The 72,089-nt window shown below is 41.0% G+C and overlaps 3 protein-coding genes across 4 annotated transcripts; 2 read left to right on the plus strand and 1 right to left on the minus strand.

Annotated features, from left to right (window-relative positions):
* Positions 1–10,724: 10,724 nt before the first annotated feature.
* Positions 10,725–12,993, minus strand: LOC104246964 ((R)-mandelonitrile lyase-like). The gene is made up of 3 exons (XM_009802880.2): positions 12,636–12,993; positions 11,021–12,536; positions 10,725–10,936 (listed from the first exon to the last, which is right to left on the minus strand). The coding sequence occupies exons 1-3, from the start codon at positions 12,733–12,735 to the stop codon at positions 10,897–10,899; spliced, it is 1,656 nt and encodes a 551-aa protein (XP_009801182.2). The 5' UTR covers positions 12,736–12,993; the 3' UTR covers positions 10,725–10,896.
* Positions 12,994–14,734: 1,741 nt separating this feature from the next.
* On the plus strand, positions 14,735–19,845 carry LOC104246966 (DNA-dependent metalloprotease WSS1-like). 2 transcript variants are annotated; one of them, XR_716100.2, is made up of 6 exons: positions 14,735–14,827; positions 17,115–17,295; positions 17,423–17,618; positions 17,944–18,354; positions 18,635–18,881; positions 19,678–19,845. XR_716100.2 is itself a non-coding variant. In XM_009802881.2 (5 exons), the coding sequence occupies exons 2-5, from the start codon at positions 17,141–17,143 to the stop codon at positions 18,827–18,829; spliced, it is 957 nt and encodes a 318-aa protein (XP_009801183.1). In that variant the 5' UTR covers positions 14,735–14,827; positions 17,115–17,140; the 3' UTR covers positions 18,830–19,107. The 2 variants fall into 2 exon arrangements, 1 of the variants encoding a protein (XP_009801183.1); XM_009802881.2 differs by lacking the exon at positions 19,678–19,845 and having other exon boundaries at positions 18,635–19,107.
* Positions 19,846–20,680: 835 nt separating this feature from the next.
* Positions 20,681–22,401, plus strand: LOC104211438 (mitogen-activated protein kinase kinase 5). The gene has a single exon (XM_009760486.2). The coding sequence runs from the start codon at positions 20,952–20,954 to the stop codon at positions 22,071–22,073; it is 1,122 nt and encodes a 373-aa protein (XP_009758788.2). The 5' UTR covers positions 20,681–20,951; the 3' UTR covers positions 22,074–22,401.
* Positions 22,402–72,089: the final 49,688 nt, after the last annotated feature.

Below are 72,089 nucleotides of genomic sequence, written 5' to 3' on the forward strand. Positions count from 1 at the left end.
TACCATGAAGTGGCACTTCTCCCAATTAAGAACCAAATTAGTCTCGATGCACCATTTCAGCACAAGAGTCAGATTTATCAAGCACTCATCAAATGAGTTCCCTACCACTGAGAAGTCATCCATGAACACCTCCATTATGTCCTCTACCATGTCAGTGAATATGGCCATCATGCACCGTTGAAATGTGGCGGGTGCATTGCATAGGCCAAAGGGCATCATCCGAAAGGCATAAATGCCATACGAGCAAGTGAAAGAGGTTTTCTCTCTATCCTCTGGTGCAATGGAGATCTGATTGTACCCTTAGTACCCATCCAGAAAACAGAAGTGTGACCTCCCTGCCAATCTGTCTAACATCTGATCAATGAAGGGAAGTGGGGAGTGGTCTTTTCGGGTGGCTAGATTTAGCTTTCTATAATCCATGCAAATTCTACAGCCCGTGACGGTTCTGGTAGAGATCAATTCATTGTTATCATTCTTAACTACCGTCATGCCACCCTTTTTAGGTACACTTTGAACTGGGCTAACCCAGCTGTTGTCAGAGATTGGGAAAATGATTCTCGTATCTAACCACTTGATTACTTCTTTCTTCACCACTTCCTTCATATTGGGGTTCAGCCTTCTTTGGTGTTCCCTGGAAGGTTTGTGTCCCTATTCCAGTAGAATTTTGTGCATACAGTAGGCGGGACTGATCCCCTTTATGTCTGCCATGGTCCACCCAATAGCAGTCTTGCACTCCTTAAGTACCTGCAAGAGTTGTTGAACCTGCACATCTAACAAACTAGATGAGATAATAACAGCTAATGTGGAGTCAGGTCCAAGGAACTCATACCTGAGATGGGCGGGCAATGGCTTTAACTCCAGCTTTAGTGGTTATTCGATGGATGGCTTGGCTGGAGGAGTTTCTCTATTTTCCAAGTGCAAGGGCTCAAATTCTAGAGTTCTATCCCAGAACCCTTTACCCTCTAACACCAACACCCATTCCACCAGATCCTCTCCATTTACCTCATCCAAATTCATCAAACATGCCGCAAGGGGGTCCTTAATAGTCAGCATCTCATCATCAATATCTACAATTACATCCATGGAATCAATAAAAGAGCAATTGGCGAATTCACTTGGTTGTCTCATAGATTTCTGCACATTGAATGTTATTTCTTCGTCGTTAAATATCATCTTGAGCTCTCTAGTATCACAATCAATTAGAGTTCTCCCCGTGGCCAGGAATGGTCTTCCCAAAATTATGGGAATCTCTTCATCCACTTTGCAGTCTAAGATCACAAAATCTGCAGGGAACACAAATTTCCCTACCTGAATCAACACATCATCCAGGATGCCAGATGGTCGCTTTATAGTCCTGTCAGCCAGCTGCAACCACATAGAGGTGGGTCTAGAACTTCCAATACCTAGCCTCTTATAAATAGCCAGGGGCATGAGATTGATGCTGGCCCCTAGATCACACAGTGCCTTAGCAAACGCAAAATTACCAATAGTGCATGGAATTGTAAAGCTCCTTAGGTAAGACAACTTTTCCCAATTGGTCTAGTCACCACTGCACTACAGGTCTGAGTAAGAGTAACAGTGGCCAAGTCTTGGAAATCAAACTTTCGGGACATCAATCCTTCATCATTTTTGCATACCCAAGCATCTCCTTCAAAGCTTCAATCAATGGTATATTTACTTGGATTTGTTTCAGCATTTCAAAGAACTTCTTGTATTGCTTATCCTTTTGGTACTTAGCCAGCCTCTGAGGGTAGGGGGCAAGATTTCTCTTTTTCCCAACCAATTGGGATTGATCTTTATCAGATGCTACATCAACTACTGGTTCTTAGACTGTTCCAGCTTCTTTTTCGATCTCATCCTGAATGTTATTTTCTTCCTGGCCAGGCTGACTGTCACTTCTGTCAGTTTCGTTGACTCATCCAGCTCAATGGGCACTGGTATGAGTGTCTCAGCCTGTCTAGTTTCTCGAGCCCTCTCTTGCTCTACATCCAAATCTCTGCCATTACGTAGACTCACCGCCATCAGCTGCTTCGGGCCTTGATCTTTTGGATTTATCTGTGAGTCTGCAGGTAGTGTCCCATGAGGATGATTGTTTAGAGACATCGAAATTTGGCCCACCTACACTTCAATATTCTTGATTGCTGCATCATGTGCATCTACTCTCTCATTAATTTTTACATTAGACCCAATAACCTGCTGCATCATTGCTTCAAGTCTAGCAAACCCATTTTCCTGCCTTCCACCATGCTGCTCCTGAAGAGGGTGATACCCCTGCTGCTGATTCAGATTATTATATACTTGTAGCCTTGGGTAAGGAGCCATATTGTTATGGGGTCTCATACCTCCCATGTTCCCAGTATTGAACTGTGGCTGCGCTGGCCTGTACTGCTGATTCTGATGGCCCCAATTTTGACCACCCTGTCTCTGGCCTCCATAATTAGACACATAGTTCATGTCTTTAGGATAGTGATGATGATCAGGTTCTGCATTTCACTGGTTACCAATTGGCTGATTGATGCAAGATGTGCACAAACCCCCATTGGTAGTATCCACGATGTGTACCTGTTGCTTCTGCCCTGACTCTTCCACCTTTTTGGTGAGTATACTCATCTGTGTCAATAAGGTGGCCATATTTTCAGCCATAGAGTTGGATGGATCGAAAGGCACTGAGTGCACCACTGGAGTGATAGGTGCATTCTTGGATGTCCATCCCGAATTCTATGTCATCTTGTCAAGTAGACTCTGGCCGTCTCTCCATGTTTTGCTCAGAAATGCTCCACCAACTGAAGCATCAACAATGTTCTTCACACTATCTGACAACCCCATGTAAAACCGCTGCCCCAACATCAGATCTGGAATACCATAGTGTGGATATATAACCAACATTCCTTTAAAATGCTCCCATGTCTCATGCAGTGTCTCCATTGGTTTCTGTTTAAAGCTCAAAATTTCATCAATTTGTTGAAAAATTTTGTTGGGTGGATGGAACTTGTTATGTAATTGCTTGACTAACTCATCCCAAGTTGTTATAGAATTTATGGGAAGTGAGTTTAGCCAGGTCTGGGCAGCTCCTGTCACTGAGAATGGAAACAATAATAGCTTGATCGCTTCCGAAGTTATGTTGGGCTGCCTTTGGGTTTTGCAGATAGACAGGAAATTCTTCAAGTGTTGCTGAGGATCTTCGACTTGTGACCTCAAAAATAGTCCCCTGTTCTACAACAAGTGCAACATGTTATTCGTGATTTGGAATGACTCAGCCTGTATCTGCGGGACTACAATCACTATGGATAGATTTTCAGCTGTGGGATGTGCCCAGTCATAGAGAGCAGCCTCTGGCACTATTGGTATAACTGGGTTTTCCTCGTGATCTCCCATGACTGTTTCGAATTGTGGAGTTGTTGGTTGTTGTTTGTTTTTCTGGTTGGCCCGATTCAAGGCCTTGAACACTTTCTCGGGATCTGATAATGCTTCAAATACTTCACCAGATCTCGATGAGTTTCTAGGCATATACCTGTGCAACCAAGTCAACAAACGTTAAAGTTTTAATGTAAAAATTGGGTATAGAGAAAACCGACTACAGTAAGAATTTTTGTACTTCTTTCAATTGTAATTGATAACACCGTTAATTCCTCGACAATGACGCCAAAATTTGATCACGCCCAACTATGCCTTATAAAAAGGACATGCGAACGTTGCAAATATAATCTAAGTATTTATGCCCAGAGTCGAACCCACAGGGAATTAACCTATCAATTACTTTCGTTGGACTTACTAAATTCTATAGAATCAACTTCCCCCAAAAGTTGTAAATAACAATTGATGGTATTTCTAATAACTAAGACTGAAAGTAAATAAACAGTTGGAAACTAACTATGCTTGAGTTGTAAACAATTATGAGATGGTTCTAAGGTAGTGATTTCCCCTATTGATGGAATCCCTTCCGGTTATGTTTCATATAGATTCACCAAAACATCTCTATCAATCATGAGCACTCCTTTTACCGTAAATCTCTCCCGAGTAATCACGATAATTTACTAGACGCACTCTCCCGAGATACACTAGCTGGCTTTGTTTATTACAGCTCACTTTAGATTGCACCAAAGGTTTCGTTATCCCTAATCCCGCTTTTAAACCCGCAGTTATAGATCCCTCTTATACTTTGGGAGTGGTGTTATTCAACAATTACCTAAATATGCACTCTCTCCCGAGTTATGCACACTAAATAGGCACAGCTAATTGAAGATCCTATCAATTAACTACAACAAATATGTAGTTGAACAAATAGAGATTAAACTGGCACACTATATTAACATAATCAAAAAGTTCATCCTTCAATAGGTTCCATCAAAACCCTAGACAAAGGATTTAGCTACTCATACTAGTGTTCATCACAATAATATTCAAATTCATCACAAATCGTAAAAACAAATGGAATAAAGGAAGAACTCGTTGGTGAAAAATCCTCCTTGCCTCTTGCCTCCCTTTTTCTTGCACTAAACTATAAAAAACTTGATAATACCTCATTGGGCGAGCTTGACCTTTTATAGGTTAAGTGAATTTTTCCCCAGACTTCCAAGTTTACCCCTGAAAATTAGTCTTCCGGAACTGGACTAGCGCGGCCGCGCTAGTGGACTAACATTCTGCCTCGACCATCTGGGCTAGCGCGGTCGCGCTAGTGGACGCGCTAGTCCAGGCCTGCATTTCATCTGTTCTTTTCCTCGTCTTCTCGCGTGCTCAGCTCCAAAAGGGTTTGTTCTTACTTCAATGTAACTCCAATCACAGCTATAAGGTCTCATCCAAGCTCCTCACTCCTGAAACATGTGAAATTCACAATTAGAGCCCGTTTTTCGTCATTTAACTATATTATAACATTGAAACATGATAAAGCTGGGGGTAAAAACAACCGCCAAATTATATAAATCTAGCCTATTATAAAGCATTAGGATTGTAGGTTAGGAGGTAGTTGAACATTTTTCTACTTTGTACATGTGTAAGGCTCTAGTCTGGTAAGGTTTTGTCTTAGACTGCTAGTGGTTAATGATATTGTGTTCACATTATTCTTCCGTTTTTCATTGTGTCAGGCCTTATTTACTGGTTATTGTTATTGCTTTTCATCTACTCTCTGGTTCTTATGATGCTATCATTATTTCTATGGTTTTCTGTTGAGAGTACTGATATATTGACTCTCTTTTCGTCTTCTTGAGCCGAGGATCTACATGAAATAACATTTCTACTCCTTCAGGGTAGGAATAAAGTTTGCGTACACATTACCCTACCCAGACTTCACTTATGAGATGTTACTAGATTGTTGTTGCTGTTGTATAAAAATGATAATAATAAATGAAAATGCACGAGGGATTGGCCTAATAATAGTCCAAAGTTAACTAATAGGATTGATAAAGACAATATCATCACATAGAAAAGATTTAGAATGTATTAGCAAACTCAAACAGAATCATTGGACCATTTTAACAAGGGAAAGAATATCAGACAATATTTTCATGTTCATATTTTCCCAAGATATAGCAGTTAAGAATTAGTTTTTTTAACTTTGATTTGAGACTTAAATCCAAATTATAAGGACTTAATAGGGTCATGAGGAGATATATTAGAGTTTCGGGGATAGTATTGCAATATCCTTGTGATCCTTGTTTATGCCAAAGTACCATGTGCGTCAACGGCGCCAAGATATTTCCGAGAATGCTCCTATACGTGGGTCCCCCAAAAGATGCTTATGAATAATACACCTACTCCCTTTTATGTGAACTTATTTTCTTTTTGGTCCGTTCCAAAAAGAATGCACCCTTTCTAAATTTGGTAACAATTTAGCTTAAAGTTACAACTCTACCCTTAATGAGAAGCTTTTATAACCACACAAATACTCTGGCCCCATTTGAACTTGTTTAGGACTACAAATTCTAAAAGTCTTCATTTTTTTCTTAAACTCTGTGCCCAGTCAAACATGTTCACGTAACTTGGAACGGAGGAAGTAATTAATAATTATAGATTCATTTACAAAACCTAAGATTAATTTTTTTAACAATATAAAACAAAGTATGAACATTATAGTCAAAAGAATATTTTTTAAGTAAACAACATCACATCTAAATCTATACCTCGAACTTTATAATGTGTGAAAATTTTATAAGATAGTATTTGTTAATGCAAAAACATCAAACTGTCTTTAAGAAGTAACCAAGAGTATTGCATAAATTGAAAGGAGAAAATATATTCAATTATTTTCAAAGATTATTAGGGAAGAGGATAAAAAAGAAGCAATAGTGACTGAGAAGTTTAAATTTAAGATCCCAAGATTATGCTAATCAAATGATAATCTCTTATAACTAACAAACTAATCACATGGTGACTATACTTAGTACAGTGTACACAAGATTAGTGTGTATTTGTGGGGCATCACATATGGATCTGAACGTGGGCCCATTTTTTTGTTGTTCTTTTTATTTTTTTCGGGTGAACGTGGACTTAAATACAGCTAAATAAATAATGAATAGACTGTAGTGACAGGTCCACTTACCAACCCTCCGCTCCGTTTCCTGGTAAATTCCACAACTTGAGGTGTGGTTTTTCAACATTTTCTGGAATAGACACCACCTTAATAAGAGCCCATTTGGCCATGATTTTTTTTTTTTTACTTTTTTCGAAATTAGTGTTTCGCCATAAAATTTTCAATTTTTACTTGAAAATGAACTTTGAAATTTTTCGAAAATTTGAAAAACTCTAAAAAGTTATTTTCAAAGTTTTATTCAGATCACTTACCAAAATTCAAAAATAACCCAAAATTATATTGATGTCCAAACACAACTCTAAATTTCAAATATCATTTTTTACTTGAAAAGAAATTTTTTTTTTTTTTTGGAATTTAGAAAATTTATTTTTTCCGGAATTTTACAATTCTTTCGTCCAAACGCCCATTAGTTTGATCAAAACATAGAATATGCTATCATTCAGAATAGGTTCATATGAAGCGCCAAAGGGTGTAAAGTAGATGAAAACTTTGAAACGGGATTCAAATTCCAGCAAATACAAAAAAATATTAAGTGATTTTTTTTTCCATTCATTGAAAGAGTGTCTATAGAAAATCATGGATTGTATGACTTTCACTTTGTGCTAATGATTCGTTGAAAATATAGATTTATAGTAATTAGTAAAAGGAACATATGGGATCGCACGTTTATTTCCTAATTTAAAATCTATATTCCAAGTCTCATTTTAATAGGATTAAATGTTACTCCTATTAAATTCATTTTGAGTGGCCTACCAATAATATTCAAGGCCCACAAACTGCTACTACCTTTTTCTTGCCTTATTTTATTTTATTTTGTATGGACGAGAGAATATGCCGCTGTCACTTTTCTCTTTGCATTTCCACCGGTCCACTAATTCGATTCCTAATGTATTTGATATTCGCGCCCCGAATAATTTAGATTTATAACAACAACAATAACAACAAACCCATCCTAACTTATGGGGTATGAGAAGAGTAGTCTGTACGCAGACCTTACCCCTACCTAATACAGGTAGAGAGCCTATTTCCAATAAACCCTCAGCTCAGGAAGGACAACAAGAAGAAAAGGAAAGCAAGAAAGGGAGAAAGAAGAAAGAGACAAGAAAAATGGAGAGATAAAGGATAAGTAGTACCAAATAATAACAACGAGAAATACAATATCTTAGGCGAACAAAACCATATAATGTAATAAAAATCTAAGAATATGAGGAGACATCCATGCTACTAAGACTATCGGTGAATACTAAAAACTATCCACTAAACTTCTACCTTCATCCTCGACCCCCACACCCTCCTATCACGAGTCATGTCCTCAATGAGCTGAAGTAGCGTCATGTCCTGTCTAATCACCTTTTTCCAGTACTTCTTAGGCCTATCTCGACCTCTTTACCTTGCGTAAAATCCATTAAAGAGAAAAGCTTTTTCTATCAAATTCTTTTCTATTTTTAGAACTTGAATCCGAAACTTTTGATTAAGGACCCGTTTGGCCATAAATTTTGTCAAAATATATTTGTTTTTTTTGGCAAATACATGTTTGACCATAGATTTTTTCTACATTTTGGCAAATTCCCAAAACTCAAATCCCAAAATCAACCCAAAATATCACTATTACATTTTTTTAAAAATTGCCCCAAAGTTCTTGGTCATCTATATAGTATATTATGCAGTTCATTATAAAAATGATAATTTTGTACGAATTTTATTTATGTTCAGGACTATAGTTTGCGATAATATAATGAATGTTATTGATAAAAGTACTGTTGAGTATTTGTGATAGTTTTTAGAACTTGTGGGTATAAGTCATGTTTCATGTTTTTTCAAAAAAGTAAAATATATTTTGAAAACGTATGTCCAAATATATTTTCATCTTCAAACTAAACTTTACCCAAATCAAATTTTTTGAATACAAATTTGGAAATTTATGGTTAAACGCTAGCTAAGAGGGAAAGGGATCTTGTTTATCTCGTTACAATTCTTGGTGGTGAAGACTATGGTATGTGGAGCTTGGCCCCTCACTCACTTTATCAGTTGAATATTAAGTGCTTTTTCTAAAGATTTGGAAGTTGGAACATGGTTTCCTTGTTACTTAATTTCTAGCTTAGATTATTCGTACGATAGAGTTATCTCAACCTTAGTGAGAAACGAATAACTAAACTTTGGAACATTTATATGGTAGAAAATAAACAATATCCTTCCCAAGATTCTCATTATTTTATAGCCAATTATTATATGATGGTAATGTTCATCATTGCATAGCGTAAAATGATGAATTTATGAACTTGTTCATTACCTAATACCTAAAAATAAATCACCTAACATGCACCCAACAAATTCATTCTGCCCTTTGCTACAGAGTGCAGACCAAATATCACCACATATTCCTCAAAATATCTCCTGCCATTTATTTATGTTTCAACCCTACTTCTCCTGTTTGTAACTTGCTTTCATCTGCTAACTGAGGAAGACATTGTCAGAAGCTACATCTGCCTTTATTTATTTCTTGGAGCATGTCACTCGTGAAACTCGAATCCATTACGGTAAACTATGCCTCAATCCCAAGCAAGTTGTGGTCTGCTATATAATTTAGGAAAACACAGAAAAAAAATGCTGATTGAGGAAATGTAAAATACTAAGTATTGAGATTACCAAAGATAATACCTAAGTAAATCCTGTCTTAATAACATATTATCTTTCCAGCCTTGTCACTAGTACATTTTCTTTCTGTACAATGGGCAAAAAGCAGGGCTGAGGAATGAGATGCTGAGAGTGCGGAACTACTTGGCAGAACAACCACCTGTTTATCAGCTTATTTCTTCAGAAAAAGAATGACTATCAAGTGCCAGATACTACCTAAGCGAAACTTGTCTTAACATCGTTTGTCTTTCCAGCCTTGTCAGAAGTACATTTGTTTCTGTACACTGGACACAAAAGAAAGCAAATACAACATCTACCACTGTGGTGTCCTTAATTTAATTTATGACTGTAGATTGGTTCCAGCTAAACAAAGGAAGACTACTATACCTAATAGAGACTTTCTATCACTTAACAACCTGAAAGAGATTCAACTACCGGTAAAATGATGAAAAGACCGAACCTTGGGCCACCGAAATGAGTATCATCAATGATCTTGGGACTAAATTTGTACTAGTTCCAAGTGAACATTTACCATACGAGCTACCCAAACACACACATGATGTTTCCGTCACTTAATGTAACACCCCAGGCTTTAGACAAAGTCCCACATCGTCAAAACACAAGAGGGATGCTGGGTATATAAATTAACAAGCCTTAGATCCTAGTGACGCGTTTTAAACCCGTAATGGCCTAGGCCCGGAACGGACAATATTACTAGCGGACTGGGCTGTTACACTTAAGAAGTAAACAAACGCTCGAAGCCAGTTTATATCATTTGCTTACCAAGGAACAGCTTAATACAGCTATCTACATGGAAGATAGACTAAATGTGCTCTTAACACATCAGACAATTATGATTTAATACTGACCAGTTGACAACCCATTAAAGCTAAAGGAAGCTGCAAACTGTAATTACCCATTTAGTCATCAGACAATTATGATTTAATACTGACCTGTTGACAACCCATTAAAGCTAAAGGAAGCTGCAAACTGTAATTACCCATTTAGTCCACACACATTTTATCTGCTCCTGCCTTAGCACCACCAACTCATTCCCCAAAACCGGGAAAAAAAAGGGAACGAATGATAATGCTCGATATAATACAGATAACATAGTCATCTGACTAAGAAGGCATTGATTGAACGAATCTAATTTGTACCAAGGGGTATTCTTGCTCTTACATTTATTCAGCTGTTTAAGGGTTCAGCTCAGCTGGAAACACTGTGCCATCACACAAATAAGCTTTAAAGAGTTTTCAGGATTAACAGGCAGTAGTAATGTCATAAAACCCCAACAAAGTACACACTACTTACCAGCATCAGGCAATATTTCTAACCACGATCATAAATTTTCATTCACATCTCCAGTCCAAATAAGAAAAATGAAAGAAGAGACAGGTCAATCTTTATATTCAGATGCAGACAATGTACAGAAACTTCAGGTAGTCATCTACCTCAATTGGTTAAACCAACCTAAACGTCATAGTGATAGTATCATTTCTGATGTACGAGCAGCACTTTTAGCATGCATTTTACAGAATGACAGGATTAACAACTTGCACCAAACATTATAACAAGACTAGTTATTCTTGAAAAAAAAACAATTACAGAAGCACTGACCCTAAAGCAGCAAAAGGAGAAAAAAAGACTAACAGTTGGCTCAGAATCACATCACGGAAACTGATGAATATTATCTGAACCTTCTCCCTAAGCAGCTCGTACAGACATAACTGCGGCTATCTGAACCTCTCCCTAAGCATCACCATGCCAACATACCTGCAACACAACACCAAATTATTGAACTCTCCAGCAGACTATACATTAGGACAAGTTATCAAGTCAGACTAACAGAACACCTACCGTCCAAGCATGAGAAGAGTAGCCTGGGGGTTGGTCCCTGGGGACACACTGAAAACAGAACCATCAACAACTCTGAGGCCATCAATGCCAAGCACTCTCAAATTCTGATCAACCACCTTCCCCACAACACAGCCACCATGATAGTGCCAAATGGTACTGACTGTTCGATGGCAAAACTCCCTCATAAGCTCATCATTCGACTCATCAACAGGCAAAGCAGGACCAACATATCTAAAATCCCTACCACCAAACCACTGATCAAACTTGAAAATATCCATTGTTCTGGTTCTCAAAACATTCGCAATTTTCCTGCTTCCATTGACACACCTCTCTACATCTCCGGGGCTACTGAAGTAATTGAATCGAACAATGGGGTTAGCCCTAACATCTGTCGATGCCAACCTAAGTGAACCCGAAGAAACTGGTCCAACAATCTTCTCCATGAGTGTGGCAACAGTGAGATACACCGGAGAAGAAGAACTCCTGCTGAAAACAGAGTTGGCAGGGGAAGCAAATGGAATGACATTAGAGGCAGCCTCCAAATAAGCCCCTGCATCAGTAATCCCCACAACCTGAATCAAAGAATGCTCCAGCGGCATCGGTGGCACAATTGAAATACCATTTCTTGGATTATCAAACAAAAACTGCCCCACATAAGGTAAATGGTGAGCAACAGGAATACCCCATGTGGAGAGATAAGGCCTAGGACCAACACCACTCAAGAGAAGCAACTGTGGGCTACCAAGAGCACCTGCTGACAGTAAAACCTCACCCTTTCCCCTCACCATGCTATGGTGATATCGCCCAGCTTGATCACGAAAAATCACGCCAATCGCAGTCATCTTAGAGGGAGAATAAGGTGCTGACTGAGCTAGAAGAACCCTCTCTACACTAGCATACACAGCCACCTGAATATTGGAAGGATTTGCATAGTTAAGAAGATCAGCAGCACTATGCCTACGTCCAGAACTATCAAAAGTGGAGCCACCAATCTTAGTACCAAGAACATGATCTAAGCTAAACCCATTAAAGGGATCAATACCAGCTTCCACTAACCCATCCCTCACAGCTGATTGCCAATTCTTGAGTTCAGGCCTAAACACAATAGACCTCTCAACCCATTCATAAGATTGATTAACAACATGTAAATCCCATTTAATCCCTGACCTAACATAAAAATCTTGATCAGCTCTACTGTAAAAACCAGCATTAATTGCACTACTACCTCCAAGAATACGACCTCTGGCATTTGGAACTCCGTCTTCAGAGGTGAAGGTTTGAGCAGGGGACTCAAATTCATCAACGTCAGTGAGTACTGTGAGAAATCCTTCTTGGCTCATCAAATTAGGCTTTCCATATGGAACACCGCCTCTTTCAAGAAGTAAAACTTTGTACTTCTCTGACAGTGTAGCCGCCAGTGGACAGCCGGCGGTGCCACCTCCCACCACGATGTAGTCATAGTAGTTTTCCGATGGGAATCCCGTTGCATTAAACACAAACCGCATGTAATTTGGACCTATAAACGAAAAAAATAACAAATTTTCCCAAGAAATCGTCAAAATTTTAAGTGAGAATCTGTAAACAAATAGAAATATTGAAAAGGATCAAGACATACTCTCGTTAGAAGAATCAGAATGTGTTGTGGGCAGCGAAATTAACGTCATGACGGTGAAAAAGATGAAGTATGACCTGTAAAGAGTACAAGATTTTGCCATTCTTACTAATCAGAAAATGACAGTTGTTTTGGGTCGCCGGAAGGATAGAAGATAGGTTGTTGAAGAGACGAACGAGGGCGGTGGGGGTGGTTTCTGAAATTGGCTGAGAGAGAGGGGTGGAGGAATGGTGGTTAGTAGAGAGAAGAGCAGTGTCTTTTTGGTGGGAAATATAGTTGAATTACATGTGTCAACAGGGGAAGAGCGTTGGCAGTTATACTATTCTTTTGCGCCAATACCCACCTTCTGTGCGCAGTTAGAGTGTAGAGTATGCAATAAAAATGGGGTTGGGATCCGCATTTTTATATACTCCTACTTATTATTACTCCACTATTATTCTGACTACATTCATGTTTAGCATCTCTTTTTATTATTTTTTGCTTTTAATATAATCTTATAATAGTGACACGTGAACTACTTTGTATTTTGATTTTTCTATCGGACATTTCTTACCTCCCATCAATATATATTGAGTAATTTGACGTAGAATACCCAAGTTTTTGTTGACTCTGACCTTCCATACGTCCTAAAATGTCATTCATTTTTTACATTCCACACTATCCTTTTATCTCCACCAGTCTTCCTGATCTTTGCATTAAAATTTTGTGTGAATTAAAGTTCACTATTAAGACTCGTCTGCCTTGGGGTGTCAAATGGGCTAAATCAATAATTGGACGGGTCAAATGCGTACACAAAAATTATTTGGGTTGAGGATTAGTTGAGTCAAGATGACTTAAAATTTAGGTCATAACTCAATTCACCCAATTCTTACCAAGCTTTAATTAATATGTGTTATTTTTCTTATGAATTGTATAATTACTAAATAAGACTTTTTTTCTTTTGTTATAGCCATATATAACATATCACACAGAAAAAATATATCTAAAGATATTTTGGTAAAGTTACTCATGGATCAATTTAGGCTAAAAATTAGCCAAACTTTAAATAGGTTGGGACAAAATGAGTTGAGTTAAATAAATAGGCGGGTCAATAACCAGCCCAGCCTTGACCGGGTCAATAACCAGCCCAACCTTGAGCGGGTTGGACGGATCATTTGGGCTTGGGCCAAATTTGACAGCCCTACATCTGGCCATGAATCAGTGTTTTTATGTTTGTAAATATTAGATACAAACAGTGGTGAAACCACATGGTCATTAGGGTGGTCAGTTGACCACCCTTCATCGAAAATTGCACTGTGTACGTAGGTAAAATATTATGTTTTAGAGGTATATAACACATATTGAACACCCTTTATCGAATTTTTTTTACTTCTTTTAAATTTGAACACCCTTGGAGAAATTCCTAGCTTCGCCAGTGGATACAAATATTTTGATGAGAAGTCTTGAGTTTCAAGTGAAATATTAATTGGTTTTCAAGTGAATAATGAAATATTGGGTTTGTACATAATATTTCAATTTTCATATAATTTTCTTGTAGTTTATTCATATCCAAATACAAATTTAATTTCGTAAAAAATTTCAACTTCAAATATTTTCCAGAACCTACTTAGTAAGTAATACTATATTTATCATGAGATAGAATAAACAGTTGTTTGTTGCAATATACTAGCAAAACATATTAGTACTTCCCAAGAACTTGATCCAAGCCCAAAACAATAATTCAACTGGTAAATCTTACTAAGTGCAAATACTTATAATCTAAATCTTGGTTCATTACATTACTTAAGCTTCTCAATCATAAAAGAGGGAAAAGCCGAGAATAAGCTCAAATAGCCGCTCACCCAATCGCTTAAACTAAAAAAAACTGGTGGAGGTATAATATATGCATAATTTGTGTATTATATATGTATAATTGTGTATAATCATTATATAATTTATATATATAACTATAAAAAATAAATAATGAATATGACAGGCTATTTGTCTAAAGGTATAGATGGGCTGGACTTTGTTTGCGGGCCTAAAAGAAAGGTAGAGTACCTAGCCCGGCCCAAATTGGATGAGAGATATTACGGGTGTCTTCTTCCCGAAGAAACACGGAGAACTGGAGCTAATTTCAATAGAAAGTCCAGAAATAGTGTCCAAAAGTCCAAAAGTTTCCCCACATTCCCAGTTCCGACTAAGCGGCGACTCAGGTAAGTCGTAAACCTTGTAATCTCCAGCACTTGCGCCTTTCAACTTCACTTCTATTTTGTCGCTTCATATCCGTTTTACCTAAATTTGGCGTGTTATTCTGCACGATCATATATAAAAACAATAGAAGAAAGTTTATTTTTTTCATTTGGTTTCTATATGATGTTGTTTTATCAATGGTTCCAAATTAACTTCTATTATAAGCTCTCAATATTCTTCTCGGTGTCATCTATGCTGTTGAGTATAGGCGATATTCTATAAGGTAGTGGCTTCTATTATGTAGTAACTTTAGGAGATGATCTAGTCTATGGATCGACACTTTTGAAATTATGATTAGGTTAAGTCAATTCTTCCATATAGTAAAAGAGAACACACAATGCTCATGCAATGTTGGGAACTGTGTTTTAAAAGGTGTGGGTGTAAGGTGATGTGTTTTGCATATGTCTAGCGAGGCGTAAGCCCCATAGATATTTAATTTTTAATATTTTATAAAATAATATAATTACAATAAATATTTATAAACTGATAAAATTGCATAAAAAATAAAGAAAACTAAATATGTGAAATATATATATATATATTCAAAATAATTTATTATACGCTACTTAGAAGCTCAAGTAACTTGAGTCGAAAAGAATAAAGTTTTCTACCTGAAGGAACAAAAAGAATGACTAACCTGCAATTTGAACTTTGAACTTGCTGCTACGAAGGAGAATGTAGTTCTCTTTGTATTTGTAATAAAAAAGAAAATGAATATTTGTTGTCCAAGAACTTTAGCCCCTTATACTTGATGCATCAGGATGGAAGATTATGTATGGAGTAATGGAGGGATTAGAGTTGTCTATTATTGTGTGTTGTGACTTGTTTATATTGCTATATTCTCCATCTGCAACCAGAGGCGGATCCAGGATTTAAACTCTATGAGTTCAACTTTTAAGATTTTTAACATTGCATTATATTTTTAAAGTTATGGGTTCAAATATATTATTTTTGCAATTTTAATGAATTTTTACACATAAATTTCTACTCTGCGTCGAAAGTTATGGGTTCAGAACCCATAACTAACACACTACATCCGCCTCTGTCTGCAACATGCATGCATGTGTTGTGTTTCTCCCCTTTGTGCATCGGTATTTTAAGGAGATGGAGATTGTTCCCTGTGAATAGATGTTAAGCCATACTTGTGTCCAGGAAAATTAGATTAAACTTTTCCTCGAGGTCTATCTAATGTTACATATCACACAAGATGTCAATAAAATGATTTTTGACATATCGTGGCTAAACTTGACTTGAAAATTATTTTGGGGATTATGAAAGTGAGTCTTGTTGTCCCTAATCTCGACGCGCTTGTGAGCTGGCCAGCTTTCTCTCTAATGATTAGTTTATTTGCTATGTGTCGAAGGACACATATTTGATATGCTTTCGGCTTCCTTTCCCTAATCAAAGGTTAGAAGTACAACGGAAGAAACATGAGTTGCCAGAACACCTAGGACATCAGATACCTAGCAAGTTTATTAGTTAAATGCTGGAAGAAGGACATGATATTCTATCTTCTAGCACATCAGAGTTATTCAGTTTCTAACCTATTTATCTTTCCTTTTTGCTCTTTCCTATCTGGTAAATGGATATGTTTTGGTTTATTCGTTTTCAGACGTCTACATATTTTATTTCCATGCTCCCTCTGTACAATGCATGTCCATCAGTCATGTTGGATTAATGTAATTGTTAATATGTTCAAATTGATGTCCCTCCTCAAGTTGCAAAACACGACTCAGAAGTAAGGAAGCTTCACATCATGGTCTCGTATGCCCTGGGTGAAAGAGAAGCCTCGAGGTACTTCTACACTCAGGATTGAATACCCTCAGTCTAGGAGAGCCTCTGCTTAGCAAATTCATCTCCTTTTTTATTTTCTGGAGAGAATCATGATGGGTTGAAGATCAAGTAACAAGTTGGCAAAAGGAAGGAGTTCCCTGGGTGGCATGCCAAGCAGTTCAATCCCATATTTTAGACTATGTACTTTAGAAGATCTAATATCATGATCTAAACATTCGATAAAAAGTACAGATTTGCTAAACTATCCAGTGTAATGCATCTATAGTTTATCTGTGGATTAAGGTACTGATAGTTTACCCAAAAAATGCACCTGTGGACAGAACTTCTATTGTGTGAACAGACTTTTACTGCTAACCTGTTGCTACTCTACTGAATTCTGTATAATTGCATGACCTTTTATTGACATCTGATCATTTTGACTTCATTTGGAAGTAACCAGTTCCTCCTCATTGTCAGCTTGGTTGTGGTTTTCCACCAGCCACATGGATCTTAATGATCTGAACAAGGTCTGGGAAGTCAAACCTTTGAAGAAGGTGCGTGATGATGAGGCAAGAGAAATTCTTGAAAAGGTAGCGAAGCAAGTGCAACCTATAATGCGCAAACGGAAATGGAAAGTCAAGTTGCTCTCTGAATTTTGGTACTCTCCGTTCTTTCCTTTCAGCCTTTTTATCTCCCTATGAGTCTTAACTTTAGCGAACTTTCCTTCTTTATATTTTTATCTCTTATTGTTGTTCATGAGCTAATCAGCTAATCTAATTTCACAGTCCTGCCAATCCATCACTTTTAGGACTCAACATAGGAGGAGGTGCAGAGGTTAAGCTTAGATTGCGGCGACCAAACAATGAGTTGGACTTCTTCCCTTATACTCAAATTCTTCACACCATGCTTCATGAACTCTGCCACAATGAATATGGCCCACATAATGCTGATTTTTATAACCTATTGGACGAAATCAGGAAGGTTGTGTACGTGCATGAGATACTTTTTCACTTAGTTTGGGCCACTTCTTTCATTCTTTTTGTTTCTCCGTGTTCTTACAACTTGCATCTCTAACTATTAGCCTGAATAAGGCCTGTTTGCGTTGCTCCTCCTGATAGTATTGTTTTCCTCTGGCAATACTAGTTCCTCCTTAGAGACACTATAACTGAGTCGTGCTGGGGATGCACCCGCCTCACACTGTACTTGACAATTGTTTTTAACATTTGTATTTTTAAGCACTTGCACATTATGGCTAAACTTTCCTTCTTTCTTTGCCAATTTCAACTCTTCTTGTTTCCTTTTTCAGGAATGTGAAGAGCTTATGGCTAAAGGAATTACAGGTACTGGACAAGGATTTGATCTCCCCGGAAAGCGATTGGGTGGGTTTTCTCGACAACCTCCATTGTCATCATTGCGGCAGAAAGCACTGGCTGCTGCAGAAAATAGATCACGAGTTGGAGCACTTTTGCCATCGGGGCCTAAGCGTCTGGGGGGTGATAGTAGCATTAAGGCTGCACTCACCCCAATTCAGGCTGCCGCTATGGCTGCAGAAAGGAGGTTACACGATGATCTGTGGTGCGGCTCCAAAATGGTAGAGGGCGAGGGACCTTCTGAAAGCTCTAAAACTTCAGTAGGACCAAAGCCTGATCATATTTCAGTTCTAGGAACCGATCCTCAGATAATGTGGGAATGTTGTACGTGTACTTTATTGAATCAGGTAATGTCTTTTGCTTTGTCCTTGCTCTTTTTATTTCCTATGATATTCCTGTACCACATAGGAGTTGTGTAAGTCCTCTTCGAAACGCAGCTCACTTCAACCTTTTGATCTGACTACATGGCACTGTCCCTTGAAAAACAAAATTATTTGCCCAATCAGATGTCACCTATCAAGATTCTAGATCAGTTTCAGACATCTCAAGATGATGGGGATTGTCATCCGCATATACGTATGTGAGTTTAGAGTCTCCCGTCTGATAATATTCATTTCACTATTGCAGCCGCTAGCGCTTCTATGTGGAGCTTGTGGAACCCCAAAGGATAGAGGAAATGAAGCAAAGGCAGCAAAAGTCTGGTCTTGTAAGTTTTGCACGTTACATAATAACCACGAGGTTGACCGGTGCTTAGCTTGTGGAGAGTGGAGATACTCTTATGGTCCACCTGTTTCAACCACTGGTCCTCATATTGGCACCTAAAACACGAGAAGCGAAGAATTTTAATAAAAATTACAGGCGGACTTTAGTACAGGTCAGACATTATTTATTAAATTATTATTGCAAATGTGTATATGGTGTAATTAAGTGGCCATATTCCCTCCTTATTGCCTATTCTGCTCAAGAAACCATCTGTGACTTTGTTAATGTGATGTTGAGTTGGTAGTCATTTAAGGCGTATAATGAGCTGTGTGCCTGTGTTAGAGAAAAATAATAATTGAAGTAGTTGGTATCAGAACTTGATATGTTTTCAGTTTCAAGTTTTCACTCAATTGCATGAGTAGAATAATAATTTGCTATGCAAATTAGAAAGTCATTTGTCACGAATTATCAAATTTGCGAAAGTTACCACTTTAATTGTATTAGGTGTTGGAGTACTTTTAAAATGATTACATAAAGGAAAGGTGCTTAAAGAATAGCTTTTTGTCTGATCGCAACATGTTACCGTGTTGACGCTAGCACTTTTCCATATATGCATTAGAAAATGCAATGTACCATATCTTGATTATTTTGAGATACCAACGTTATACTCTTTCCCCAAAACCTAGTTATCGTATCTCAATTTGTTAAACCCACCGACATCTTTTGCTTGTATCTATGGACTTTGAAGATCCCTTTGTTAAAAATTGTTGACGTTAATTGCCAAATGAAATTGGTAAAGAATTGTTGTTGAAACTTGTGATAACTATACATCACCTGCTCACTACTTATATTTAAATGAAGGACGAAACAGTCGATATCTTTGTGATGATAAGCTGATGCCATTATAGATTTATAGTCTGTATAGGAACTTTTCACCGTGATATTTTCAGTTTTGTTTCTTTATGCAGCAACGAGATTCAGGCATGATTCGCGTGATTGAACTAACAAATATGATATAGTACCAGTTAGTATTCATTCTACATTGTTTATTGAGTAATCTTTTTACGTGACTTAGTACTTCAAAAGTAATTAACCTTTGTACTATAGTATATGCAACAATATAATTTCTTCAAGTGTACATTTAGTTGAATGATTCATCAAATTTAAGAAGTAGACTTAGTGGAGTGTTGGCTTTGTGTTCAAACGAAGTTAAACCAAGGCTGTCATTTTGTTTCAAGGAAGAGATGACTAATTCAAGCGGCCATTTAGATGACTAATTCTAGACTATTCGATATGAAAATGAACGGAAAGAAAGAGAGTTAGGTCAATAGAGACGGACGTTTACTTAGGGGAGTTACTACTATTTCATTTTGGGATATCGATTTCCATTTTCCAGGTCAAGAAATTTTCTAAGTTTCCAATTTTCCTGTATCCGTGTTCACATTAAACAACAAACCACCACCACCCCCAGCCGATTTTTTTTTTCCCTAGGTGATGGTAGTTCTTTTGAATTTAAAAGTATCTAATTAACGTATCATATGAATCCCAAGTCAAAAGTTAGAAAATGAATTCCAACGATTCAGAAGCTAATTTAAATTAAATTAATCAAAATCAAACGCCTCAATCTTAACATTATTGATAATTTTGATTTTGGGTTTAGAGAAGTGGTTTTGCATTTTTAGTTTTCTCAAAAAACAAAATATGTTATTGAAACATATTTGGGGTTTATAAGTTCAACTAAGTGAAATCATTATTTTTATTTATTATGATCTGATTTTTGATTTTTAGTCATGTAATAAGATGATTAAAAAGAAAAAGGAAACAAATGAAGATTTGTATCATCATGGTGAAATCAGAAATAAATCACATTTAAGACTGATTTCTTTAGCATTTACCCTGACCCTAATTACCTGCCCCACCCCCTACTCTCACACACCCAATACATAAACACCTTCTTCTCTTTTTCTTTTCCTCCTTTTTCTCCTCCTCTCTTACCAAGAAATTTCTCTCTCTCTCTATTTTTCTATGGATGGCTGCATTTTCCTCTCTCGATTTCCTTCATCTATTTCCACCTTAGAACCTTAAAAATTCCTTCATTTCCCATTTCCTCTTATTTCCTTTCCCTCTCTCTCTCTCTTTATCTAATTTTCTCCTTTTTATTTAGAAGCAAAAAAGAAAAAGACAATCGAATAGCTTTGTCCCATTTCTCTCTTTTTCTCCAAAATCAATCAATCAATCAATCATGCGACCTCTTCAACCACCCCCACCAGCCGCCGCCGCCACCACCTCCTCCTCCACCACCGCATCACCTATGCCCCCTCCTCCTTCACGCAACCGTCCCCGTCGTCGCACCGATTTAACTCTCCCCCTTCCCCAACGTGACCCAGCTCTCGCCGTACCCCTCCCCCTCCCCCCTACTTCCGCCCCTTCTTCCTCGTCGTCTTCCTCTTCCTCCCCACTCCCCACCCCCTTAAACTTCTCCGAACTTGAGCGTATCAATCGCATCGGCAGCGGCGCTGGCGGTACGGTTTACAAAGTCCTACATCGCCCCACCGGAAGACTCTACGCTCTCAAAGTCATCTACGGTAACCACGAGGACTCCGTTCGCCTTCAGATGTGCCGTGAGATCGAGATTCTCCGTGACGTCGACAACCCTAACGTCGTTAGATGTCACGATATGTTCGATCACAACGGTGAAATCCAAGTCCTCCTTGAATTCATGGATAAAGGCTCTCTCGAAGGGATCCACATCCCTAAAGAGTCAGCTCTTTCGGATCTAACCCGACAAGTCCTCTCGGGTCTCTATTATCTCCACAGGCGTAAGATTGTGCACAGAGATATCAAGCCCTCGAATTTACTAATCAACTCGAGGCGCGAGGTGAAAATTGCTGACTTTGGGGTGTCGAGAGTGCTGGCACAAACTATGGATCCTTGTAATTCGTCAGTTGGGACAATTGCCTATATGAGTCCAGAGAGAATCAACACAGATCTGAATCATGGACAGTACGATGGGTATGCTGGAGATATATGGAGTCTTGGTGTTAGCATATTGGAGTTTTATTTGGGAAGGTTTCCGTTTTCTGTTGGGAGGTCAGGTGATTGGGCTAGTCTTATGTGCGCCATTTGTATGTCGCAGCCGCCGGAGGCGCCGGCGAATGCTTCTAGAGAGTTCAGGGACTTTATTGCTTGCTGTTTGCAGAGGGATCCTGCACGACGGTGGACGGCGGTGCAGCTGTTGCGTCATCCATTTATTACCCAGAATAGCCCAGCCGCCACCACCACCGGTAATATGATGCCACTTCCTAATCAGGTTCATCAGCCAGCACATCAATTGTTACCTCCACCTCCTCATTTTTCTTCTTAACGTTTTAGGTTTGGAGAAATTTCCCCTTTTTTCTGTTTTACTTAATTTCTGGTTTTATTCTGTGTAATCTTAAATGATGTTACTTTTCTATTAATGGGGATGATGGGTGGTGGTGGTGAAGGGGTGGTTGGATTTTTATTTTTGGAGAAGGAAAAATTGGAGAAATGGGGTCTTGGTTATGATAAACTCGGGTCTTTCCATTTTCAGCTGATCAACAATTGTTGTTTTTACACTCTTTTATTAGGAGAAAGGAAAGTAGAAATTATGGATTGCCCCAAATTAATATTTTGGATATGTTTCTTATTGCAAAAATGAAATCTTTTATCAAGTCATGGACTTATTTAGCTGTAAAGCATTTCACATGTCGAAGACAAGTGACCACCATGAAAAGTGAAAAAAAAAAGTTTTCCAATTCTCTCTTTCCTTTTAAGTGACGCAGTATCCATTTATTTATTTTTGCTTGCACTTGTAGGATGATGTTATACTGGATTTGTGCATCTATTGGTATTGGTTTTGCTAATTTTGGTGAAGAATAAGGCAATCAATTGTCTTTTTTAGGTAGGGGCTAAAGTATGTCTAGACCTTATGATGATTAGTTCAGATCAATGTGGTGACAGATAGATTTAGTTGAATTCTTCGAAAGATCTTGTATGCTAAGTAGGGAAATTTTTTCTTGTCCAAAGAGAAAAACTTGCGTATTCAAAGAGATGGAGAGAGAGAAAACGGTAGCAAGAACTTGGTAAGTGGGGAAAAAATAAAGAGAAGAACATGCCAACACTGAAAAGTGATCTACTAGCACGAAAAAAATATAAAGAATATAAAAAATTTGCTACCAGCAAGAAAGGTGCATCTCTCTAGTACCTACAGACCCCCCCTCCCCCCTATTCTTGTTTTTGCCTTGTTATTATGCTGAAGTTAGTACGTACTGAGTAGAGTGATAGAGTGAACTGCTGTAGCAAATTCGAAAAGGATTTGGTGTAATACTACTACTATTAGAAAAAGATAAGTAGGGCATTATCTATCTCTTTGTGGGCTGTTACAGACTAGACTAGCCTGCTTGATTCTGCCCCCTTTTCTATTTTGTTTGTGTGAAGACTTGCTATTTCCGAATAATTTTGTCTGTCACATTATATGCTTGCCTGCTCTGGAGAATCCCTTGTTGATTTGCAGGCTTGGTTAATTTTAGATGCTGATACTTCTGAACTTAACCTTTTTTTAAGGGGGGGGGTTATACTGTATGGCTGGAAAAGAGATAGGAGTCATTTTAAATATATCCTTAATAAGTAATTATCCTCATCTTTAGTATCATACATTATTGGTAACATTCATATGCTTAATTGTGATCTTTCAACTTTGTTGTACAAGTCTACTGTTCAATGAATTGATACCGATTGTCCAGTTGGAAGATTCTTGTGTTGTGTCTATTATAGAAATTGATGGATGAGGCCCTCCGGGCTTTGGTCTAATTGTAAGAGACGTCATATGGGTTCGAGTTCTGCCACAGACAAATATCTGGTATTTAAAGTGTCTCGTATTAATATTAATATTATTAAGTGAAAATGGGTAATCAGGCGGGTGCCTATTCATCAAGTTTTGAATTTCGCATAAATGGATTTCTCGGTTTTAAAAAACATGATGGATGAGGTCATCACTGAACAATGAAAGACCCATTAAGCAATACGTTAAATAGGTTGACAGTGAAAAAACTTAACACGCGGAGTTTGGTAATCAATTTGTTGATCAATTTCATTTTACGTCGACTTTACATTAGTTGGGCCTCGTTTAAAACAGGAGAAGCTAACGTCAATCCCTGCGCGTTCAGTTGGCTATTATGACCACAATGATACAATCACTCGTTTTCATTTCTGAAAATAAAATAAAAGAATTACTCGTTTTGGAAGAAAATAAGCCATGACTTATCTCTTCTAAAATCTTGTGGAATATTTATTGAAAAAATAAGCCTTCGGCTGCCAGTACAAAAATCATGAATGTGACATTAATTGATATGTAAAGAAGGGAATCGGGTGTCCTTTTTTTTTTTTTTTTTTGCATATAATAAATATATATTGGTGGAAGGAGGGTAGGGTAGGGTATCTGAATACGAGTGAATCTAAGTTTAGTGAAGGGAGTGAATGAATCTCCCCATAATCGCTAAATTGACATGAAAGAATGAATAAAGGCATAAAGCCGTAACCTCTGTCGCCCTGTCATATATTCTTTTCTTTTTCAGTTTTCAACATTTAGACCTTCGCTTTTCTTTTGTATAGTATAACCTACTTTGGATGGTGGAGTTGGTTTCGGCTAGTGACGCTGGTATAGACGACTCAATCTCGATTTATACAGTTCCAAGCTTATTACGTATGTATTCTTCTCCATTTAAATACTTCATTTTTGTGACAATGTACGAATTTGTAACGTGTGTACAGTACTCTTATCACTACACCAAAGTCGTGAAAATATTTGTTCCGATGTTGTGGTGATTGAGCCATACAATGACAATCACAAGGGTGTCTGTCTCAAAGGTTCTTTCTAACCCATCAATAACCACGTAAAACAATAATGGCAAAGAGTAGGCCAACTTAATTAGTTTTCATGAAAAGTCCTTATAATTACATCACCAAAATCTCAAAGGTGATGTATTTCAATTACAGGAATACTGTATGGGTCCAAATTTGAACAACCCAACCGTCAATGAATATGACGAACGATGAGATCATCGTAGCTCGACATCTTGCAGAGGACGACCTTAAGACGAACAAGAGATTGTACGACCCTTGCAGTAGTGCAGACCCATTAGGGGACATTAGGAATATTCTTTCGAATATTCCCTGTAACTTATCTTTTAGAGCTTAGAAGGGTTTTGCTCCTTATATATATAGCGTAAAACAACCTTGTAAAGGGCTGGACACTTTTCCTAATACATAACACTTGTTGTAACTTGCTTACAAAAGCGACGGAAAGGATTATCGTTAAAAAGGTTTTTTGGTCTTGATAAAGAATTCTCATCACCCATATTCTCCCTATATATCTTTTGTTTTAGAGATTATTATACTTATCTAAGATTTACCCCTTCATTTTCTTTGATTGATTTATTCAAAAAGGTTCCGATATCTTTTGAGTCAAACAATTTGACGTCGTCTGTGGGGATTTCTATAGCTGAGATCTTAGTTTCATCTAGATTCTTGAAAGAAATAATCGCCTCTTCTTAGCCTCACAAAGGCCAACAATGGTAGGAAAAGGGAGAAGCAAGGCTAAAGACAATAGTAGGTGTCACGAACAACCTCCTGAATTCCCTCAACGAAGCCGGTAGGGAAGACAATGAAAACGCAACACCAAGTACTACACCTGAGGGAGAGATCTCACCCCCCACCCTGCACGAGGGCTTAACTGTCTCGCGCGAGAGGGAAAACTCAACATCCGCAACAGAAGAAGCACCACCGGTCGTGAAAAGGCTATTAGAAGAATGGTTGACAAACACCTTGAGCAATATACTCGAGAAACACGTTCAGAGGGATATCGAAGGCACAATATCCGCAAGAACCGCAACTGTCGCCGATGAGCCAGAAACTCCACGAACAGGTAACACCCATATTGTCATTGATGCAAGCAACGATGCACTTGCGGCCATCTTAAAAAAAATGGAAGAGATGGAAAATGAGAACAAAACACTCCGCGACCAAATGAAAGAGCATCAGGAAAGGGTTGATAAAATACCGGGCGATCTGAAGTTGCTACCAAAACGTTATGTGGGCCGAATCGTCGAACAACCTTACAACGAAGGTGCAGCTCCCCACTCTATTTCGAAAACCTTCAAAATGCCGCCATATTTGAAAATATATGATGGCACCACGGACCCGGAGGATCACTTAATCCATTATGTTACTGCAGTAAAAGGTAATGATCTATCGAATGAACATGTGACGTCAATGCTGTTGAAAAAGTTTGGCAAAACTCTGACAGGGGGAGCGCTGACATGGTATTCCCAACTACCAGCACGATCGATATCAACGTTCGAAGAAATGGCAAATAAGTTCGTCAATGCTCACGCGGGAGCGAAAAAGGCAGAGGCCAGGGTAAATGATATCTTCGCCGTCAGGCAGACAATAGGCGAGGGACTTCGGGATTTCCTAGCCCGATTCAACAGGGTAAGGATGAGCCTATCAAACGTGTCAGAAGGGATGGCGGTAACAACCTTCCAAAATGGGTTAAACAGAAACGGGTCAAAAGTAACCAAAAAGCAGCTAAGTAGACTCATAAAGTACCCCCACCACCACCACGTGGGAAGAGATCCATAATGCCTATTGCGCCGAAGTGAGGACAGGCGAGGATGATCTGAATGGCCCGATCCAGGACCAACATCGGTCCAAACTGAAATGAGGAGAGATCGCTGCAATGATGGCCGAAGGGATCAACTACCCTGCTTCAATCGAGAAAGGTACCAGCCCTATATCCGAACATCCAACCCACCTCTTCCACGACACACAGATGTCGCGCCTCGACACACCGCACCACCCCGAAATGAAAAAGGTATGCCTTCACTGTTATCTGCTCATAACTTTTGTGTTTCTCTTTTAGAAATAGTGTACGCACTAGAAAAGCTCGGCACAAAGGTGCAGTGGCCGCAAAAGATGAAATCGGATCCGAGCACTAGGAGATCAAATGTTCTGTGTGAATTCTACTAGGAAAGGGGACACAAGACCGAGGATTGCATAGGTCTATGACAGAAAGTGGTAAGAATGTTAAACTAAGGACACCTGAAAGAACTGCTGAGCGACCGAGGACGAGTCAACTTCGCTCGTGGACTCGATCAACCTCAGGGACCTCCAAAACCACCATCACCAGCTCGTACCATACAAATGATCATTGGAAGCGGCGATGATACGATAATTAACCATGTGAAATTCACCACCACACACAAACTCAAATGGACGGTCGCCCACAAACGGTATGACGACCTCGAAGATAGTATCATCTTCGATGAGTCAGATACCAACGGTTTGTCTGTCCCTCACTATGATGCTTTGGTTATAACTTTATGCATCGCAGATACCAACATAAAGAGAATAATGGTGGATGACAGAAGCAGCGCGTGTATTATTCACCCATGAGTTCTCATGCAGATGAGGCTCGAGGATAAAATAGTACCGCATTGCATAACACTAACATGTTTTAATAATGCAGTGGAACGAACCTATGGAGAGGTAGTGCTTCCCGTTCTGGCAGGAGGCGTCACCCTGGAGACGACGTTCCACGTCATGAACCAAGAAACAACCTACAACGCCATCATAGGGCGTCCATGGATACATGACATGCGAGCCATCCCGTCAAGTTTCTATCAAGTAATCAAATTTCCTACCCCATGGGTGATATTCAACATCCAAGACGAGCAACGCACCGCCCAAGAATACTACCGGATCGCCCAATATTGCAAGCACACCAAACAACTAAACGGGGCAACTGCAGAAGCATAACAATCATCCATATCGGGAACCAAACCCGACGTACAAACAGAGGCCATCAAAGACCCAGATGTTGTAGAAGCTTGCAAGGCAACCATAGAAGATCTCGACCCCGTCCAACTGGACAACACTGCTAGCACAAAAAAGGCTTATATCAGACATAACCTCTCAGAACCAGGTAAATATCATAAGTTTTTGACTAACAATGCCGATTTGTTTGCCTTTTCCCATTCAGATATGGCAGGAATCCCAAAGGACATCGCCACACACATGCTGAATGTCAATCCTTTTAACCCGCCAGTACGGTAAATGAGGAGAATGTTCAATGCCACCATCAATGAGGCAGTCAGCGAAGAAGTTGATAAATTACTCACTAATGGTTCCATCCGAGAATCGAAATATCCTCAATGGGTCGCCAATGTGTTCATGATAAAAAAGAAGAATGGGAAATGGCGGATGTGTGTCGACTTCACCGACCTGAACAAAGCATGCCCGAAAGATTCCTTTCTATTACCACATATCGACCAGCTCATCGACGTAATGGCGGGACACGAACTACTGAGCTTCTTAGATGCCTATTCTGGCTACAACCAATTTCTAATGGCTGAAGTAAACCAAGAAAAGACCACTTTCATCACTCACCGGGGTACATACTGATACAAGGTAATGCCCTTCGGACTCAAGAACACAGGGGCGACGTATCAAAGGTTAGTCACCAAGATGTTCAAAGAACAACTCGGTAAGACCATGGAGGTTTACATTGACGACATGCTAGTGAAGTCGAAAAAGAAAGTGGATCACATTGACCATCTGAAGGAAGCCTTCGAGATATTGAGGCAATACAGAATGAAACTGAATCCCAAAAAATGCGTCTTCGGCGTAACTTCAGGAAAGTTCCTTGGTTTTCTGGTGTCACAAAGGGGTATCAAAGTCAACCCGGATCAGATCAGGGCCATCGAAAGGAATATCGGAAACATTAACAAGCTAGAAGCAGGTGCAGAAATTAACAGGATGCATAGCCGCCCTGTGAAGGTTTATTTCACGATCGTCGGACAGGTGCCATAAATTCTTCAATGTGCTAAGGAAAGACCACAGACTACAGTGGAATTCGGAAAGCGTCGACGCCTTGAGACAGCTAAAAGCGTATCTATCTTCGCCACCCCTACTCGTCAAGGCAGACCCGGGCGAATGCCTACTAGTGTACCTAGCAGTATCTGAAGTCGCGGTAAGTGTAGTCCTGATCCGCGAAAACAAAGGTACACAATCTCCGATTTACTATATCAGCAAAACCTTAATTGATGCTGAAACAAGATACCCTCACCTTGAGAAACTAGCTTTGGCGTTAATCGTAGATTCACGAAAGCTTAGACCATATTTTCAATGTCACCCCATAAAAGTGGTGACAACCTTCCCTCTCAGGGCCATCCTACACAAACCCGAACTATCGGGCAGATTAACCAAATGGGCCATAGAATTAAGCGAGCACGACATAACATACCAACCGCGAACTGCTATTAAGTCGCAGGTGCTCGCCGATTTCGTCGCTGATTTTAGCATTGAAATATTGCCTGAAGTAGAGCAGGAGGTGCTCCGTGCTTTCACACATTCCGACCTCTAGGTCCTCTAGACCGACGGCGCATCTAATGTATCGGTATCGGGACTGGGACCCGTCCTCGAAGTTCCTATGGGCGAAGTAATTCGCCAGTCCATATGATGCCCCGAGATGACTAACAACGAGGCCGAGTATGAAGTTGTGATTGTAGGATTGAAATTATCCCTCAAATATGGAGCTCAACGACTCGTCCTCCATTGCGATTCTCAAGTCGTGGTGAACCAAGTCACCGGGACTTTCTAATTCAAAGAACAAAGACTACAAAAGTACTAGTCAGAAATTCACAAACTGCTGCCAGAATTCGATAAATGCCGACTTGACCAAATACCCAAGGCACAAAATATCAAAGCAGACAACCTCGCCTAGCTAGCGGCAACCACAAAAAATATCAACAAGGAAAATGTGGTCACTCTTCTCCATTCCACACAAGACTAAGTTGAGGTACATTGCGTAAACCTAACTTGGGATTGGCGCAATAGTATCGTGACGTATTTGCAGGATGGAACGCTCCCACAAGATAAGAAAGAAGCCAAAAAACTTCGAATACAGGCAGCCAGATACAGCCTCATAAATTGTGATCTTTACAAGAGAACGTTCGATGGCCTCCTGGACAAGTGTGTCGGGCCAAATCAAATAAGGCGAGTACTAGAAGAAGTACATGAGGGGCATTGCGGCACCCACACGGGAAACCGTTCCCTCATCCGATGCCTCATCCGCACCGGATACTACTAGCCCACCATAAATAAAGAAGCCGCGGACTACGTCAGAAAGTGTGAGCAGTGTCAAAAATACGCACCTATGATACACCAAGCAGGAAAACTCTTGCATTCCGTCATTTCGCCATGGCCATTCATAAAGTGGGGGATGGATATTGTCGGACCCCTCCCGGCAGGACGAGGTAAGGTACGCTTCCTTTTGGTTTTAACTGACTATTTTTCTAAATGGGTGGAATCAGGTGCGTACACTCAAATACATGAGCAAGAGGTCATCGCGTTCATATGGAAAAATATAATATGCCGCTTCGGCATCCCCAAAGAAATCAGATGTGACAACGGACCTCAGTTCGTCGGAAAGAAAACAATCGAGTTTTTTGAAAAATGGCACATCAAGAGAATACTCTCCACTCCATACCACCCTGCCGACAATGGCCAAGCCGAATCCTCCAATAAAGTAATACTGAATATATTGAAAAAGAAGCTCGAGGATGCCAAAGGGATATGACCTGAACTACTACCAGAAGTGCTATGGGCATACCGCACTACGCCAAAAACTAACACAGGCAAGACGCCATATTCGCTAGTCTATGGGACTGACACCGTTATACCCGTCGAGGTCGGAGAGCCTAGCTTGAGATACTCCAATGAAAGCGGACCAAACAACGACGAAAGTAGGCCACAAGATCTAGATGAAGTCGAAGAACGAAGAGATATGGCCCAATTAAGAATGGTAGCCAAAAGCAACAAGTAGATAGGTACTATAACAAGAAGGCCAAACTACGACCGCTCAAGGTCAGAGATTACGTCCTTAATGCTAAAACACAAGCGACAAAAGACTCTAATGAGGGAAAACTGGGACGGACCATATAAAATCACGACGGCAGCAAATAAGGGAGCATTCCAGTTAGAGACGATGGAGGGAATACTACTCCAAAACAATTGGAATGTCACCCATCTCAAATACTTCCACTTCTAAAAAGAGGTGCCACCTAAGTCGTACTTTTTTTCCCTCATCCGGGTTTTGTCCCAATCGGATTTTCTTGGTGAGGGTTTTAATGAGGCAGCAAAGGGAGACGTCTCGAGGTGTGTAGTATTGTTCATTATCCCGCCCGTCGACGTGTTCTCTAGGCCGAGTAATAAAGGGACTGGATATAGATAATCAAATCTCCATTGTATGAACAAAGTCGACATGTGTTTCGCACAAGAATATAATCAAATCTCCATTGTATGTACAAAGTCGACATGTGTTTCCTACAAGAATATAATCAAATCTCCATTGTATTTATAAAGTCGACATGTCTTTCCTACGAGATCATAATCAAACCTCCAATGTAATATCCCAATGGCCAAGGCCATCGACAAAGATATGAGTTCGACCTCGTTCGAACTAGGACGAGATATTACTTTGATGATAGTTCGAAGCAACATCCCAATGGCCAAGGCCGTCGACAAAAATATGAGTTTGACCTCGTTCAAACTACGATGGGATCCTACTTCGACGACAGTTCAAAGCAACATCCCAATGGCCAAGGCCATCGACGAAAATATAAGTTCGACCTCGTTCGAACTACGACGAGATCCTATGTGACGACCCAGCCGTTCGTCTTAAAAATTAATGCCCTGATCCCCTATTAACTGCTTTTCCCATATTTTTTCTGCTATTTTGATTTGTAAGGACGTTCGGTTTTGAGTTACGAAGAGTTCTGGGACAATTAGTACCTAAATGAGAGCTTAAGTGTTGGAAATTTGACCGTAGTCGAAATAGTGTAAAGATGGACTTGGAATGGAATTCTGATGATTCTGTTAGCTCCGTGGGGTAATTTTGGTCTTAGAGGCGTGATCGGATTGTATTTTGGAGGTCCGTAGTTAATTTAGGCTTGAAATGCCGAAAGGTGGAATTTTAAAGTTTCCGGTTCGATGGTGAGATTTTGATCTGAGGGTCGGAATGTAATTCTGGAAGTTGGAGTTGCTCCGTGGTGTTAAATGTGACGTGTGTGCAAAATTTCAGGTCATTCAGACGAGGTTTGATAGACTTTTTGATCGAAAGCGTATTTTTAGAGTTTTAGAATTTTTAGGCTTGAATCCGTGGTTGATTCGTTGTTTCGATGTTGTTTTAGGTATTTTAAGGATTGGTATAAGTTTGAACAGTGGTATTAGACTTGTTGGTGCCTTTGGTTGAGGTCCTATGGGCCTCGGGATGATTTCAGATGGTTGACGGAAGGATTTTGGAGTTTGGAGTTACAGCTTCAGATGGTTTTCTGTCATAACCACACCTGCGAGTATGGGACCGCAGGTGTGGAGCCGCAGAAGCGGAAATGGGGAGGTTCAGCAGAAGCCGCAAAAGCGGTAGAATTTTCGCAGGAGCGGTACTGCACCTGCGGATGGGGAGTCGTAGATGCGGAATCAGGATAAGTTAGTGATTGTCGCAGATGCGACCATTGGACCGCAAAAGCGGGGCCACAGATGCGGTCCAAGGGCCGCAGATGTGGAAATCGCTGGGCAGAACATATAAATACTTGCCTTCGCGAATTTTGGCTATTTTTCACCTCTTTTCAAATGGGAAGAAGCTTGGGGAGCACTTTTCAAGAGGGATTTTCAGAGGAGTTCATTGGGGTAAGATCTTTGGTCCCTAAACTCGTTATTGGAATGATATTTATCAATTTAAGCATGAAAAATTAAGGAAAATCAGTGGTAAATTGGGGGTTAAGGCTTGACTAATTAGAGACCTTTGAGTGATGATTTGAGGGACCCTTTGAGGTCCGATTTTGGTACTTTTGGTATGACTGAACTCGTAAGATTGTGAGGATTCTGGAAATAAAATTTTTACCCAATTACGAGACGTTGGCCCGAGGGGCATTTTGGTCATTTTACCTAATTTTGCGTATTAGCTTAAGAATTTCTTTGTAGAATTAGTTACTTGAAGTGTTACTTATATTATGCAATTGAATTGAATATATTTGGGCCATTTGGGGTCGAGTACTCGTGGTAAGAGCGTGGTTTCGGATTGACTTGAGCTGGTTCGAGGTTAGTGGCTTGCCTAACCTTGTGTGGGGGACCTTACCCTTAGGATTTGGTATTACTATTAAATGAAAATCCTTGTACGTGAGGTGATGAGTGCGTACTTGTGCTAATTGTTGAAAATTCGGGTTTCATTAAGTAATTACTAGTATGTTTCTTTTCCTTTTTATATTACGTGCATTTAAAGCGTGTTGTTAGCTTAGGAAAGCATATCTAAGTGTTTTAATTGCCTTATTTGCTCAAACTACTTTACCTGAATTCCGTACAGCATGCTAGGCTAGAATTACTTGTTTGCCTTGATATGAAATTGACATTTCTGAATATTTTCCTGATGTTGTTGTGTAATTACATTTGGGACTACGGATGTGGGATTCCGGTAGCTCCCCTTGTCTATTTATTTGGGACTACATATGTGGGATTCTTGTAGCTCCCCCTTGTCTGTTTATTTGGGACTACGGATGTAGGATTCTGGTAGTCCCCCTGCATAGTTATATGGAACTACGAGACTGCACTCGGTAGATTCCCCTAGTACTGGGTATTTATATTTGGGACTACGGAACGGGATTCCGGTAGATCCCCGCGGACTATGAGTTGGACTACGGGATGGGATCTCGGGAGATCCATTGGATATGTATAATTGGTACTACAGGATGGTGTCCTAGGAGATCCCCGATTGCTATTTTGGTGCTTAGCCTTATTTCATTATGTGTTTACCTTGCCTTTGTAATAGTTATTATTGCTCTTTTATATCTTGTGTTACTTTTACTGTTGTACTTATTTATACTGATCTGTTCTACACTGTTGAACTTTATATTTTATTTAACCTCAGTAGGGCCCTGACCTTCCTCGTCACTACCCAACCGAGGTTAGGCTTGGCACTTACTGAGTACCGCTGTGGTGTACTCATGCCCTTTATACGTATTTTTCATGTGCAGATCCAGGTACTTTAACTCAGTCCGATCACCCTTGAGGCGAGACGACTGTTTTAGAGACTTCGAGGTATATCTGCCGCGTCCACAGACCGAGGAGTCCCTTTGTACTCTCCCTATTGTATTAGCCCTTCTGTGTTTTCTTTTCCTAATTAGATATTCACGAGTTAGACATTGGTAGACATTCCAAGGCTTGTGGTTTCATGAGATTCCGGGTTTTGGGAAATGTTGTTAGTTTTTGAGAAGTTGTATTGTATATGCCGAGCGGCATTTTAAAAACTGTTTCATTTGATTATTTTGGCTTTTAATTATTTCTTCCGCAAGTTTTGTTATTTTTCGCATTTGTTAGGCTTACCTAGTCGTAGAGACTAGGTGCCGTCACGATGGTTCACGGAGAGCGAACTGGGGTCGTGACAAGTTGGTATTAGAGCTCTAGGTTCATAGGAGTCATGGATCATAATCTGGTTTATTAGAGTCTCACTGATCAGTACGGAGACATCTGTACTTATCTATGAGAGGCTATGTAACTGTTAGGAAAATTTCCACTTCATTTTATTTCCTCGTCGTGCGATATGTTGACATCACAATTCTAAACTTCTGTCTTCTATTCTCTCACAGATGATGAGGACACGTGCTACCCGAGATGATCAGGCACCCACGCCCCTTACTGTAGCCATCAAAGGTCGGGGCCGGGGTAGAGGCCGAGGACGCGCGCGTGGTGCAGCCAAAGCACCTGAGCGAGTTGCCGTCGAGGTACCACTAGCAGTTCCAGCCGGAGTCCAAGCACCTGATATGCCTACTACTACTAGTACTACTACTCTAGATCTTCAGGAGACTCTTGCGCAGTTCATGAACATGTACACTACTTTGGCTCAGGCAGGGTTGCTTCCCCTTGCTGCAACTACATCTCAGGTCAGAGGAGGAGCACAGACTCCCGCCGGCCGCACTCCTGAGTAGCGAGTGCATGTTGAGTAGGTCCTTAAGATTATTCCTGTACAACCTGCAGTCCGAGATCAGCCCGAGGACATGGTAGTGGCTTCCGAGGATGAGCAGCTGAGGCTTGAGAGGTTCAAGAAGTACAAGCTTCCTGTATTCAGTGGTCTAGCATCGTATGATGCTCTGAGATTTCTAGATGAGTGTTACCGTATTCTCCGTACCATGGGTATATCAGGATCGAGCGGGGTTTCCTTCACTACTTTCCAGCTTCGAGGAGCCGCCTATTGTGAGCACGTGATTTTTGCCCTATGAGAACTACTCCCAAAAAATCAAAAATAAAATGGTTTTTGTGTTGTTTGTAATTTATGTGTATTTTGTCTATTTTCTATTTTAAATGAGAAAAAAAAAATATGCTTTGCATTTTTTTTAGCATTTAATGTCCGAATTGTGTAATTTTATCTTTATTTGATGTTTAATTTCGTGTGGTAGCTATTGTTAGGAGATAATGTTTTAGTTAATTGTCAATTCTATAATTTAATTAGGATTTTTAGTTGAAAAGGAATTAAAAGAAAAATGAAAGAACAAAAGAAAAGAGATAAATTTGGGCTAGTTTCAGGGCAAAAATCAGGCCCAAATCACCCATGGACCAGGTCCAGTCTGGCCTGGCCAAAGGCGTCTTAAAACGACGTCGTTTGGTCACTTTTAGTCAATGCCGTTGGATTAAATCGATCCAATGGCTGCGATTCAATCTCCATAACCCGTCTCCGGCCCGACCTGCTTACCCCAAACCACACCCGCCCCAGCACTACCCCAAAACGACACCGTCTCCCTTAAATGAACTAATCCAGGCCATTGATTGTGCCTGATCCAACGGCCAAGATTAGACCATCCCTTCCGTATATAAACCTAACCCCTCTCCTCACACCCCCCTAAGCCATACCCTGTTCATCGTCTCTTTCAGAGACGAACCCAAGTAACCCTCCCAAACCCTAGCCGCCCTGAAACCCCTTCGCTTGAAAGCCGGCGGCAACAACGTTGGTGACCACCAAAATAACACCCTAGAACCCCCTAACCACCCTCAACCTGAATCCCCACTCTGTTGTCCTCGAATCATCCCCGCCTCGTTCGAATCTTCGATCGAAGCTCAGGACCCAAAACCCTTCTTCATCTATTGAACCCTAAACCCACACCAAGGCACCCCCTGATCACCCTCGTCATGGATCTGTTAACCACTTGCCTCGAATCAACTCCCAGCTTCTCGAATCTTCATTGAAGATTCGAGCAGGAACTAGATCTACCCCAACCAGTCCCAAACTTATACCAGACATGTCCCTGACCTCCCTCGTCACCAAACCACCGTGGGTTTGGTTCGAATCAGACCAGAACCACTCAAACCCCAAATCAAACCCCCAAGAACCCTAGCAAGTCAGAGTTTGAAATCTGTCCCAACTGAAGGAGGGTTTGGGGTCTAACCGACTTTAGTCGAAGTGTTCTCAGTTGAGAACACTCGATTAAGGCCCGTTCGACTTCAAACAGTTTGAGTGTGAGTTCGAACCAAGGTCGTCCATATTTTCTAGAAAGCTTGAGGTATTTTCCATTTTCCTATTTGTCCTAGTTGTTGTTTGTTTATTCTGTTTATTTGTTTAGATTAGTTTTATTGGTTTTTCAATTTCTTTTGTCGATTGTTCTGTTCTTCTCCCTCAGACCCTTTTATTTGGTCAAATTTGTTTCTGTTCATTATTAATTATAGGCTGTGTAGTCGGTTCTAATAAGTTCGTCGATTAGTTAAGTTTTATTATAAATCCATGTTCTTGTTGATGCCGTTTGAATGGCCTGATTGTCCATTTCTGATTGTTTGCTATCAATTTTTGTAGGCAATTGGTTAATTAGTTATCATCGATTAATTCAAGTTTTTATTAGTAGTTTCGTCAAATGATTTAAGATCGAATGTTGTAGGTGCTGATCTTTAGGCAATTAGCTTCAGGGCATTGTCAATATGCTGACAATGCTCCTGCATTCATGTTGATTTTGGTTCAATTTTCAGTTTCAGTTTTAATGGTTCTGCTGAGTTCTGTGTGGTTTTAATATGGTTTTGATTCAAGTTCAGTCTCTTGGTTCCAGTTAGAATTCAGCCTTAGTCATTTAGTTATTAGAAATTTGGTAGGCTGGATTGATTATAGCTATTGTAGTTTGCTGTTTGATATAATCTGTGAGGTTTGAGTTGTTGTTTGATTTTGATTAATGAAATTGGTTATAGCTGATAAAGTACAAGGGATTGGACTAGGGCAGTAATTTCAGGACTTTAGGGGGTGATTTGGGAATGAAACAGTTAGGATAATATTTTAATGTTAGTGTTTTGTTAGTGGGATATTATTGTCTTTAAATTAATATGGTAATGGGGAACAAAAGGGAATGGAGGGCTGAAAATAAGGAAAAGTTTTCCTTAGTGGGTTTAAAGTGGAAAAATTCAGATTTTAGTGGAAAGAGGGGGTTAAGGTAGTAAGTTGGAAAGGGAGGGCAGGCCTGTATAAGAGGGCAGAATGAGGTCTGTAGAAGGGGGACTGGGATTGAATTTTGAGAGCTTGTGAAGTTGAAAAAGAATAGCTACTGTTTTATTTTTGCCTGGTTTAGGATCTGAAATAGCTAGATCTTTCTTCCTTTTACTTCTGCTCTATACTTGGGGAAATTTATAGCTGCTGGTCATTTGTTGTTGCACTTCTATTTGCTACTACTGCTATTGCTGACTCTCTTCTTCTTCTTCTTCTTCTTCTTCTTCTTCTTCTTCTTGTATTGTCAATACCAGGTGCATGCTTCGAACTCCCTTGATGTAGTTCCTTGAAGTTCACAAAAATGAAAATATTCACAGATTTGTGTACATTAGTAGACTGTCTGTTGTTTATAATTGGATGAATTGTTAGTCAGTTATACCTAGTCGATATTGGTTATGTGTTTTGTATTATGTGAACAGTGGAGACATACGGATGTTAATTAAGAGCTAACTGAAGTGCTATGCTCATGTTGACATGCTGTTAGTTTACAAATTTGAACTGCTATGCTCATGTTGACATGCTGTTAGTTTACAAATTTGAGCTTCTAGGTTGTCAGTTCGCTTTACCTAAACATGATTTGAGCTAGAGTTTGTGGTTATAACTGCTGCGCTGATATTTTAGGAGTGAGCTTATTTAAAGGATGATTTTGTGATTGTTGGCACTAAAACGTATTCAACCATTGGTTAGCATATCTGTTTGTTGGTGATCTTAAGTTAGAAATTAATTGTTATAAGGTTCAGTTGGCCTTCCTAATTAGTTGGAAGTTTGATTCCTATTATGGCTCCACCTTGGTGACTGATTGAAATATGTTTGTGACTTATTGTTTACTGCTAATTGACAAAGGTTACATTCTATTGTTTCCATTTTTATACCATGTTTCCAGGAGTCCAGGCAACAAAATCCACTAAAAATGAAATACAATAACCCATCTATTTATGCTTGAATACTAGTTTATTATTGTTACAAAAGCTTATGTCTAATAAGCGACGAAAACAGAGGCGAACGAACTTGAGATTTTGAATGATGTCATATAGTATTTGTTTGGTTGTACTGATTTTGGTTTTGAATTATTCTGTTAATGAGCCGTTTCAATAAATGTTTAAGCCATAAGGCCATTCTGAAATAAGGAATGTATAGCCTTGCAAATCATTTGGGCCAGTCAGCCTAATGGCATTTCAGTTGAACGCTCAGCTTCAATTTAACACAAGCCCAATAGTTATTAAGTTAGTTTGAACACTAGCCTAAAATAATCAGAATTCCTTTAAGCTCTCCTTAATTAATTAGACTCTTACGATTGGTTTGAGATGTGCCATATTAGCCAAGCCAACAATAATGGCCCTCACTTAATTAACTTTAATCCTTTAGAAATCGAGGTGTGGCATTTGGTGAATTTTCCATGGCCTCGCAAAGTTAAAAACGCGTAGTGGATTTTAAGGGCGATATTTTAATAAAGTTATTTTCGCAAATTCGGGTGCGCAGTTATGTGACCCAAATCCAAATCTCAACGAAGTCGAAATGTGTCGCTAATCACGGGTACATTGATTGTGACGTGGTTCGAGATGCATTTCCATGACGTTGCAAATTCCTTTTAAAAACAATGAATGAGATGAGCCTCGACAAAGAAAATACACAAGTTGCGGGGCCCTCTATACGTGTTGGTAAAGTTACTTAGACTTCAGGATGGGTCGTTTATCAAATTTCCACGGCCTTACCTAAAATAATGACACGCTAGTCGCTTTAGGCGCGTATTTAATAATGTTATCTTCTTAAACTCGGGTGCACATTTATGTGACCCAAATCCAAATCTCAACAGAGTTGAAATGTGTCAATAACCACGGGTGCATTGATGTGACGTAGTTCGAGATGTATTTTCACGATGTTGCAATTCTCGGTAAAAATAATAATAATAAAAGCGGTACACATTTAAAATTTGCACATAGGTTCACACTTGTATAAAATCAGATAATCAAGCCGAATATGACAGTTGAGCGACCGTGCTAGAACCACGGAACTCGGGAATGCCTAACACCTTCTCCCGGGTTAACAGAATTCCTTATCCGGATTTCTGGTGCGCAGACTGTTAAACAGAGTCATTCTTTTCCTCGATTCGGGATTCAACCGGTGACTTGGGACACCACAAATCTCCCAAGTGGCGACTCTGAATCTTTAAATAAAATCCCATTTCGATTGTCCTTTAATTGGAAAAACTCCCTTTTACGTCCCTTAGCGGGGGTGTAGTCATATTAGAGGTGTGGCACCTATGAGGACTCCGCTAGGGAATGAACCCAGAATCTCTCGTTCAGGGTTCAGAATTCGAACTTAGATAAATTGTTATATTTGGCTTTATTTATTATCTGATTTTTTACATGCTTGGACCTAATGTGCTAAATGCCGCTTTCACCACTTTGATATTTTCTAAACTGTATATAAGCTGTGCCGAAATCCTTCTTTTCTTACCTCCGGGGATGAACTTGCTGGTCGAGACTCCCATTCTGTTAGTGTCAATTCCTGAAATAAGAAAGAGGCCGGACAAGTTACAAAGCCGGACGATCCCGCGGGTCCCCGGTACGTAGCCCCCTCCTCGACTCGAGTTGTCCGCTCGGGTACACAGTCTAGAACAAATACCCAGGTTATGAAACTAGAATAACTCAGCTTCATGTCGGATCCCTAGTAGGAACATTTGTTTGCATCACGTGCATTTGACTTTGGAGGCGCAACACAGGGGTTGGGTCTGTCTAGGACAGGTGTACCAAAAATGAAAACGACCATCCTGATGCATCTTACTTGCTTCTAATTATGCATCTATTTGTTTCGGACTTGCATGCTAACCGGCTTTTGAGGAAAGAGGGTTAAAGAGAGTTAAACGCCTGTTTTGGAAAAAATCATCAATGTCCAAATAGCGTCGAAACTCTGTCGAATTTTTGAGAAAGCGAAAAAAAAAGAAAAAAAGGGGTTGTGTTTATGAAAAAGGATTTTATTTGCCATTGAAAAGTCGTGTTTTCAAAATAAGTTCGTTTTGTCTGCCCGAACTACGCCGGTTTGATTCTCACAGGGTGCGGGATACGTAGGCAACCCTCATCGGGTCCAACCTCCCCTTTACAAAAAGTAGCCAAAAATTGTCAAAATTTTAATTGTCAACATAAATAAATCAGGTGATGCCGTTTTGGCAGGAATAGCCGAATGTTCCCGAAAGGGACGCCGAAAGGCTGACTTTGCATAAATGGCCACTTTTAGTCATTTTTGGATTTTTGACCGGCTGACTCACCTAGCTTTAAAATATTTGTTCCCGAAGTGCTGAAAAACCGTGTGCGGGACCGGATCTTCCTTTCAGTCAGTTTGTTGAGTCAAATAAATTTTATTTCTTAATCACCTAAATAAATATGCAGGATGAGCACGTTGCAAAATGAACCTTTTTCAATAATGACCAAAATCCCTTTCAAGTTGCGGTTGTGGTGGAATGATTTAGGTAGTGAAGGGCAAGATGAGGTCAGGAAATATCTGAAAGGTCTTACGGGTTTATTGGAAATCCAGCCTCGGGGGGATATCATAAGAGCTTTGGTCACCTACTGGGACCCGGCGCACAATGTCTTCCACTTCTCCGATTTTGAACTCACCCCGACTTTGGAGGAAATAGCCGGGTATATCGGAAATGCTTAAGTTCCGTTGAGGCAAAAATACCTGGTTGCTCCAAGAGCTGTCACTGTGCATCGGTTCTTAGATTCGTTGAAAATACCTAGGACGGTCCACAACCCAGATTTGGCCGCAGGTTTTTGTAATCCGCGCTTCATATACGACAGATACGGTCATGTCGGAGGATTCAACAACCCAGATAACAAGTTATGCAGCAAGAGTAACCGTCAGAAGTGGGACGAGCATAGACGAGTGACTTTTATGATAACCTTTTTGGGACTTTTGGTATTCCCAAGGAAAGACGGAAACATTGATCTGAAAATAGCCGGAGTCGCCAGTACTTTGCTCATTCAAGACAAAAGCACTCTTGCGCCTATGATAGTATCTGATATCTTCAGAGCTCTCATAGCCTGCAAAGCTAGAGGGAGTTTCTTCGAGGGGTGTAACTTGTTGCTACAAATATGGATGACTGAGCATCTCTGCCACCGTTCCCAGCTCTTGAGTTATGGTTCCTCGAAGAAAACTTGCATAGAAGAGTTCTACACAAGAATCAAGGGGGCCAGTCTACCCGAGGGAGTTATAGCATGGACATTATTCTTTCGGACCCTCACCGCCAGCCAGATACAGTGGACACTAGGATGGTTGCCCGTGGACGAGGTCATCCATATGCCGGCAGCTAGGGCCCACTTTCTATTGATGGGGCTCAAGAGCATTCAGCCTTACACGCCATATCGGGTTTTGAGACAACTCGGGAGATGCCAAACAGTGCCTCAGGAGGAAGATCTTAGTGCTCAAGTAATTGAGATTAGCCTTGACGGACAATTCCCTGAAGCAAGAGTCCGTCAGATCTGGAGTGAATGCCAATATCTAAAGGCAGATACTTGCGTGCAAGATCAGGCCAAAGGCGAAGTGGTGCCAGGATACCTTGCTTGGTACATGAGAGAACTTGAGCACGAAAGGCCGACTAAAAGGCCCCATCTCCAAGAGTTTGTCCAGGGGTCGCAAGAACAGTGAGGTTGGTTGGCTAAAGAAGAGAGCTACAAGGCAGAAATAGGCAAGCTGAGGCAACAGGTCCGAGACCTGAAATTTGAAAATAGCCTACAAGTTGATGCTGACCGAGGAGAAAAGAGCAAATTGACCCATGAAAATGAAGCGCTGAAAACCCAAATCCGACAGATGAGGAGAAATGCTGACAAACAACAAAGGAGTCGGTCAGATGAGCGGCTAATAAAAGGGTTAAAAAAGGAAATCGGTGAGTGTCGGGATAATTTGAAGCAGTCTGAGGATACCATAGCACAACTCCGGGCACAATGGGCAAAGAAAGCAAGTAAAGATCATGAAAAGACTATGGTCGGTCTAAAAAGGAAGGTGACCACCCTAGAGAGCAAGGCGGCCAAACAAGCCAAGGCTTTTGAAACTGGGAGTAAACACTGTTGTAATCTGATGGCCTCAATGGAAGGTGAAATACAGCAGTTACGAAAACAACATCTGCATGATTCTCGGGTTTTGAAGGCTAGAGGGAATCAGATAGAACGCCTACTCCTAGAGAAAAATCAAACCAGGAACAAGATTCTGACTATTGATCGTGCTATCACCAGGAAATGTCGGGAGTGTGAAAACATGACCCGTACTACCTTCTTCTCGGTGGTGATGATATTTGTGAAGCAAATCATGAATGAATTGGAACAGCTGGAAGGGAACCTTACACCTAGACCCGCGGCGAGGACGAATGATGCCCCGCGGGCACCCAAGCTTAAAACTTTAATGTGTTCATAGTTTGAATCCGCATTTTTAGAGTCTGTTGTCCGTTAGAGCCTGTCATTATTCCGCATCAGAGTGTATCAGTAGTTATTGAGTTCGTACTTGGTTTGGTTTCGAGTCTGTTATTTTCCTTTCCAAAAAGCATCTGGTTTGTAATAGAATGTTTATTAATGAAGAATCGAAATTTCCAAAAAAAAGTTTTCTTTTTTCTTTTTCGCACTTATGTGGCAGAACTACGCCCGGTCTGATTCATGCGGGGACATGATACATAGGCAATCCATATAAGATTCGACCACCACTAAAAGGAAAAGAAAAGGCAAGGTGAATAAAAGAAAGGAAAAGATGGACATAAAAAGAGAGATAAAAAAAGTAAGCCGGAATGACGCATGCAGTCGAAGCAAAGACATGTTAGAAATGGTTAAACTATCTAGGAACATTGCATTCCCCAACGTGAAATTGCAATATGTGTTAAACTCTGATGCTAACAAGTTTGTTGTTTATCCAGAAAGAGATTTCAAAACAGTTAGCTCGTTAGATTGTTCTGGCAGATTACCATTACCACACAAGAACTAAAGGGCCCATTCCGAAAAGTATGTCTGGTTCGGACAAAAGTGTTGAGGAGGAAAAGACGGAGATGCAAATGTTGAAGGAGGAAGTAGATAGGTTGAGACAAGAGATAGCTGGGATACACCTAGCCTGGGCTCGGGGACAAACATCACCAATACCTCCCCCTACTCCTACCCTCTTACCGGCTCGGACTCCGGAACACCCTCCCACTGGTCCATCAACGAGCTTCCCCATTGTCCAATACTATCAGGGAGAAACTTCCTATAATCCCCAAACACCACCACCCAAACAAAACCCTCCTCCACCAACTGTTCCTATTTTCATGGTACCTCCACCCGCCACATTGCAAAAATCATCTGATGAACCAGTGTTTCCGGTTCACGACAACCAATACTATCCTCCCGAACTCACCTTCAAAGAACCTGAGCCATACATTTACACCCCCACCTTCAGCTCCCGGCGGAAACTGAGAGGCCGACTAAGAATCCGGAGCAGGACGAAGTGCTTCATAAAGTGAAAAGCCTGGAGCAATCCTTCAGGAATATGCATGGATTGGGCAGCCAAGTTAGTGTGGCCTATAAAGATCTGTGTCCCTTCCCCGATGTTCAGTTGCCGGCAGATTTTAAGATGCCAAAGTTTGATCTATACGAGGGACATGGTGATCCCATGGCACATCTACAAGGTTTCTGTAGTAAGATGAGAGGGGCAGGTGGAAAGGATGAGCTGCTGATAGCTTATTTTGGTCAAAGTTTAAGCGGGTCCGCATTGGAATGGGACACGAGGCAGGATCCTAGCAGGTGGTATACCTGGGATGATCTAGCACAAGCATTTACAGGTCACTTCTAGTATAACCTTGAGATCGTCCCTGACCGTCTCACACTGTTGAAACTTGAGAAAAAACATGGATAGAGCTTCAGGGAATTCAGATTCCGTTGGAGAGAACAAGCAGCAAGAGTCGATCCACCAATGAGGGAAGGTGAAATGGTGGACTACTTCTTACAAACTTTGGAGCCGACTTACTTTGGTCACCTGGTGACATTAGTTGGTAAATCTTTCAACGAAGTAATAAAAATGGGCGGTATGGTTGAAGAGGGACTCAGGTCCAACAAGATAATGAGCTATTCGGCAATCAAGGCCACAACTCAGGCTATCCAAAGCGGCACGGGAGGCGCGCTTGGGAAAAAGAAGAGAGAGGAGGTCGCAACAGTCGAAGCAGGTACTTGGTCCAGATCCAAGGGTCCTTCCCCTCGCTACCAACCCAGACCCCATTACCCAAATTATCAATACACTCCATACGACCCTCCACAACCCTATTATCCACCACAAGAGCCACATTTCTCCGTCTATCACGTTCAAACTTACACCTAGCCTCCAACTCACCCACAATGGCGTGCGCTGGCTTCCCAACATACATATCCACCTCCATAAAACACATATCCACGACCAAGGGCCTACAGGAATCCTTCGGGGCCAGGCTTCCGTGGGAATTAGACTTTCAGGAATGAAAGGGTGCAGAGGTCGAGAACATTCACTCCGTTGGGAGAAACCTATACTACTCTATTCCACAAATTGAGGCAGTTAGGCCTATTGAGTCCTATTGAGCCCAAATTGCCAAATCCCCTTCCCAAAAATTTTGACCACTTGGTAAGCTGTGAATATTGTTCGGGGGCTCCCAGGCATGATACTGAGAAGTGTTGGAAGTTGAAGACTGCGTACAAGATCTTATTGACATAAATAGGATCGAGGTTCAGGCACCAGAGGCACCCAACATCAATGAGAACCCGTTGTTGGTGCACCATGAGGCCCACATGATCGAACTAGTGCACGAAGGAGGGAAGCCCAAGAAACCATCACAAACGGTAATGATGATTCGTGCAAGTCCAAACGAAAAGCAAACCAGTGGAAAGGCAGTGGTATACTTGGGAAGGGTAGATGACAAGCCAGTTGTGGTAATTGGGAAAGGTTCATCTGTTGTTGCGAAGAAGCCAGAGCCAGTCAAGGTAGTGCTACAGGGAGTACCAAGCGCACCAGTGTTAGTTGTGAAGGGGGCCCGCGTAGAACCAGTTGTTATCATGCCAGTATTGCAGTTGCCGATAACAAGTGAGAAAGTTGTGCCCTGGAGATATAGTCAAGTGACGGTGATGCATAAGGGGAAAGAGGTTGTGGAAGAAGTATGCGAGGCCCAGGGGATAACTCGTTCGGGAGGTGTTTTGCTCCCGCAGAATTGAGAAGGGTCAATCCTATAACAATAAAGAAGCCAGTGACGGAGGAAGAAGCAGAGGAGTTTTTGAAGAAGATGAAGGCACAGGACTACTCCATTGTAGAGCAGTTGAGGAAGACCCTGGCCCAGATTTCGTTGCTATCCTTGTTGATCCATTCAAGAGATCATTGTCGGGCATTAATGAAGATTCTGAACGAAGCCCATGTTCCGGACAAGCTCTCAGTGAACCATTTGGAGAAAATAGTGCACAAAATCTTTGAGGTAAACCAAGTGACATTCTCTGACGATGAGTTGCCAATAGAGGGTACAGAACACAACAAAGCACTCTATTTTACTGCGAAATGCGAAGACTCGGTGGTCACTCGAGTACTGATTGATAATGGGTCCAGTGCCAATATCTGTCCTTTAGCCACTCTGAACAAAATGAAAGTTGATGATGATAGGATTCACAAGAACAACGTCTGCATCCGAGGTTTTGATGGGGGTGGTACTGACGCAGTGGGCGATATCATACTAGAATTGACAATTGGTCCGGTCGAGTTCACCATGGAATTTCAAGTGATAGATGTGGCGGTGTCGTATAATCTTCTGTTGGGGCGAACCTGGATCCACGCAGCCAAAGCAGTGCCTTCTACACTGCATCAGATGGTCAAATTTGAATGGGATAGACAAGAGATTGTGGTACACGGGGATGATGGTACACATGCCGTTAGTGATGCCATTGTACCCTTCATAGAAACCGACGATGACAAGGGCCCATGGGTTTATCAAGTTTTTGACGCAGTCTCAGTAGACAAAATTCCTGAGGGCGGGGGCCTTCCACTTCCCAGAATCACAGCTGCGACCTTCATGATAGCCTCGGAAATGTTAAACAGCGGGTTTGTACCAGGAAAAGGTTTGGGGGTTGATCTGCAGGGTATTGTCCAGCCAGTTTCCTTGCCCAAGAACCTGGATACTTTTGGGCTAGGATTCAAGCCTACCGCATCGGATGTAAAACGGGCCCGCAAGTTGAAGAAAAGAGTCTGGGTCCTTCCTAAGCCAATCACACGCCTATCCAGATCATTTGTCAGAGCAGGTTTCAGAAAGTTGTCGGTCCCGAAAGTTCTCGGACCACTGATCGGGCCAGATGGAGATTTGAATGAGGGCTTTGAAAGGATGTTCGCTGATGTCAACATGATAGAAGATGGAGAAGGTTCCAGTAAGGCAGACATACAGTTTGTGGGGCCTAGGGCCAATGTCAACAATTGGACGACTACTCCTCTGCCTACCCGGAGGGAGTCTTGGTAGTAGGCTCTAGATTTTTCTTTCTTGTTTTCTCGATTATTCCAGAGTTGTAATCCAATTTTTGTTTTATTTTTTGTATTCGGCAAAAGTGTGCAACTCTGTTATCCCGCAGTTTAATAAAGTGAAAGTTTTCTCTCTTTATTTTTATTTTAATTCTGTTTTCTTCTTTTCTCTTTCTGAACAGTTCTCTTCATATTGGTTCTAATGACATGACATGCACAGTGGATCTTCAACTCAGTCTAAAAGATCAATCTAATTCCGAACTATTTATACAAGAGGTCGATTATAATGATGAATCGGAATACGATGAGGATGAAGTTTTCGAAGAGATAAATAAAGAGTTAAGCCAGTTTGAAGAGAAATCTAAGCCCAACTTAAATAACACAGAAGCTATCAATTTAGGGGATGCAGATGATATCCGGGAAACTAAAATAAGCATCCACATTGCACCAAATATCAGGGAAGAACTAATCAAAGCACTTATTGAGTTCAAAGATGTTTTTGCATGGTCGTATGATGACATGCCGGGGTTAAGCACAAATTTAGTGGTTTACAAATTGCCCACTGACCCAGCATGCCCTCCCGTCAAGCAGAAATTGAGGAAGTTCAAGACAGATATGAGTGTGAAGATTAAAGAAGAAGAAACCAAGCAGCTGCAAGCAAAGGTTATTCGGGTCACTCGATATCCCGATTGTTTGGCTAATGTGGTGCCAGTACCAAAGAAAGATGGGAAGATCAGGGTGTGTGTCGATTACCGTAACCTGAACAGGGCAAGCCCAAAGGATAACTTTCCATTACCTAACATCCATATCTTGATCGATAATTGTGCCAGACGTGAGATCGGGTCTTTTGTGGATTGCTATGCTGGGTATCATCAGATTCTGATGGATGAAGAAGATGCGAAAAAGACGACATTCATTACGCCGTTGGGGACTTATTACTATCGGGTAATGCCATTTGGTTTGAAGAATGCTGGGGCAATGTACATGAGAGCAATGACTACTGTGTTTCATGACATGATACACAAAGAGATTGAGGTGTACGTGGACGATGTGATCATAAAATCCAAGCATCAGGAAGACCACGTAGCAGTCCTAAGGAAGTTTTTCCAAAGACTTCGAAGGTACGATATTAAGCTCAACCCGGCCAAATGTGCATTTGGAGTTCCATCTGGAAAGCTATTGGGATTCATCGTCAGTCGGCGAGGCATTGAGTTGGACCCATCAAAGATCAAATCCATCCAAGAGTTGCCACCACCGAAGAACAAGACAAAAGTAATGAGTATGTTGGGAAGGTTGAATTATATTAGCAGGTTTATTGCTCAACTCACAGTAACTTGTGAACCCATTTTTTGGCTACTAAAGAAAGATGCTGCGGTAGAATGGACGGCAGAATGTCAGGAGGCATTTGACCAAATCAAAGGATATTTATTAAATCCACCTGTGTTGGTTCCACCTGAGTCGGGGAGACCGTTAATTCTTTATCTAATGGTCCTGGAGAATTCGTTCGGCTGCGTACTAGGACAACACGACATTACAGGAAGAAAGGAGCAAGCCATCTATTATCTCAGCAAGAAGTTTACAGGCTATGAGGTTAAGTACACTCAACTCGAGAGGACATGTTGCGCCCTAACTTGGGTGGCCTAGAAATTGAAGCATTATCTGTCATCATATACTACTTATCTCATTTCATGCTTGGATCCACTAAAGTATTTTTTCTAGAAGCCTATGCCCACAGGGAGGTTAGCGGAATGGAAAATATTACTCACGGAGTTCGACATCGTCTATGTGATGAGGACGGCCATGAAAGCCTAAGCACTGTCCGATCACTTGGCTGAGAATCCTGTTGATGAAGAATACGAGCCATTGAGGACGTATTTTCCTGACGAAGAAGTGATGCATATAGATGAGTTGGAATTACTTGAGGAACCAGGTTGGAAGCTCTTCTTTGATGGAGCCGCAAATGCGAAAGGAGTTGGAATATGAGCGGTACTTATTTCTGAAACAAGACATCATTATCCTGTTACGGCGCAGTTACGTTTCTATTGTACCAATAACATGGCTGAATATGAGGCATGCATTTTGGGTTTACGGTTAGCTGCAGACATGGATGTACAGGACGTCTTGGTCTTGGGAGACTCGGACCTCCTGGTGCATCAAATCCAGGGTGAATGGGAAACACGGGACTTAAAGCTTATACCATATCGACAATGTTTGCACGATCTGAGCAAGCGATTTCGACCGGTGGAGTTCAGACACATCCCAAGAGTTCACAATGAGGTTGCCGATGCTTTGGCCACTTTAGCATCGATGTTGCACCACCCAGACAAAATTCATGTTGACCCGTTGCATATCCAAGTTCGTGATCAGCATGCTTATTGCAACATTATAGAGGAAGAAATGGATGGTGAGCCATGGTTTTATGATGTCAAGGAGTACCTCAGGATGAGGATATACCCAGAGCAGGCCACCGGAGATCAAAAGAGAGCCATTCGGCGATTGGCAAATGGTTTCTTCCTCAGTGGAGGAATGTTGTACAAAAGAACACCAGATTTGGGATTGCTGAGATGCATAGATGCTAGTCAAGCCACAACAGTTATGACAGAGGTACATGCTGGAGTTTGTGGTCCACATATGAGCGGATATGTATTGGCGAAGAAGATTCTTCGAGCAGGATAATATTGGCTCACTATGGAGCGCGATTGTATCAGTTTCGTGCGGAAATACCATCAGTGTCAGATACACGGAGATCTGATTCATTCTCCGCCGATAGAATTGCATACAATGTCAACACCATGGCCATTTGTTGCCTGGGGCATGGATGTCATTGGACCTATTGAGACGGCAGCTACCAACGGCCATAGGTTCATTCTGGTGACCATCGATTATTTCACTAAGTGGGTTGAAGCTAAAACCTTCAAGTCGGTAACTAAGAAGGCAGTGGTAGATTTTGTTCATTCCCATATCATCTATAGATTTGGGATCCCAAAAGTGATCATCACGGATAATGGTGCTAATCTTAACAACAATTTGATGAAAGAGGTATGTCAACAGTTTAAGATTACACACCGCAATTCCACCCCATATCGTCCCAAGGCGAATGGAGCAGTTGAGGCAGCCAATAAAAACATAAAGAAGATACTTCGGAAGATGGTAGAAGGGTCCAGACAATGGCATGAAAAATTACCATTTGCGTTGTTGGGTTATCGCACTACTGTTTGTACTTCAGTAGATGCAACTCCTTATTTGTTGGTATACAGAACTGAAGCAGTGATACCGGCAGAAGTTGAAATTTTATCCCTTCGGATTGTCGCTGAGGCTGAGATTGATAATGACGAATGGGTCAAAACCCGTTTGGAGCAGTTGAACTTGATTGATGAAAAGAGATTAGCAGCTGTGTGTCATGGCCAGTTATATCTAAAGAGAATGGCAAGAGCATACAACAAAAAGGTGCATCCCCGGAAGTTTGAAGTGGGCCAGCAAGTGCTGAAATGCATCCTCCCACATCAAGCTGAGGCAAAGGGCAAGTTCGCCCCGAATTGGCAAGGGCCATTCATTGTAACCAGAGTGTTGTCCAATGGCGCTTTATGCTTAACAGATATCGAAGGGAAATGCGTCGACATGGCTATCAATTCTGACGCAGTTAAGAGACATTATGTATGATTTCTTTTTGTTGTAATTGTTGTTTGTTTGTACTTGGCATTTATCAGAGAATGAAATGACGGAGGCAATTCTTTCTTCTATCCAAACACTGTAACCTTTGCTTCCCCTTTTGAGCCTTATTTGTTCTTTCATACCCCTCTTATGGAATCATTAATAAAAGTGAAAGAAAAGAGAAGAGAAAAATAATGATAATAAAGACAAAAGAAAGGTAACAAGAAAAACAAAGGAATTGGGAACTACGTTTGACCTGATTCCTCAAAGAAGGATACATAGGCGCCTCACGGCTCGGTCATAGTGTAACAAAAAATAAAAATCCCAAGCAAGAAAAACTGGGGCAGAAGTTTGTGTTCGAAATTTTGGAAAGAAAGTTTGATTCCAAGAGTTGTACTGTTTTACCCCTCAAAATTATTTTGAACTCTTGATACCCCTTTTCTTTAGCCATACACGAAAACCCATATTGATGTCCAAAAAAGACCTCCCGATCAGTATCCGAGAAGTGCCAAGTCATGCAAACGGAAGTCGGGGATAACAACTCGATCCCCAGCAGAGAAGAGGATCATGAACTGGAAATAAATTGATAGCCGAAAAGAATTCCCAGTAGAGAGAGTCATATCGGCAGTGCTTCAATCCCCAGCTGAAAAATAAAATAAAATGAGAGAGTCTTATCAGTGAAAACCTTCACAGGCACCATAAGGCGACGGGAGTTGAGAGAAATGAGAGAGTCTTATTAGTGAAAACCTCTCGAAGGGCACTATGAGGCGACAAGGCAAGATTGGCGGAAAGGGTCCGCATTTGGCAAAAAGTTGAGTGTTTGTTTATCCCCAACAAGATAAGGCTGTCCGAAAGATTGATTGATACGAATAGACTGGGTTGATTAATCCGAAATGCACGATATGATCGTTGGGATCGGTTGTATCATTCAGATAAGTTCTTTTCTTTCTTTCTCCCCGACATTTGTTCAGAAAGACTTCTTCTTTTTCTATTTTTTGAAATCATCACTTTTTCATTTCTTGGTTTAAAGACTTTACTTCCCCAGAAGTTTATTTTTGAAAAGGATCTTCAGAGCTTACTACCAGTCGCCAAAACGGTGCAACGCAAAACGCGAATAGGACAGGCCAAAGATAAGGCGACAAAGCAAAAAGAAGTTGGTCGCAAGACCAAATGATGAATGGGTCTAGATCCCAAGAGGACCAAATTTCTAGGGGAATTTGGAGAAAAACGGAATAGCAACAGTTAAAAGGTTATGAGGATTCCCAACAGATGCGAGGTACAGGAACAACTCCGATAGATTCTCTACTAAGTTCCGCAATGGTCGGACAACACAGAGCAGGGAAGGAAGAGAAAAGAAAAACCATCCCCAGCAAGAGTATCATCCTCAGCAAATAATATCATCCCCATCAAGTTTTGTAATAAAACGCAAAGCAGGGAAATGGAGAAGGGAAAAAACCATCCCTGGCAGGAGTGGCACGACCACTCACTACATTTTAGACTAACAAATTTTTCTTTGATTTGAAGCAGGGAAAGGAAATGTTATTGACAGCGGGAAGACATAGCCACAAAGAAGATTATCAAACTGGGGCAGAAAATTTTCTCTCGTTGCGAAAATTTTCTTGAAATCAGATACCAACTTGGAGAAGATGGGAGATAACACAAGTTTTGAAGGAAGTGGAATCCCCCGCAGTTTACGGGAGAAAGAATACAGGTTTTAAAGAAAGCAATCTTAGAAGAAGCAAGATAACCCAAGTTTTAAGGGTAGTGGTCTTTGAATCAGTATCATCCCCACCATTGTTAAAGGGAGGAAAATAGCTAGTCTTAAATAAGGAAGATAATTCCCCAGCAGTGTTATCCCAGGAAGGTTTCAGAGAAGTGAGAACACCAGCTTGAGGAAAGTAGTTCCAAGTGAAAGGAAGGCACTAGCTTTAAAGGAAGTAGTCTTTGAAGTAGGAAAATGACATATTTTTGAATAAAACACCAGTGCTATCCCCAGCAGTTTTCGGAGGAATAAGACACCATTTTTTAGGATAGCATTTGAAAGAAGATGATTCACGTTAGAAGGAAAATGGTTCGGGAAGCAGGAAGGAACAACATCAATAAAACATATTTTAAGAAGTTGTCGAGGTCAGGAGCCCGCCTAGAGAATGGAGGCTGATTTATTTTAAGAAGTTGTCGAGGTCAGGAGCCCGCCTGGAGAATGGAGGCTGAATTATCTTAAGTTGTCGATGAAGTCAGAAGCCCGCCTGTAGAATGGAGGTTGTTAAATTTTAAGTTGTCAAAGTCAGAAGCCCGCCTGGAGAATGGAGGATTATTTATTTTAAGAAGTGTTGAAGTCAGGAGCCCGCCTGGAGAATGGAGGTATTATATTTTAAGAAGTTGTCGAGGTCAGGAGCCCGCCTGGAGAATGAAGGCTGATTTATTTTAAGAAGTTGTCGAGGTCAGGAGCCCGCCTGAAGAATGGAGGCTGAATTATCTTAAGTTGTTGACGAAGTCAGGAGCCCGCCTGGAGAATGAAGGCTGAATTATTTTCAAAGTTGTTGATGAAGTCAGGAGCCCACCTGGAGAATGGAGGCTGAATTATTTTCAAAGTTGCTGATGAACTCAGGAGCCCGCCTGTAGAATGGAGGTTGTTAAAATTTTAAGAAGTTGTTGAAGTCAGGAGCCCACCTGGAGAATAGAGGCTGAATTATCTTAAGATGTTGATGAAGTCAGGAGCCCGCCTGGAGAATGAAGGCTGAATTATTTTCAAAGTTGCTGATGAAGTCAAGAGCCCGCCTGTAGAATGGAGGTTGTTAAAATTTTAAGAAGTTGTTGAAGTCAGGAGCCCGCCTGGAGAATGAAGGTGTTATATGTTTAAGAAGTTGTTGAAGTCAGGGGCCCGCCTGGAGGATGGAGGTGTTACGTTTTGAGAAGTTGTTGAGATCAGGAGCCCGCCTGGAGAATGGAGGTGTTACCTTTTAAGTTGTTGGTGGAGTCAGGAGCCCGCCTGGAGAATAGAGGCTGATTTATTTTCAAAGTTGTTGATGAAGTCAGGAGCACGCCTGTTAGAACGGAGGTTGTTATATTTAAAGATTGATGAAGTCAGGAGTCCGCCTGCAGAACAGAGGAATACATTCCAAGAGCAAGTCAGAAGTCAGTAATGCGGAGGGTCACAACAAAAATACCCCCAGCACGAATCCCACTTCAGAAATCGGAAAGAAGACTACAAGAGCAAATCGAAGATAGATAAGATTTTGTAATCATTAGTTTAGTCTAATTTTTGTTTTCTTTCTAGCAATGGTGAAATAAGGAGGTCGAAAAGAAGTGGTAACAACATGCAACAGCGGTAACAGCAACATCGCAGTCCCATGGTAATCCCAGCTACCAAAACTTCCTAAACTACATTGACCTGATTCCCTTTTAGCCAGGGATATGTAGGAAACCTTTGAAGCAGAGGTTCGGTCAAATCTTTTCAAAAATGCTTCACACGGAGTATTCCAACGGGCAAAAATCGCTCGTATCCGCTCACTTTATCTTTGCACGAAAACCTTTTGTGTTTTCGGACAAAGAGGGGCAGCTGTGAGCACGTGATTTTTGCCCTATGAGAACTACTCCCAAAAATTCAAAAATAAAATGGTTTTTGTGTTGTTTGTAATTTATGTGTATTTTGTCTATTTTCTATTTTAAATGACAAAAATCACAAAAAAATATATGCTTTGCATTTTTTTTAGCATTTAATGTCCGAATTGTGTAATTTTATCTTTATTTGATGTTTAATTTCGTGTGGTAGCTATTGTTAGGAGTTAATGTTTTAGTTAATTGTCAATTCTATAATTTAATTAGGATTTTTAGTTGAAAAGAAATTAAAAGAAAAATGAAAGAAAAGAAGAAAAGAGTTAAATTTGGGCCAGTTTTACGGCAAAAATCAGGCCCAAATCACCCATGGACCAGGTCCAGTCTGGCCTGGCCAGAGGCGTCTTAAAACAACGTCGTTTGGTCACCTTTAGTCAAGGCCATTGGATTAAATCGATCCAACGGCTGAGATTCAATCTCCATAACCCGTCTCTGGCCCGACCCGCTTACCCCGAACCACACCCACCCTAACACTACCCCAAAACGACACCATCTCCCTTAAATGAACTAATCCAGGCCATTGATCGTGCTCGATCCAACGGCCAGGATTAGACCATCCCTTCCGTATATAAACCTAACCCTTTCCTCACACCCCCTTAAGCCATACCCTGTTCATCGTCTCTTTCAGACACGAACCCAAGCAACCCTCCCAAACCCTAGCCGCCCTGAAACCCCTTCGCTTGAAAGCCGGCGGCAACAACGCCGGTGACCACCAAAATAACACCCTAGAACCCTCTAACCACCCTCAACCTGAATCCCCACTCCGTTGTCCTCGAATCATCCCCGCCTTGTTCGAATCTTTGATCGAAGCTCAGGACCCAAAACCCTAGTTCATCTAATGAACCCCAAACCCACACCAAGGTACCCCTGATCACCCTCGTCATGGATCTGTTAAACACTTGCCTCGAATCAACTCCCAGCTTCTCGAATCTTCAATCGAAGATTCGAGTAGGAACTAGGTCTACCCCAACCAGTCCCAAACTCATACCAGATATGTCCCTGACCTCCCTCATCACCAAACCACCGTGGGTTTGGTTCGAATTAGACCAGAACCACTCAAGCCCCAAATCAAACCCCCAAGAACCCTAGCAAGTCAAAGTTTGAAATCTGTCCCAACTGAAGGAGGGTTTGGGGTCTAACCGACTTTAGTCGAAGTGTTCTCAGTTGAGAACACTCGATTAAGGCCCGTTCGACTTCAAACAGTTCGAGTGTGAGTTCGAACCAGGGCCGTCCATGTTTCCTAGAAAGCTTGAGGTATTTTCCATTTTCCTATTTGTCCCAGTTGTTGTTTGTTTATTCTGTTTATTTGTTTAGATTAGTTTTATTGGTTCTGCTGAGTTCTGTGTGGTGTTAATATGGGTTTGATTCAAGTTCAGTCTGTTGGTTCCAGTTAGAATTTAGCCTTAGTCATTTAGTTATTAGAAATTTGGTAGGCTGGATTGATTATAGCTATTGTAGTTTGTTGTTTGATATAATCTGTGAGGTTTGAGTTGTTGTTTGATTTTGATTAAGAAAATTGGTTATAGCTGATAAAGTACAAGGGATTGGACTAGGGCAGTAATTTCAGGACTTTAAGGGCTGATTTGGGAATGAAACAGTTAGGAAAATATTTTAATGTTAGTGTTTTGTTAGTGGGATATTAATGTCTTTAAATTAATATGGTAATGGGGAACAAAAGGGAATGGGGGGCTGAAAATAAGGAAAAGTTTTCCTTAGTGAGTTTTAAAGTGGAAAAATTCAGATTTTAGTGGAAAAAGGGGGGTAAGACAGTAAGTTGGAAAGGGAGGGCAGGCCTGTATAAGAGGGAAGAATGAGGTCTGTAAAAGGGGGACTGGGATTGAATTTTGAGAGCTTGTGAAGTTGAAAAAGAATATCTACTATTTTATTTTTGCCTGGTTTAGGATCTGAAATAGCTAGAACTTTCTTCCTTTTACTTCTGCTCTATACTTGGGGAAATTTATAGCTGGTGGTCATTTGTTGTTGCACTGCTATTGCACTTCTGTTTGCTACTACTTCTGCTGCTGCCTCTCTTCTTCTTATTCTTGTATTGTCAATACTAGGTGCATGCTTCGAACTCCCTTGATGTAGTTCCTTGAAGTTTACAAAAATGGAAATATTCACAGATTTGTGTTCATTAGTAGACTGTCTGTTGTTTATAATTAGATGAATTATTAGTCAGTTATACCTAGTCGATATTGGTTATGTGTTTTGTATTATGTGAACAGTGGAGACATACAGATTGTAATTAAGAGCTAACTGAACTGCTATGCTGTTAGTTTACAAATTTGAACTGCTATGCTCATGTTGACATGCTATTAGTTTACAAATTTGAGCTGCTAGGTTGTCAGTTCGCTTTACCTAAACATGATTTGAGCTAGAGTTTGTGGTTATAACTGCTGCACCGATATTTTAGGAGTGAGCTTATTTAAAGGATGATTTTGTGATTGTTGGCACTAAAACGTATTCAACCATTGGTTAGCGTATCTGTTTGTTGGTGATCTTAAGTTAGAACTTAATTGTTATAAGGTTCAGTTGGCCTTCCTAATTAGTTGGAAGTTTGATTCCTATTATGGCTCCACCTTGGTGACTGATTGAAATATGTTTGTGACTTATTGCTTACTGCTAATTGACAAAGGGTACATTCTATTGTTTCCATTTTTATACCATGTTTTTTTCTAGGAGTCGAGGCAACAAAATCCACTAAAAATGAAATACAACAACCCATCTCTTTATGCTTGAATACTAGTTTATTATTGTTACAAAAGCTTATGTCTAATAAGCGACGAAAACAGAGGCGAATGAACTTGAGATTTTGAATGATGTCATATAATATTTGTTTGGTTGTACTGATTTTGGTTCTGAATTATTCTGTTAATGAGCCATTTCGATAAATGTTTAAGCCATAAGGCCATTCTAAAATAAGGAATGTATAGCCTTGCAAATCATTTGGGCTAGCTGCCAGCCTAATTCCATTTCAGCTGAACGCTTAGCTTCAATTTAACACAAGCCCAATAGTTATTAAGTTAGCTTGAACACTAGCCTAAAATAATCAGAATTCCTTTAAGCTCTCCTTAATTAATTAGACTCTTACGATTGGTTTGAGATGTGTCATATTATCCAAGCCAACAAATATGGCCCTCACTTAATTAACTTTAATCCTTTAGAAATCGAGGTGTGCCATTTAGTGAATTTTCCATGGCATCGCAAAGTTAAAAATGCGTAGTGGCTTTTAAGGGCGATGTTTTAATAAAGTTATTTTCGTAAATTCGGGTGCGCATTTATGTGACCCAAATCCAAATCTCAACGAAGTCGAAATGTGTCGCTAATCACGGGCACATTGATTGTGACGTGGTTCAAGATGCATTTCCACGACGTTGCAAATTCCTTTTAAAAACAATGAATGAGACGAGTCTCGACAAATAAAAATACACAAGTTGCAGGGCCCTCTATATGTGTTGGTAAAGTTACTTAGACTTCAGGATGGGCCGTTTATCAAATTTTCACGGCCTTACCTAAAATAATGACACGCTAGTCGCTTTAGGCGCGTATTTAATAATGTTATCTTCTTAAACTCGGGTGCACATTTATGTGACCCAAATCCAAATCTCAACAGAGTTGAAATGTGTCAATAACCACGGGTGCATTGATGTGACGTAGTTCGAGATGTATTTTCACGATGTTGCAATTCTCGGTAAAAATAATAATAATAAAAGCGGTACACATTTAAAATTTGCACATAGGTTCAACATGTATTAAAATCAGATAAATAAGCCGAATATGACAGTTGAGCGACCGTGCTAGAACCACAGAACTAGGGAATGCCTAACACCTTCTCCTTCTCCCGGGTTAACAAAATTCCTTATCCGAATTTCTGGTGCGCAGACTGTTAAATAGAGTCATTCTTTTCCTCGATTCGGGATTCAACTGGTGACTTGGGACACCACAAATCTCCCAAGTGGCGACTCTGAATCTTTAAATAAAATTCCGTTTTGATTGTCCTTTAATTGGAAAAACTCCCTTTTACGTCCCTTAGCGGGGTTGTAGTCATGTAGGAGGCGTGACACCTATGAGTTGTGGCGCACCTATGAGTTAGACAGTCCAGATGAGGCTACTTCACTGACTTGGACTCAGTTTTCAGATCTTTTCCCGAGAGAGTATGTTCCTCAGAGCCTTATGGACGCATGACGCGCAGAGTTTGAGCATTTGCGCTAGGGTGCTATGACTGTCTCAAAGTATGTTGTCCGTTACACTAGTTTGGCTAGACATGCGCCAGCCTTGGTTTCTACTGTTCGGAAGAGGGCTCGCCGGTTTATTAAGGGCCTTATTCCCAACATCAGGTCTAGCATAGCTCGTGAGTTGGAGATAGATATTTCTTATCGGCAGGTGGTGAGCTTTGCTAAGAGGATTGAGGGTATGCATGCTAGGGAGAGATAAGAGAGGGAGGCCAAGAGGTCTCGAGAGTCAGGCCATTTTTCTGGTGCCCGTGCCCCAGCTGCAGGTTGTCATGGTAGGGGTTATATGAGTCGCCCTGTTCATTCAGCTCTTCCACCAGCTAGTGGTATCCCAGCCCCTCCTAGGCCTTAGAAGCCTAATTATGCACCTCCGGTTTCTAGCGCGCCTCCCGTGCGGAGTGCTTTCAGAGGTCAGCCTATCAGACCTGGCCCGAGCCAGTCACATCCGCCACGTCCTCCCAAAGCTTGTTTTGAGTATGGTGACACACGCCATATGGTGAGGGATTGCCCCAGACTTGGGAGGGGTGCACCTCCGTAGTTCTCAGCCACAGTATGCCCCGCAGAGTTCTCAGGTTATGGTTACAACTCCAGTTGCTACCCCACCTACTCAACCAGCTAGAGGTAAAGGTCGGGGAGGTAGAGGTCTCCCTAGAGGGGGAGTCCAGGGTAGATACTATGCCCTTCTTGCCCGTACCGAGGTTGTTGCCTCCAATTCTGTCATCACAGGTATTATACTAGTTTGTCATAGAGATGCATTGGTTCTATTCGATCCAGGCTCCACTTACTCTTATGTGTCTTCTTATTTTGCTCCGCATTTGGGTGTACCTCGGGATTCTTTGAGTTCCCCTATTTATGTTTCTACTCATGTGGGAGATTCTCTTGTTGTGGATCGCATTTATCGGTCGTGTTTGGTTGCTCTTAGTGGGTTAGAGACTAGAGCCGATTTATTGTTGCTCAACATGGTAGATTTTGATATTATCTTGGGCATGGACTAGTTGTCTCCCCATTATGCTATTCTTGATTGTCACGCCAAAACTGTGACGCTAGCTATGCTAAGTATACTGCATGTTAAGTGGAGGGGTACTTTAGATCACACTCCTAGTAGAGTTATTTCTTTTCTTAAAGCTTAGCGTATGGTTGAAAAGGGGTCTGACGCGTATTTAGCTTATGTGAGAGATGTCAGTATTGATACCCCTTTAGTTGATTCAGTCCAGTAGTGCAGGATTTTCCCGATGTGTTTCCTGCTGATCTTCTAGGCAAGCAGCCTGATAGAGATATTGATTTTGGCATTGATATGTTGCCAGGCACTCAGCCCATTTCTATTCCTCCGTACCGTATGGCTCCTCTTGAGTTGAAGGAAAGTTACAGGAATTGCTTGATAAGGGTTTTATTTGGCCCAGTGTATCACCTTGGGGTGCTCCTATCTTATTTGTGAAGAAAAAGGATGGTTCTATGCGTATGTGTATCGATTATCTCCAGTTGAACAAAGTTACAGTGAAGAACCATTATCCTTTGCCTCGTATTGATGATCTGTTTGACCAGCTTCAAGGCGTATTGACTTGCGCTCAGGTTACCATCAGTTGAAGATTCGGGAGCCAGATATCCCTAAGACTGCTTTCATGACTCGGTATGGTCATCACGAGTTCCTTGTTATGTCATTTGGGTTGACCAATGCCCCAGCAGCCTTTATGCATTTGATGCACAATGTGTTCTGGCCGTATCTTGACTCGTTCGTCATTGTCTTTATTGATGATATTCTAGTGTATTCCCAGAGTCAGGAAGATCATGAGCAATACCTGAGGACTATGCTTCAGACTCTAAGAGAGAAGAAGTTATATGCTAAGTTCTCGAAATGTAAGTTTTGGTTAGATTCCATGGCATTCTTAGGCCACGTGGTATCGAGTGAGGGTATTCAGGTGGATCCGAAGAAAGTAGAGGTCGTACAGAGTTGGCCCAGACCATCCTCAGCTACAGAGATCCATAGTTTCCTTGGCTTGGCGGGTTACTACCGTCGTTTTGTTGAGGGGTTTTCATTGATTGCAGCCATATACTAGACTGACCCAGAAGGGTGCTCTGTTCCAGTGGACGGAAGAGTGTGAGGCGAGCTTTTAGAAGCTCAAGACAGCTTTGACTACAACCCCAATTTTGATACTGCTTACAGGTTCGGGGTCTTATACAGTCTATTGTGATACTTCGAGGATTGGCCTCGGAGCTGTGTTGATGCAGGACGGTAGGGTGATTGCCTACGCTACATGAGAAGAATTATCTAGTCCACGACCTTGAGTTGGCTGCCATTGTTCATGCCCTGAAGATCTGCCGTCATTATTTGTATGGTGTTCCATGTGAGATTTATACTGATCACCGGAGCTTGCAGCACCTGTTCAAGCAAAAGGATCTAAATTTGTGCCAAGGGAGGTGGTTAGAGTTTCTGAAGAATTATGATATCACTATTTTGTATCACCCAGGCTAGGCCAATGTGGTGGCTGATGCTTTAAGTCGCCGGGCAGAGAGTTTGGGGAGTTTGGATTATTTACCAGTGTTAGAGAGGCCTATGGCGATGGATGTTCAGGCCTTAGCCAGCCAGTTTGTGAGATTGGATCTTTCGGAGCCTAGTTGGGTTCTAGCTTGCGTGGTTTCTCGGTCTTCCTTATTTGATCATATTAGGGAGCGTCAGTGTGATGACCTTCATTTGCTTGTCCTCAAGGACAAGGTTCAACACGGTGATGATAGAGATGTGACTATTAGTGATGACGGTGTACTGATGATGCATGGTCGGATTTGTGTACCTAATGTTGATGGGCTTCGGGAGTTGATTCTGGAGGAGGCTCATAGCTCGCGGTATTCCATTCATCCGGGTGCAACAAAGATGTATCAAGATTTGAGGCAGCACTACTGGTGGAGGTGGATGGAGAAAGTTATAGTTGGATTTGTAGCTCGGTGCCTTAACTATCAGCAGGTGAAGTATAAGCACTAGAGACCGGGTGGGTTGCTTCAGCAGATAGAGATTCCGCAGTGGAAGTGGGAGCGGATTACCATAGACTTTGTAGTTGGGCACCCACAGACTTTGAGAAAGTTCGATGTTATTTGGGTGATTGTGGATCGGCTGACCAAGTTCGCTCACTTTATTCCTGTGTGTACTACTTATTCTTCAGAGCGGTTGGCGGAGATTTATATCCGGGAGGTTGTATTCCGGTTTCCATCATTTGAGATAGAGGTACTCAGTTCACATCACGGTTCTGGAGGGCCTTTCAGCATGAGTTGGGTACTCGGGTGGAGTTGAGTACAATATTTCACCCTCAGATGGACGGACAGTTCGAGCGCACTATTCAAATTCTTGAGGATATGCTCCGTGCGTGTGTGATTGAGTTTGGAGGGTCTTGGGATCAGTTCTTGCCATTGGCGTAGTTTGCTTACAACAACAGCTATTAGTCCAACATTTAGATGGCACCGTATGAGGCTTTATATGGGAGGTGGTGTAGATCCCCGGTGGGTTGGTTTGAGACGGTGAGGCTAGATTGTTGGGCACAGACTTGGTTCAGGATTCTTTGGAGAAGGTTAAGGTGATTCAGTATAGACTCTGTACAGCCCAGTCCAGACAGAAGAGTTACGTGGACCGGAAGGTTCGTGATGTTTCCTATATGGTTGGAGATCGGGTTCTACTTCGGGTTTCGCCTATGAAGGGCGTTATGAGATTTGGGAAGAAGGGGAAGTTGAGTCTAAGGTTTAGTGTCCTTTTTGAGATATTGAAGTGTGTTGGGGAGGTTGCTTATGAGCTTGACTTACCTCCCGGCTTGGCAAGTGTCCATCCGGTATTTCATGTTTCTATGCTCCGGAGGTATCACGGTGATCCATCGCACGTGTTGGATTTCAGTTCAGTCCAGTTGGACAAGGATCTATCTTATGTTGAGGAGCCAGTGGCGATACTAGGCAGGCAGGTTTGAAAGCTGAGGTCAAAGCTGAGGTTATTGCATCAGTGAAGGTTCAGTGGCGGGGTCAGCCGGTCGAGGAGGCGACCTGGGAGACCGAGCAGGATATGCGCAGCCGTTACCCTCATCTTTTCACTACTTCAGGTATGTCTATATGCTCGTTCAAGGACGAACGAATGTTTAAGTGTAGGAGGATGTGACAACCTGGTCGGTCGTCTTAAGAATTAATGCCCCGATCCCTTATTAATTGCTTTCCCCGTATTTATTTCTGCTATTTTGATTTGTCGGGACGTTCGAGTTTGAGTTTCGGAAAGTTCTAGGACACTTAGTCCCTATAAGAGCTTAAGTGTTAGAAATTTGACCGTAGTCGGAACAGCGTGAAGACGGCCTCAGAATGGAATTATGATGATTCCGTTAGCTCCATGGGGTGATTTCGGGCTTAGGGGCGTGATCAGATTGTATTTTGGAGGTCCGTAGCTAATTTAGGTTTGAAATGCCGAAAGGTCGAATTTTGAAGTTTTCGGTTCGATAGTGAGATTTTGATCCGAGGATCAGAATGGAATTCCGGAAGTTGGAGTAGCTCCGTAGTATTGAATGTGACGTGTGTGCAAATTTTCAGGTCATTCGGACGAGGTTTGATAGACTTTTTGATCGAAAGCGTATTTTTAGAGTTTTGGAATTTTTAGGCTTGAATCCGTGGTTGATTCGTCGTTTTGATGTTGTTTTAGGTGTCTTAAGGATTGGTATAAATTTGGACAGTGGTATTAGATTTGTTGGTGCCTTTGATTGAGGTCCGGGGGTCCTCGGGATGATTTCGGATGGTTGACGGAACGATTTTGGAGTTTGGAGTTGCAGCTTCAGTTGGTTTTCTGTCATAACCGCACCTACGAGTGTGGGACCGCAGAAGTGGCATTTGGCATCGCAAAAGCGGAAATGGGGAGGTTCAGCAGGAGCCGCAGAAGCGGTAGAATTTCCGCATGAGTGATACCACATCTACGGATAAGGAGTGGCAGATGAAGAATTAGGCTGAGTTAGTGATTGTCGCAGATGCGACCATTGGTCCACAAAAGCGGGACCGCAGATGCGGTCCCAGGGGCGCAGATGCGGAAATCGCTGGGCAAAACATATAAATACTTGCCTTCGCAAATTTTAGCCATTTTCCACCTCTTTTCAAACGGGAAGAAGCTTGGGGAGCACTTTTCAAGAGGGATTTTCAAAGGAGTTCATTGAGGTAAGGTATTTGGTCCCTAAACTCGTTATTGGAATAATTTTTATCAATTTAAGTATGAAAAATTAAGGAAAATCATTGGTAAATTGGGGGTAAGGGCTTGACTAATTAGAGACCTTTGAGTGATGATTTGAGGGACCCTTTGAGGTCCGATTTTGGTACTTTTGGTATGACTGAACTCGTGAGAGTGTGAGGATTTTGGAAATGTAAATTTCACTCGATTCCGAGTTATGGGCCCGAGGGGCATTTTGGTTATTTTACCTAATTTCGCGTATTAGCTTAGAATTTCTTTGTATAATCAGTTACTTGAAGTGGTATTTATATTATACAATTGAATTGAATAGATTTGAGCCATTTGGAGTCGAGTACTCGTGGCAAGAGCATGGTTTCAGATTGATTTGAGCTGGTTCGAGGTAAATGACTTGCCTAACCTTGTGTGGGGGACCTTCCCCTTAGGATTTGGTATTACTGTTAATTGAAAAGTCTTGTACATGAGGTGACGAGTGCATACTTATGCTAATTATTAAAAATCTGGTTTTCATTAAGTAATTACTAGTATGTTTCTTTTCCTGTTTATATTACCTGCATTTAATGTCTGTTGTTAGCTTACGAAAGCATGTCTAAGCATTTTAATTGCCTTATTTGCTCAAACTGCTTTACCTGAGTTCCATGCAGCATGCTAGGCTAGAATTACTTGTTTGTGTTGATATGAAATTAACATTTCTGAATATTTTCTTGATGTTGTTATGTAATTACATTTGGGACTACGGATGTGGGATTCCGGTAGCTCCCCCTTGTTTGTTTATTTGGGACTACAGATGTGGGATTCCGGTAGCTCCCCCTTATCTGTTTATTTAGGGCCACGGATGTGGGATTCCGGTAGATCCCCCTGCACAGTTATAAGGAACTACGGGACTGCACCAGGTAGATTCCCCCAGTATTGGGTATTTATATTTGGGACTACGGAATGGGATTCTGGTAGATCCCCGCGCACTATGAGTTGGACTATGGGATGAGATCCCGGGAGATCTATTGGATATGTATAATTGGGACTGCATGACGGTATCTTGGGATATCCCCGATTGTTATTTTGGTGTTGAGCCTTATTTCTTTTTGTGTTTACCTTGCCCCTGTAATAGTTGTTGTTGCCCTTTTATATCTTGTGTTACTTTTACTGTTGTACTTATTTATACTGATCTATTCTACACTGTTGAACTTTATATTTTATTTAACCTCAGTAGGGCCCTGACCTTCCTCACTACCCGACCGAGGTTAAGCTTGGCACTTACTGAGTACTGTTGTGGTGTACTCATGCCCTTTCTGCGCATGTTTTTTATGTGCAGATCCAGGTACTTTGACTCAGTCCTATCACCCTTGAGGCGAGGCGACTATTCAAGAGACTTCGAGGTATATCTGCCGCGTCCGCAGACCAAGGAGTCCCTTTCTACTCTCCCTATTGTATTAGCCCTTATGTATTTTTTTTCCTTGTTAGATATTCTGGAGTTAGACACTGGTAGACATTCCAATGCTTGTGGTTTCATGAGGTTCCGGGTTTTGGGAAATATTGTTAGTTTTCAAGAAGTTGTATTGTATATTCTGTGTGGCATTTTAAATACTGTGTCATTCGGTTATTTTGGCTTTTAATTATTTCTTCCGCAAGTTTTGTTATTTTTCGCATTTGTTAGGCTTACCTAGTCATAGAGACTAGGTGTCGTCATGATGGTTCACGGAGGGCGAACCGGGGTCGTGACATCTTATTTCGATGACAGTTCGGAGCAACATCCCAACAGCCAAGGCCATCGACGAAAATATGAGTTCGACCTCGTTCAAACTTCGACGGGATCCTACTTCGACGACAGTTCGAAGCAACATCCCAATGGCTAAGGCCATCAACGAAAATATGAGTTCAAGCTCACTCGAACTACAATGGGATCCTACTTCGACGACAATTCGAAGCAACATCCCGCTGGCCAAGGCCATCGAAGAGAATACGAGTTCAACTTCACTCAAACTACGGTGGGATCTCACTTCAACGATCGTTCAAAAGTAGCATCCCAAAGGCTAAATCCACTGCCAAAGATATTGCAAAGATCATCACCGAATCAACAAAACAAATTCTACATTGCATCAAAATGTTACTTACACCTATCTTTACAATGGGCTCAAGCACGCCCCTTACAAAAGTCCCAAAACAAAAAGTTACACGTCATCTCCGGTTGGGTACACATCTTCATACCAAGAGCTAGAAGCAAAACGATTCGCATCATCAAAGTTGATGTCATCCCCGTCAGATGTAAGAGGGTCGTACCCGCATGCCTCCCGAGCTGCACGAGCTTCGGCATGCACGACCTGAACTTCTGCGTCAGTTGCCCTCCCCTCGGCATGAAAAGCCTTGTACACGTCAAGCCGGGCCTCAGTATGGACCCACAACTCATATAAACGACGAGGCATGACTGGATCAGCCGAGGTACGAGACGTAGAAGCGTGTGAGCGTCAACTTGCACCCTCCGCTCTTAGTGAGGCCACTCGTCCATTCAACACAGATAGCTCCTCCTCCAACTCCTTAACATGCCCCTCAAGCCCCACGACCTTAAGCTTAGAGGCCTCATTCTCCTCAGTCAGCTCCGACTTACAAACACGGAGGGTATTCTCCAAGGCCGTCATTCTATAAATAGTCGTTGCCAGCTTATCAACACCGACACCCACTTCGACCTTAAGCCCCTCAACCTCCACCGCCTTCGTACCCAATTCAATGGTCAAACTAGCCACCTTAGCTTGTAAGTCGGCATTCTCGGCCATCACCACATGCTTAACTCAAGCTCATCCTATTTCACCTTAAGGGAAACCTCAAGTTCGCTATTGCGGGCGACAGCTTTCATAAGCTCCTCATATCGCTCCCTCAGCTCCTTGACCTTGTGCGCCAGTTGGTCCCCCCTCTGTTTGAGTCCTTCGCGAAATAATTGAAAATCAGGGTCCTGATTATAAATATCGGCCATTGCACGATGCTTAGAGCGATACTGTTGATATTTGGAAGACATCTTCCCATAAATGGACGTCCTCTTCTTTTCCTGATACTCGCGCTCGGTCTCCATGATAAAGCTCTAGCAAAAAAAAAGCAAGTTAAAGACAAAAACACAGGTCGACAATCACGACATAAGCCCAACGGCGAAAGGAAAATAAAGGCACCTACCTGTAAGGCCATGCCAGCGATGTTCTGAGACAACTCCATGTCGCTCATCGCCCTAAGCACCTCGCTCTCAGGGGCAGCACATAGTGGGGCTAAAACAGACGCCACTTGATCGCAACTCGATAATAAGTTGTAGTCCCCCGGGATAACTATGTGACGATCAGATCCTTCCACTCTGACCTCCACGTGAGTATGGTGACCTACGAACTCGTGAACGTCCTCCGGGTCGACATCTGAACCTGAGCCTTCGCCCTCGACACGATGGCCTCCTCCAACGCTGGATGATGTGCCACCCTCAGCGGAGCGCACGGAGCCGGCCCCTAGGTAAATTCCTTCCATTTGGGGAGATCTCCCCGCTAAAATGGCGTCGGCCATAAATGTGGGAACAGGTGCCGTCTGCAATGCCCTACTTCTACTAATGTCCACGGCCACATCCTTCCCAAGCTCCATTCTCCTCCTGTTTCTCGACAATGACTCGTCCCCATTAGAGGATTCGTCCAAGAGATGCGGGGTCGGTACTGAAGAAGCCTCCTCCCTCACTACCATGTCCCGATAGGAACCTTCTACTTGAATCGGTTGAGGATGACCCCCTCGAACAGACTCATTAAAAGTAAACTGCAGTCCTGCGGCAGCGATATCATGTCGGAATGCAGGGACTGGCGCCTTCCGCCTGGAAGTTCCTCGACCTGTCGTCATGAAGGGTCGTATCAATAGACGACGACATATAACCAACAAAGTGATAAGGGGGAAAAAATTACCGGATGAAACTCTCGGGCCATAACGTTTTATAAAGGCGGTCCAATCTCGGGTTTCCGCTGCATGGGGCAACAGACGGGCTACCCAATCCCTTATGTCGGTAATAGGGCAGGACGGACGTCCCATATCTGCAAATAAGAAATAAACAAACCCTATAATGAATATAGATGAAGGAAGAGTAAAATGAGTGGCGACACTTACGAGTCTCGTTCCACTACTCCGAGAACCTGGCGGAGTCAGAAGCAATGTGTTCAGTTTTGACAAAGAAATATTTATGCCAAAACTTGCTACTTGCTCGGTCGTCAGTCCCAACCACCGGCCCATTTGTGCCACAGTGCCTCAAATTCACCATAGTACCCCTGTGGAAGCTGAGCGAGAACAGGTGCAAGAGGTGATGGATAGAAACATCGCATTTCGCCAACTCCGCATACTTGGTCAACAACAGAAGTATCTTGAGCTTATATGGCAAAAGCTGTGTGAGGAAAACTTGGTAGAACCTACAGAACTCTTTCGCTAAAGGGAGGAGGGGAAAAGAATAGCCAATCACAAAAGGGTACTCGTAGAAAGTTCGGTACCTAGGTCTGTGGACCTTTACAAAATCCCTTCCCGCGGGAACCATGTCAACATGAGCGGGAATGCCATACTTTGCACGAAGAGCGTCAATGTTAACTTGTTCCGTTTCAGAGAGTACGGGGGTAGGAGTAGAAGGAGGATCTTTGAGGAAGTCGCTTCGAGACATGGGGTGTCTCGGCAGTAACTCCTCCACCGTAGGAAGACTATCCCCTTCTTCTACCACCATATCCTCAACGCCTGAGGGGGCGCCATGGACAACGAGGTAGCCTCAGATACCCCTTCATGAGATCGATGTGATCTTGGAATGTTTTCGAAGAAAGAGATGTTGACGCAGCAAAAAAAAAGAAGTTGTGAACGAAGAATAAGGGCAAAAGAAGAAGAAGGCTGTTAGGACAAACTCGGAGGAATGAGGAGGGGTAATCAGAAATAAAATGGCCAAGAATTTTTGAAAAAACAAATCCTCCACCTATTTATAGGATTGGGTGGCGCCAGAATCGAAGCGGAAGGTCGCAGAATGGCACCGAAATCGAAGCGACAAGCCATCAATCCCTGTCTCAGAAACACGTATAATGATGACGCACGTGAAGATGACGTCATTTCCCGGTAAAGTGCATTACCCAGTGTCTTGCTAAGCACGGTGACCACCCATCATTGGCCAGGCCGTAATGCCTCGTAGGGTCAAATTTCTCCGTAAGAACGCATGGTGTCCGCTCATCGAGGACGCACCAAGTTACAACCTCGACAAGCGGAGGGGCTAATTGTATGGGTCCAAATTTGAACAACCCTGACCGTTGATGAATACGACGAACGACGAGATCCTCGTAGCTCGACATCTTGCAGAGGACGACCTTAAGGCGAACAAGAGATTGTATGACCCTTGTAGTAGTGCAGGCCCATTAGGGGACATTAGGAATATTCTTTCAAATATTCATTGTAACTTATCTTTTAGAGCTTAGAAGGGTTTTGCTCCTTATATATATATAGAGTACAATAACCTTGTAAAGGGCTGGACACTTTTCCTAATACATAACACTTATTGTAAACTTGCTTACAAAAGCGACTGAGAGGATTATCGTTAAAAAGGTTTTTTGGTCTTGATAAAGAATTCTCATCACCCATATTCTCCCTATTTATCTTTTGTTCCAGATATTATTATACTTAGCTAAGATTTATCCCTTCATTTTCTTTGATTAATTTATTCAAAAAGATTCCGATATCGTTTGAGTCAAACAAATACATATACGATGAGATTGTAACACGATCCACTTTCAATTCTTTTTTGTTTTACTGGACACATTATCACTATACATGCCTTTGTGCGTAATGATATTATACTCTAGCCAAGTGTCGTGCTATTATTGTTGGCCAGATACTTGGATATGTGTCCAAGTGTCAAGATAATACATGCACTTATACAAGCTAAGAATAAAGATACAAGCCAAATGTGGGTGTGGGGTTGGCGGATAGTGATACTATGCAATTCAAGCCAATTCATGAGCTACCACATTGTTTGGTGCTTCATATGCAGATTAATTATTTTGAACTCTATTCTCGTTAGAAACTTAAACTTCATTCCCATATTATACTTGAATTAAGATCGAAATTTGATTAAATGAAATAAAGGGTCTTCACGAGCATGACCAAGGAGAATACATTATACTCATGCCCAGGGCGGATCTATGCATATGATTGGGGTGCCACCAGAGGCGGAGCCAAGACTTAAACTTTATGGGTTTGAGATTATAATCATTTTAAGTTACTGGGTTCTAAATTAATAAGTTGTACATATTCAATGGATTTCTTAAGATAAATATATGGTTTGAACAAAAGCTGCTGGGTTCGACCGAACCCGCATACCGCACTCTACCTCCGCATCCCGCACTCTACATATTCAATGGATTTCTTAAGACAAATATATGGTTTGAACAAAAGCTACTAGGTTCGGCCGAACCCACATCCCGCACTCTACCTCCGCCCCTGGGTGCCACGCCACCCGAATGCTCAAATAAAATTTTGTGTATGTATTGATATTTTATACAAAAAGCTATATATCTAAAGAGTGGCACCGGCAGTTGCAAATGGACTCTAGGTGCCGCGCGGTTAATGTGCCAAGCTCCCAGATGCAGGATCCACGATCGACACTGATTCCCTACATTCGCGTTCCGGTTTATCTTTGTTCCCCTTCCTTCTTTTCTTTCCGGTCCTTTTGTTTATTTCTTTATCTTTTTGTTCCCTCCTCTTTGAACCCATCATTATTATTTATTAAATTGTTTCATTTTTCTTTTTCTAGTTCTTCAAAATTTTACTTGAATAGGATTTAAATTTTTGCTTTTTTTTTAATCCATCCGCTGTTATTTTTTTTCTTGATTTGCAAAAATTATTAAGAATGATGATAGGATCAATAGAGATAATATTAATCTAACTATATGTAGATTGAAGGGGTGTAGTTGCTAAATTTTAATTTTTATTTTTATTTATACTTTTTAATCACATTGAATCAAGAGAATTAGATTAAATTGGATAAAACCTATTCGGTTTGGTGATCACGTATTTATTCATGAATCAAAAATTGTGTACATCAAACTGAATTAATTCAAAATGGATCGAATCAACTAAATGTACATCCTAATTCAATCTCTTTTGCTAGTGGTTCGTTCGCATTAACGACAGTAGCACCCGTAGTCACTAAATTCTGGATCCACCTCTGCAGTCATGCCATCACCATATGATTTTGAATTGTGCAAAGCTTTTCACAAATTAATCATGTGTCAGGAATCAGATTTGAACCGATGACACAAGAATTTTCAGTCCTCTCCTCTACCAACTGAGCTATCCTGGCTTATTGATATTGTCATAAAATAAGATCTCGACAGTCAACAGTTTATTTCTCTTCGTGTAGTTGTTTCACTAAATCATAGAACCTTCACCAAGTTTAATGTGCCAGCTTAACTAACTTTGAGTGCCTCGATCGGTTGATTTTGTATACTACTTTTTTATGTTTATCTATCTATATTATATTAAAAGCACGAAGGCTTTTAGCGAAATATTGTTCGCCTTTTTTACCCTTTAACAATAGATATTATATTGGATAAAATTGTAATTTAATTGTTTTTCTAATATTTAGAAATTGAAGTCAAGTAAATTTAGGTTATTGAATATTTCCTTATTTAAACTACCACGTAGGAAGTTGAAATCAAATAAGATTTTATAACCTTATATAAATCCTTTACTTATTGCAATGTTATAATGCAATATAATTTTGACAAAACGTATTCTATATCATGTGAGTCTGATTGCGCAAAGCATACGTATTCTATAATTATTTTTCTCAACGTTTGAAACTACTTCAAGTTAATTTTCCCTGTTGGAAAGATCATTAGATCATTCCGAAGCGCTGTTTAGTTGGCATTAACTCGTCATGTTTGCTTGAACCTTGAAAACAAAAGTGGACTTACTTATACTCTTTAAAAGATGAAATATTTCTTTCAAATTATAGTCCATATTGAATAAGATAGTTTTTTATCAAATCCGAAATATTTCTTTACTAGATATTAAGCACATCTTGATTGTGCAAAATTGTCATTTATTTATTTTTCCTAATATTTAAAATTTTAAAATTAATTAAACTTTTAAATCTTTCCTTCTTTAAAATCAAATTTTCTTTTTACCTTATATAAATTATTTCCTTACCCGAATTAGGTAACGAAATCATAATTTCCCATATTTTTATTCCTAATATTTATGATTATTAAATCAATTAAAAAATACTTCCTAATTTATCAAATTAAAAATAATAAGATTACTATTATTGTGAAGAAGGATATGATAGCAAGAAAATTCAAAAAGCTCCTAAAATTTCAAGGCCAAGTGAACAAAGATGTTCAAAAAGTTCTAAGCAAACAAGACAATATCGTGTTTTTTTTTCCTTTCTATTTTACCTAAAATAAAAATATTATTTAAAAATTAAAAAATTAAAATTTGGTTTTTATCAAAAATAGACAAAATGTTCCCATTAGATTTTATATAGGGGATGTCAATGATTCTATGAAACTCAACTAAAAACCAAATTAACAGAACCTTTCCAACCGATTATTAGGTTTTTCTTGATAAAGTTATAGGTCCGATAAAAATCTATGATCGCAACGAATATTTAGGGTAATTTTT

Source organism: Nicotiana sylvestris, chromosome 3, assembly GCF_000393655.2.
Source record: "Nicotiana sylvestris chromosome 3, ASM39365v2, whole genome shotgun sequence".
In the NCBI taxonomy this organism is placed as follows: domain Eukaryota; kingdom Viridiplantae; phylum Streptophyta; class Magnoliopsida; order Solanales; family Solanaceae; genus Nicotiana; species Nicotiana sylvestris.

Coding starts and splice junctions, on each gene's coding strand:
- LOC104246964 (XM_009802880.2), bottom strand. CDS start 12,735: ATGGCAAAATCTTGTACTCTTTACAGGTCATACTTCATCTTTTTCACC. Junction 12,537..12,635: donor TTCTGATTCTTCTAACGAGA/GTATGTCTTGAT, acceptor TTTCGTTTATAG/GTCCAAATTACATGCGGTTT. Junction 10,937..11,020: donor ACTCTTCTCATGCTTGGACG/GTAGGTGTTCTG, acceptor GTTGTGTTGCAG/GTATGTTGGCATGGTGATGC.
- LOC104211438 (XM_009760486.2), top strand. CDS start 20,952: ATGCGACCTCTTCAACCACCCCCACCAGCCGCCGCCGCCACCACCTCC.
- LOC104246966 (XM_009802881.2), top strand. CDS start 17,141: ATGGATCTTAATGATCTGAACAAGGTCTGGGAAGTCAAACCTTTGAAG. Junction 17,619..17,943: donor TATTGGACGAAATCAGGAAG/GTTGTGTACGTG, acceptor TTCCTTTTTCAG/GAATGTGAAGAGCTTATGGC. Junction 18,355..18,634: donor CGTGTACTTTATTGAATCAG/GTAATGTCTTTT, acceptor TCACTATTGCAG/CCGCTAGCGCTTCTATGTGG.